The following is a 72,089-nucleotide window of genomic DNA, read 5'->3' on the forward strand; positions in this document are numbered from 1 at the left end:
GTTGGCCAAGTCCTATCATTTTCATTTATATAACTATCTTCAACATTTTCAATATAGGAGGATCTGGGAGCAATATTCTAGTTTCTACTAGAATTATCAAGATTCTAGATTACAGGTAGATTTTATAATAAATAATTTATAAAATTATTTTGTATGCAAACATTTCATGTCCTTTAATTTTACAATTAATTACCAATATTTGATATTATTTTGTAATTATTTTTCATTTTTCTTTTTAAATTTTGCTCTCGCATGATATTTATACTATACCTTTAAATTTAGTCTTTCTTTATAGAAATTATGATTAAAAAGGATCAAATATAGTCTAATTAAGTCATAATCAAAATTTCATTAATTAATTATAATAATCAGATATTTTCATAGGCATCGATATTTTCAACCCACTATTTTTCAAAGCTAGTTGACATAAAAAAAACAAAATTATAATATTTATTGAAGATTTGAAAATATAATAACCATTTTACGCTTATTTTCTATTAAAGTGAAATGCTCATTATTGCGTGTCTCATTCCTCCACCATCGCTCTGCCCTTCTCAGCCAAAGAGTAGATACTACATAGAACACCACTGCAGAATTCATTAATGAATTTGGTTTTTGGTTACAGATAGCAATTAATTCCTCATTTCTTTCTTCGTTATCGCAACAATCCACTTCCCATTCTTCTTCTCTCCAACATGTCTATGGCGGTGCTATCTCCCCTGTTTCTGCTCCTTCTCTTATCGGTTTCTTTTCCGGCGGCCAAATCCACTGCCGTCCAACGGAACCACCCGATGCGGCTGAGATTTGGGAAAGATGGGGAGTTCAAGATTCTGCAAGTGGCGGATATGCATTATGGTAATGGGAAAGATACCCCATGTGAGGATGTTCTTCCCACTCAGTTTGCTTCTTGCTCTGACCTCAACACCACCGCCTTCCTTCGCCGGATGATTCTTGCTGAGAAACCTGATTTCATTGTTTTTACTGGTAGTTTGTTCTTCTTCTAATCAGTCTCTTCTTCTTTGCCTGCTTATGTCTGTTTTGATTTTGCTTTTCTCTGGTTTTTGTTTGAGATTGTATTCAACATCTTTTTTGTTGATTTGAAAAATGGGTTTCCAGAGTGGTTATTATGTTATGGAGTTTCAATTTCATATGGTGAAAAGGGATACAAACATTTATTAGTGATGATTAATTAATGTCATTTCGTTTTTAGTTGTTAGAATTTATGCTTCTTGTTTTCACTATCATTCAAAGAAGGATTCAAATTCTTAGTCAATTTCAAAACATAAAACTAGTTTTTCAGAATCCCTTTGATAATGATTTGATTTTTTAGTTTTTCTGTTTTTGAAATTTATGCTGGTTTCCTTCTAAATTTTATAGTGGTTTCTATCGGTGTTGAATAAATACTCGAAATCCGAGTCAAATTCTTGAAAAGAAAAAGGGGTTTTGCAAACTATTTTTTAGGATACATGGGCTACTCCTTAGAGATAGAACCCTATGGTATCACAGTCATACCAGATCCAAGAATGATGAAACCAAAGAGATACATCTTTAACCAAACTCTATGTTATTTAATAGTGTTTATAACTTTAATTTTCAAAAACAACAAGTCAAATTGTTATTGAACGAGAATCAATGAAACTGAAAGTAGTTTATGTGTGAAATGTTAGGGGACAATATCTTCGGATTTGATGTAACAGATGCCGCAAAATCTTTAGATGCTGCATTTGCTCCTGCAATTGCTTCCAACATTCCGTGGGCTGCTATTTTGGGGAACCATGACCAAGAATCTACTCTTTCTAGGGAAGGAGTAATGAAGCATATAGTTGGGTTGAAAAATACTCTCTCTAAGGTTAATCCTTCAGGAATAAAGGCAATTGATGGATTCGGGAACTACAATCTCGAGGTAGGTGGTGTGAAGGGATCTGGTTTTGAGAACAAATCTGTTCTAAATCTGTATTTCCTTGACAGTGGTGATTACTCCACAGTTCCTGGGATCTTTGGCTATGGCTGGATTAAACCTTCTCAACAGTTTTGGCTTCAGCTTACTTCAGCCAAGCTCAAGGTACAAATCTCTGCTATTGAACTACATCATCCAACCCGAAAAATTTGACTAACCCAACCCGAATCATAAAGGTTGGGTTGGGTTAGAACAATTTTTGGGATGGGGTGGGTTGAAATCTTAAAGAACCGTGTCAGTTCTATTCCTGGGTTTAAACACCAAAATTTCGATTCAACATGAACCAAACCAATTATTACTATTATATATAAACTTTAGGGGGCGTCTTGCCTTAGGAGTTACAGTTGGAGAAGTAGTACCTTGTTTTGTCCAAGGAGTCCGTGGGCCCCACTACTAAAAAGTTTTATTTACTCCTTACACTGTGGACCTCATGACTTAATAACTCAGTGCAACAACAAGAGAGACTGCCAGAGAACACAACAGAGAGGGGAGAACAGCGCGAATGGTAGTTTGGGTTGTGAGAGAGCGAAGCAAGACAGGAAGAGAACAAACTAACAAGAGAGAGTGACATGGAGGCATGTGGTAGGTGTGTACTGTGTGGGGGTTTGGTTCGAGTTGAACCGAAATTTTTGGTGTTTGAACCTGCAAACTGAACTGACTGGTTCTTTTAACATTTCAACCCAACCCAAAAATTGTACTAGCCCAACCCAACCCTTATGATTCGAGTTGGGTTTTTCGCATCGTCACTTTTTTTTGAACACCCGTAGTATTTAGGTGGGCAAAATTGGAGGTGTTTCCTCTTGGAAACTATGTCTTGTATTGTTAAATGTTTGCCTTTCATCTATCCCTTTTGCATTGAAAAATGATGCATCGAGAACTACAATGTTAAATATATAACTTGCACATTTAATAGCTCAATTACAATCATACTTAAACAAATAAATTACATGTACTTTCTATTGTTGGGTGTAGAGAGCATACATGAACAAGCCATTCCCCCAAAAGAATGCAGCACCTGGGCTAGCATACTTCCACATACCATTGCCAGAGTTTTCGAGCTTCGATGCATCAAATTACACTGGTGTTCGACAAGAAGGGATCAGCTCTCCTTCTGTGAACTCTGGTTTCTTTACTGCCATGGTTGAAACAGGAGATGTAAAAGCAGTATTTACAGGTCATGATCATCTCAATGATTTCTGTGGAGTGCTTACTGGGATAAACCTTTGCTATGCTGGAGGGTTTGGGTACCATGCTTATGGGAAGGCTGGGTGGTCTAGGAGAGCTAGGGTGGTGGTGGCTAACTTGGAAAGAACAGCAAAAGGAAATTGGGGAACTGTCAAATCTATCAGAACATGGAAACGCCTTGATGATAAACATCTCACACCCATTGACAGTCAAGTTCTTTGGAGCAAGAGCTCTCTTGGTAAGCTTCTTACTCTGTTTTCTTTTTTATATGTTATTGTTATGGAACTTCTATTGCTCCTTTTTTATGAGTTAAGAAACACAAACACTTTAGTTTGGCTAGTGTTTCAATTGTTAGGACAATGAATCTCCACTATCTTCACAATGGGTATGATATTGTTCACTTTGGCATAAAGCCCTTATGGCTTTGTTTTTAGTTCCACTCAAAAGTTCTCACTTGCATACCATCGATCTCCTCCTCATTTAGTCAATGTGGGACTTTGGTTTGCACTTCAACAATCCTTCCCTTGAACGGAGGACCACTAAAGTCTTCATTCAAATTGTCATCCATTTGTGTTTACTCCCAAGCAATCACTTTACTAGGCCAACTCCTCTTCCTAGGAGCTCATTCCTTGTCCGATTAACTCAACCACATATCACAATGACCATGTCATAGGGGCACCGACACAACTAAAGGGGTATGGCTCTGATACAACTTGTTCGGATAATGAATCTTCACAATGTTATGATATTGTCCACTTTGGGCATTAGGTCCTCATGGCTTTTGTTTTTTGTTTCACCCAAAATGCCTCTTATCATTGGAGATAGTTATCCTTATCTAGTAAATGTGGAATTTTAATCGCACTTCAACATCTTTGTCCAACAAGTGTTGGACACTTGGAGACTCAGACACTTGTTGACATGTGTATTAGACACTTGTTAGTATAATAGATGTGTTAGATACTAGCTAGTCCTACACAATTGAAGTAGGACCAACATTTGTTTAACATGAATCAAACACTACCTAAGTATACTAAGTAGACACACATATGAAAAAAATTAATAAATTTAAAGTTAAATACATCAAACTATTTTTTAAAATATATAAATACATAAGCTCATTGGCTTTTAATTTCCTTGCTAGAAGGTCGAGATTAGTGATACTCAGCCTTGGTAGAAGATCTAGAGACAAGTTTCTTACATTTTTTTAAACCAAGAAATAGGATTGGAACCAAAAAAGGGAATAAAGCCACTAGTTGAACGTCGATCTAAAATATCTAGGAAAATTATTTTAAATGACAAAACTGTTAAAAATATTTACAACTAATAGCAAAATATCATAGTCTATCTAAGATAGACTGCAATAGACAACGATAGGCTGCTATCTGTATCATGATAGACACAAATAGTAGTCTATTGTTGTCTATCATAGATAGACTGTGATATTTTGCTATTATGAGTAAATATTTTGATTCATTTTTCTATATTTGAAAAAAACCCAAATATCATAAGTACACAATGATATTTTAGATTATATTACTATTCTATTGGTTCCTTTTGTTTTCTTATCATTTTCCCTTCTCGTAAATAAATGAGACCACTACCTAAGAAAAAAAAAGAGTAAATGAGACCACAAAGTTATTTTTTTTTTATTTTTATTTTTTTTCATTATAGCATGTATGTATAGATTTTTTTTCCCCTGTTGTTTCTAACCTAATGTTACATGATTTTTTATACCATGAAATACCTCCCGAGTACAATTTCAAGTTTTAATATAGTGGTAAGAGTTCAAGTGTCATTCTTAGGACTAATTGTCTAGTTTGATCTACATAAGCTAAAAATAGAGGAAAACTTATCTAAAACTTAGCTAAAGTAAAATCTACCCAAAGGGAGACCATTACAGAAGGTACCTTAAAGTAGTGACTTCATTTACTTGGAACAATGTTTATCCAATTAAACAACTCAATTTAATCATGTATACAATCATAAGTGAAGAAGGTAAAATTATTTAACTGACTCACTCGAGTTCAATTAACTCTCTTGTCTAGAAATAAAATCTAACGTGTCCGTCTCTTTTTTAAGAACAAGCACAACATTATGATCCTTCTTTTAATGACTTCTACGGGAATCTTTCACTCTCATGCAAGAATTGACAAATAGTCGTGCATTCATTGTTCTAGTGTAAATTATACTCTCTCGAGCTGAAATTAAAATTAAAAAAAAAAACAATTATTGTTTGGCCAAGAAAATAAAGGCATTAAGTATTGAGAAGCGCTAAGGTGACTAGCCACTCAATATACTGATGTTAAACAAAAAGTACTGTCAACAACTGTAACAATAAAAATACCAATAACAAATAAACAAACAAAGGCACATAGCAGTTTGTAACCCAATTCGCTAATAAACACTTATGTCTGGGGGTAGAAAGCTCAGGAAAGATAATCCACTGATATTAAAGTGTCAAACAATTTATAATGTAGTAATTATCTGTAATGTATCGACTACTACAGTGGCTCATGTAGAGCTTAACTCACACGACACCTAGACTCTCCCTAGATGTGAGACTCCCTCTCAATTGAACTTATACTCCCCCTAAGCATGTTAATATTAGCGTCTGACATTTCAGCACCCAATAGTGTGTGAGATTCCTTTCACGGTGATATCTTTCCTCGAGACAACAAACTCCCTTCACTGATGAATCTTAGGATCTCCCTAAGATAGAGAATTCCTCCTCTAAAGCTGAGTCTTAGGCTCCCCCTAAGATTGAGAATCCCTTCTTTGGCAATTATGGTTTAGGCTCTCCCTAAGCTGTGATAATCTTCAAAGTGTTGCAATCAACGAGTGAAGAACTTAAACAGTGGAATAAAGTGAGCAACGAGCAATAACACAATGTAGAATAATTTGGTCAGAGTACTGCAAATATCTTGCTTTAAAAAACACAAATCAACGTAATAAAACTGGTCACCGAAAGGAAACCAAGACACTCCTTTTATAAACGAATCCAGAAAAGGAAACATCTCCCAAAAAGGAGAAAATAAGTCATGCTACAATAAAGGAAAATATTACAGTTGGATATTTTCAGATAAGGAAAGTATTTCGTAGAGAAACAAATCTGTTGTCAAAACCTAATGTTAATACTTTCTCTGAGACATCAAAATCACTTCCTTAGAGAAAATTATAAAGCCAATCAACATATCTCCAACAAACTTCCCATTTGGTGAACAATAATAATCACAAAAGTCAAACATGACTAAATGTCATTAAAGAAGTCTTCACAAAAGTAGTTACATTAATAAAATTAGCACAAACCAACCAGAAAGAAACAAAGTCTTCAGATAAGCACAATAGAACACCAAGATGACAACAAAAGGAACAACAGCCACCACGATCCAAACATCAACCACACACTCACTACTTCTCCCCTTTCTGTTGTAAAAAATTAAGCACCGGAAGAGGACGTGCTAGCAGATCGGGCCAAAGTTGCACGCATTGTTGCCAGCAAACCAAGCACAATATCTTTACGCTCTTGAAGCCTCTAGAGTTGATGATAGATGGTGCATAACACGATTTTCGAAAGAGGATTCAATAAATTCGTTACAGAGACCATCAATAGAAGCGTCTGTAGTAATGTCTGGTTCCTAAGCTAGCAACACCCCACAAATCAACTGGGAATAATAAATTGGAAGCTTTAAAGTCTAAAAACTAATATGACGTTTGATTTGATTCATAACAAAAGCACCAAAATCAAAAGAAGTACCAATACCAATATGAAACGACAGAGTAGCTAGGGAGATAAATAAACCAGACTTATGGGAAGACAGACACCAGTTGAATATGTCAATCTTGTGAAGAACAACATATTTCGAGCTCAAGATTGCAGTGGATAATTTCCCTTTCTTGGGCCTGAATGAACGAGCCCCACCAGTTAACTCAAAAGCCAGCTCCCTATAAGATGGTCGCTTCTCAGGAGTCTCTACATACACTGTCCGATTAAAAAACTTATAAATCAAATCAGCGTTGAGATAAACCCATGGCGACACACATGCACTTTTTGGAAATTTGGACTATTGGGATTATCAAACTCAGGGGAGAGATTAACAATAAATTCTCGCACTAATTGAGGATAAAATAAGCCTAAATTCAACATTGTTTTGCTCAGCTAGGCTTGTAAAATCATATTAACAAGATTAAAACATTCTTGAGTCCGGTCAGACAATTCCTTCTCATTAACAATCTTCCTTTGTACTACATATTTCTACGTGTTGTCACCTTGTTCACTGTAAAAAGATCTCCATCTAAAGGAATAGAAGAAACATTTAGAGGAGTAGTTGCTTTCTTCCCTTGAGTTTTAACAGATGCTCTAGTAACCCAATTAGGAGAAGGCTTGTCAGGATCAACAGAGGTTTTCAACTCACTATCTTCAGAGGAATTAGATACATCCTTAGGCTCATCTTGACCAAATTCAGAATCAGATGTCTCTGATGACACACTATCAACACTTTTGACATTTGTAGATTTTTATTAGAACGTTCAGACGGAGGAACATTACCATCAGAATCTTCACTATTAACATTTTGTGCATCTTTATTCTCATGAAAACCTTCAGAATGACCTTCAACTTCCACAACATTTACATCATTCCCAACAACTTCCACAGGAGGAACCCTAACCCCTTCTTCAATATTACTAGGGGTCTTAACTTCTTGAATAATAATATTAGCATAAACTTCAAAATTAGTATGAATAGGTAAAGATGCAATGGAGGTCAAAGTTTCAGACACAACTTTGTTAACAAAATCATTCAATGCATGCACCTTTGAGTCAGGCAATAAGACATTCTCTGACTCTATCGAAATAGAGCCAACTTTATCAGTAGGAATAAACTCATAAAGAATAGTTTCCAAAACAGAATCAGTTGTAATATTAGTATCTTCACAAAATGTTCATCAGAAACCTTGGCTTCAGATAATCCTGATAAGAAATACTAGAGACATCTTTAGGGTTTCTAGATACAATTACAAAGTCTTGCATGCTACTCGATGAACCTTCAGACGAAGACTTACTCTCTTTAGGATATATTTCAACTCATTTTCCTACTAAATCAATCAGAGTAAGAGATGAAGAACTTACTTTCTCTTTTCCTTTTGTTTTCACTAGTTGGCTTGCACCAGACTGTCTTTGTTTTGCCGAAGAGGGAGCAACATCAACCTCTTTCTTTGTAATAGACATTCCATAAACACGAACACCATACTTGTTTGTAGCAACCGAGGACACATCTTTGACTACCTGTTTTTTATTTGCTTTTTCATTATACCTCACCATTTTACTCCCAGACGTACGAGCACCGGTTCTTGTGTTCACCCTCAGAGAATGATATACTTTGAACATAAGTAGACCTTCACACAAGAACAAATGGAAAAAGAAACCAATCACGATTTTGTGAAGATAACAGACACAATCAACCTGTGGAAAACATAGATTTGGAAAATAGTTCAAGATTAAGAACCATTTAGTCTCCCTGATTTGAGTATCAATCGCAATTAATACGATTTTATTTTTAAACAATCGCTTAGCATTCAACATTTGTTGGGCCCATAAAGTTCAAAGACTGGCCCAAAACATTAATTGCTAATCTTTTAAGATGCAGAGTCCTAAGGCAGCTCTTAAACTTTCAAAACGATTAGCATTAAGAGCCTTGGTAAAAATGTCAGCTATTTGATTTTTTGTGTTAAAACATGTTCAAACACAATCTGTTTGCTTTCAACAAAGTCATGAATAAAGTGATATCTCATGTCTATATGCTTAGTACGATTGTGTTGAACTGTGTTTTTGGATATATTAATCACACTCATATTGTCGTAGAAAAGAGTCATAACATCTTGTGAGACATCATACTCCATTAATATCTGCTTCATCCAAAGTAATTGAGTACAACTACTCCTTGCAGCTCCATATTCTACTTCAAACGTAGATAAGGAAACACAATTTTGTTTCTTGCCGAACCACGAAATATAGTTGTTCCCTAAGAAGAAACAACCTCCAAAAGTACTCTTTCTATCTTATAAGTTACCTGCCCAATCAGCATCACAGTAGCCAACTAGAGAGTTATTGCTATCAAAACTAGTTCCATTTATGTATTTGACTTTGCACTGAGTAAATGACTGTTTTTAGGATAGGATCAATATCAATGACAAAGACAATGTTAGGTCTGCTGGCAATCGAATAAAGCAAACACCCAATGATGCTCCTATAAAGACTCTCATTAACATTAGGTCCACCGGAGTCGTTTGGCATTTTTACATGAGTTGGAGCAGAAATTCTTTTAGTACGGGTACTTTCAAGATCAAATTTCTTTACTAAATTCTTGGCATATTTGCTTTGTGATATAAAGATTCCTTTATTTAGTTGTGATTTGAAATCCTAGAAAATAGGATAGTTCTCCTGCCATACTCATTTCAAATTCATCATGCATCTGTTTCACAAAGAGCTCAACCATCTCATGAGACGTTCTTCAGAAAACAATGTCATAAACATAAATTTGAACAATTACAAAATTTTCACCATATCTCTTTACAAAGACGATTTTATCAACTCCCCTTCATATGTATCCGTTGTTGGCAAGAAATTGGGTTAGACGCTCGTACCATGCTCACTTTGAATACGTATCACATCCAGATCTTTCTCACGTTGTAGTTGAAGGCAGAGAGGACGAAAAATAGAATAAGTGTCTGATTTTTTATGAAGAAAACACACCCAAGTGTATGTGGAGAAGTCGTCAACAACAACTAGAACATATCATTTACCATCCAGACTCTCAGATTGCATGGGTCCCATTAGATCCATATGAAGAAGTTCCAGAACACGGGAAGAGCTTGAATGGCTTGATTGCTTGTGAGAAGCATGAGTTTGTTTACTAGATGAACAATCTCCACAAATAATTCCAAGAGAAGTTGATAAAGAGAGGAGACCGATTATAACATTAATTGCAAGAGCCTTCTGAATAGTTTTCATGCTTATTGCCCAAGATGTTTATGCCATAGGCTCACTTCATCTTGTCTAGAGAGATGACAAACCTGTGAAGAATGATCAGAACTCCACAGATAACAATTATCATAAGAACGCAAACCTGTCATAACGAGAGCTTTGAGATTGTCTGTGACAACACATTTGTCTTTGGTAAAACTCACATTCCAACCTTGGTCGCATAACTGACTAATGCTAATAAGATTGGTAGTAAGTCCTTCAACAAACATGACATCTTTCAATGGAGGAAGACCTCGAATAATTTTGTTTTCCTTTCCCAATAATTTTTTCACAAGCACCATCACCAAAAGTGACTTTTTCGGAACTGATAGAATTGAGATCAGACAAATAACGCTTTTCACTAGTCATGTGTCTAGAGCTTCCACTATTAAAATACCAGTCACCTTTAGCAGAGGTTCTGAGCAAAGTTAGAGCCACATTACATTTGTTCTGAACATTTTTCTCTTCCCATACTTATTTGACTCTTGTATGGTTTTTGTGATGGTTCTGTGAGAAGTAGGAAGCACTCATAGAATATGTGGGTTTGTAGAGAATCTTCAGTAATTGATAGCAAAAAAGGCGTTTGAATCCTACATTTCCACAATAATGACAAACCTCCTTGATCTAGTCAAGTGATTATCTTTCAATACAACGTTGTTGGTAGATTTACCTGTAAAGCCATAAGACTCAAGATCTTCAGCTCTAACAAACTCAATCTTTTGCTTCCCTTTTAGTTTCACTTGATTGTAATGTTGGCTTCCTCTTTTAGAAAAGCCAAGTTCAGAGTTAACATCAATAGATTTTCCTTTCGTCAAAATTTTTTCCAGAGTTTCAGTGCCAATATTCAACATTATGACATTCTTGCATATTGAATCATTTTCAGCTTTAACTTGAGAGAGTTCACGCTTCATATCTGCAATAATAGACACAAGTCTATGATTGTCAGCTATCAAAGTCCCAATTATTACTTTTATCATCTTGCCATTTGAGAAAAAGAGTATGATAAGAGGGATCTGTAGACTCAATTCCTGCAATATCATGATCGGTCTTTGCATACACATCATATTAAAACATATCACATGATGAGGTGTCCGAGGAGATGTTGCTAACAAGTGCTTTGACATCATCCTCTGAGTCACTGCTATCTTCGGATTTAGTATTAGACAAAGTTAATACATATCCTCTGCTCCGTCTCTTTAGAAAAGTGGGACATTGAACCTGTATATGATCGAATCTACCACACTCTCGACATTCGAAGTTATTTTCCTTGTGCGAGAGTAGATTACTTGACTTGCCAACTTCCTTTTTACTATTTTGAGATCTGAGTTAATTGAAGGGAGTAGAACCACCAGACTTGTTATTGTAAGAGCTAGACCTCTTACCAAAATGTTTGAGCACACGGTTAAACTGTTTTGAAACTAAGGCAATCGATTCAGCAAGGGGATCTTCTGATTCTCTATTGTCACTAACCAAGACTTCTTTAACCGCAGATTGAAGGACAATTCCCTTATTTTTCTTTTCGACTTTCCCATCAAAGAACATTTCAAAAGTGAGTGAGGGACAAAATAATTCGTCTATTCTCAACTTTATTATATCTTAAGCTTCCTCAATGACGGTGGCTTTCATGTTAAATCTCTTGGGTAGAGATCTAAGTACTTTCCTGATAAGTTTTTCTTTTGAAATCTTATCTCCGAAAGCAAATGACTCATTTGCAATATCTAGCAAATATACATCGAATTCAACAATGGATTCTTTACGTGCATTATAAGATGCTCAAACTTTGATGTTATCAACTGTAGCCTGGATATCATTACTTTAGATGTTCCCTCATGAGCAACAAATAAGATGTCCCATGCCTCCTTAGCTGAGACACATGTGTTAACTAATTTGAATATGTTGCGATCTACACCATTGAATATGACATTCAAGGCACGAGAATTTCCCAAAAGACTTCATCTTCTTCTTTAGACCACTGGGATTCTGGCTTCAAAATTTCCTTTCCATCATCAGTTTTGATGGTAGGATGAGTTCATCCGGATACAACAACCTTCCAGGTTTTGCTGTCAATCGACTTCAGAAAGGTAGTCATTTGAGCTTTCCAGTAAGAATAGTTTGTTCCATCAAGAACAGGTGGAAGTGTGGTAGAATATCCTTCCTTCATTCTGTCCATGATCGAAGCATCTGAGATAAAGGTGACTTGTTCTGATACCAAGTGAAAAAGCATTAGGGTGACTCCTCACTCGATATACTGAAGTTAAACAAAAAGTACTGACAACAATTGTAACAACAAAAATACCAACAACAAATAAACAAGCAAAGACACACAACAGTTGGTAATCCAGTTTGGTGATAAACACCTACGTCGGGGGGATAGAAAGCCTAAGAAAGATAATCCACTAGTATTATAGAGTTAAGCAATTTACAATGTAGTACTTATCTGTAATAGACCGACTATTACAGTGGCTTAACTCACACGAAACCTAGGCTTCCCCTAGATGTGGGACTCCCTCTCAACTGAACCTAGCGTCTGACACTTCGACACCCGACAGTGTGTAAGACTCCTCACGATGATATCTTTCCTCAAGTCAACGAACTCCCTTCATTGATGAATCTCAGGATTTCTCTAAGGCAGAGAATTCCTCCTTTGGAGTTGAGCCTCAGGTTCATTCTAAGATTGAGAATCCCTTCTCTGACAACTATAACTTATGCTCCTCCTAATCTGTGATAATCTTCAAAGTGTTGCAATCAATGGATGAAGAACTTGCACAACAGAATAAAGTGAGCAACGAGCAAGAATACAATATAGAACCATTCGACTAGAGTATTGCAAATGTCTTGCTCTCAAAAACACAAATTGGCGTAATAAAACTGCTCACCGAAAGAAAACCAACACTCCTTTTATAGATAAATCAAGAAAAGGAAATATCTCCTAAAAATGAGAAAATAAGTTGCACCGCAATAAAGGAAAATATCAGACTAAATATCACAGTTCGATATTTTCAGACAAGGAAAGTATTTCGCAAAGAAACAAATCTGTTGTCAAAACCTGATGTTAATACTTTCAAAGAAAATTGCAGAACCACTTCCTCAGAGAAAATTATAAAGTTAATCCAACATATTTCCAACCAACATAAAACACATGCATGATTCTTATAACCATAAAATTAATCTAAACATTGAAACTCAGCTACTATCAAATGTCTAAAATAAGAGTTCAACCATTCAATATAGCAATACAAACCAACAACTCAGATAAAAAGTCCAAAAGAAAACTACAAAATGATGGCAAAGAAAGTACTTTTACACATGCCACACTATCGTTCCTATTGTGAAGTGCGCATTTCCTGGCATTGAATCTTTTCCTTGTCTTTTGAGAATGCTTTCTAAACTCCCAAAATTAATCTTCTCAAACTGGATTGAAAAATTAATATCCCTTTTATAACAAAACCTAATCTTAGTATCTCAATGCTTCCCTTAAAATATCATAATATCCTCAAATTTTAACGTAGCGCCTTGACACTATGAACAAAATTCTTTACAAATAACAACATGCGTCTTATTGATTGACAAAATGCAAAATTTCGTAGCGTCTAGATGCTATGAGCAAGTGTCGAGACGCTGCCCCTGCAATTCCCTATTGACTCGTCTTCATTGAGACATTAACCCACTTGGGAATTCTTGCTACAATGCTCCTATTTATGACTTCGATGCTCTAAAACACTCCATTATGTTATGCTCCCATTACTCCAATAACTTGTATGGTTCATCATTTTCACTCGATTTACTCAAATCCTATAAAATAGCAAGAAAAACATCTAACAGTAACTTAAGCTTACTATGATTTCTATCACTTATTATTGTAAAATATTAAATAACATGATACATGTCTAATTCCTATTTAGATTTCAGTCCATTCCTATTTGACATCAAGAAAAACGTTCATATTTCTATGTAAGTATTCTTACTTATTCTTAATTATTTTCTTGTGAAGGTGGCGTTGATCTAAATCTTTGAGAAATGAATGTGATAAAAGATCCGCTCTACCATGCAAATCATAGCACGTGGGCATGCCAATTGACAAAGAAAATTATCATATAGTCATTGTAATAGAAATGATCTATTCCTTGTTATTATTTTTATTTTTTTTACAAGAGTAGCTATTAACCATAGAGAATGGTTGTTTGTTATAAATAAATTTTTTTGTTTAAAAAAAACAATATGTGGATAGAGGAATTGATGAGGTCGAAAATATAAACATTATTAGATCAAAACTTATTAAATGGATAATTTGAACTCTTCCCGCATTTTACTGTGTGATTGTAAATAGTAACTACTTTGTAAGATATTATATTAGATTGAATTATATAATTGAAAAATAATTCAAGTGTGTATAACTCAATTAACATACAAAAAAAATGTTAGTGACCACAAGGTCTATTATTCAAATCTTTTCACATCCAATTAATTGAGACATGTTAAAAATCTCATATAGAAAAGATAAGAAAACTAACCACCACGGAAAATTACTCGATCAAATAAATTAGACCGATTATTAAATACTTTCATTAACAAGCAAATCAGATTCAAAATGCTTACATTGGGAGTGCTGCTCAAGCACAAAGGTCTGGGATCTTGAAACATTTCCTTCACGAATATAACAAATGAAATCGCTTCCCTGCTGCGACACAGAAACGTTGAGAAAGTCGATTCCCTGCTGCGACACAGAAACGTTGAGAAAGTCGATTCTCTTATCTGTTGTCGGAAAAAAGGACCTAGCATCATTCTCAAACCACCTGCAAGCTTTTTCTTTCGTATTGAGAAAGATGCTTCTTCAAAGAAAGCAGGGACCAGACGTTACGGTACTATCAATTAATATGTCCATGCTTCATAGAGCCTAAATTTGGCTAGGAAACCTATGAATGTTTCTTTTGGTTATGGATCTAGAATGCCTAGCAAATCCTTGGTTCTCCATTCTTACAGAAAGACTACCAAATTGTAATAGAATTGAAATATTCAAGAACTGTTTTTGTCACGTATGATTGAAGCTTTTTCATACCTCACTTTCTCAATCTCTCTCCCTAGAAAATCTAAAGTTGTATCTGTAACATGATTCGAGGCACAGCCTGAATCCAACATAATTTTCAGGAATTTGTAAGCATCATTAAACCGACCTGCTTTTCTATGAACTTCAATAAGTGTATTAAAAGTGACAATATCTGGGTTTATCCCACTGTTCCTCATCTGCTCAAAAACCTTATTTACGTCATCCATTTGACCTGCCTTCCCTAGCGCATTAATCAATGTGTTGTACGATATCGAGATAGACCCTGCTCCATTAGCTTTTCCAGAACAGAACTTGCAAGATCCGCTCTACCCATCTTCCCGAGTCCTTGAATTATCACATTATATGTGGCCATATCAGCTGGACATACCTTCTCGTCCATTTCGTTAAATATACCCCATGCCTAGTGAAAGTATCCCTTCTTCACAAATGAACTCAGCATTGAATTGTAGGTATACCTCACCGGGTTGACACCCATATCACTGAAGATCTCAAACAACTTACAAGCTAAGCTCAATTTTCCTTTTTCTAGAAAAATAGACAAAAATGCATTGACCATATTGATATCGAATGAGTTGTCCCCTTTTGCTTGGATTCGTCACCCTTGACTTAGAGAGAATGGTTGCAAAAAATCACCATTAGACTTTGCAAGATCAGCTAAAAGATCTACATGTGGGGATGATGACCAATTGTCAGCATCTGTTTCTTCTGTGTTTTCGATAATATCGTCAACATTAACTTCCGCAGTAGAAGGAACTCTTGAACTAATAATCTCACTCAATTCTTCCTTTGGGGGGAACAAGAATGTGTAGTCTTTTCTTTTATTTTGCTGATATTTGATTGAATCTTCCATGTTAGCCTTCCATTTGAGAACATTGGGGACCAAATCACCTTTTCTAATGTGCTTCATGAGCCTCTCTAACCCTTCCCACTAGCGTTGCTTGTGCATTGCAATTAAAAGAGATGTTACAGTAATAAGATCAACAATGAAGCCTTTCGCTTCCATTTCTTCAACCAATTGTAGTACTTCCTCAAGCAATCTCTCTTCACATAGTTGCAATACAATGATGCTGTAACACCATCCACAAATTGACCCTTTTTCTTCATATCACAGAATAAAGAGTAGCTAGCTTCAACTCTTCCATTCCTAAACAATCCATCAATTAGAATATTGTACGTCCAAGGAGAAGCTCTTATACCTTCTTGCACCATTTTATCAAAAAGTTGACATGCTTCAGTAACTTTTCGAGCCTTAAATAGGCCGTTGAGGAGAGAATTATACACAATGGTATCTGGGATAAATCCATTGTACTCCATTTCATTAAAAATCATGGTTATCACCCATTCGGTAAGATTTACAGCAACCCTGAATTATGATATGGTAGGTGAAGACATCAGGCTCATGGCCTGACCCTTTAAGTTCCTCCCACACAATAAGTGCATCCTTAACCTTCCCTACCAAACAGAGCACGTAAATAAGGCTATTATATGTACACAAATCCAGACCGAACGACTCCAAAACTAAGCTCTTTTGCTTCATTTCTTTGAACAGGGCAAGAGAAGTATCCAGATAACCCCAACATCCAAAAGCATGAATACATATATTATAACCACATACATTAAACTCAAAGGTTCTAATTTCTCTAAGCTTGTAAAAAACCTTTTTAAACTCAACCCTCATGTCTGATTTCCTGAGAGCAACCAACAATTCATTATAAGCAAGTGAATTAGGCAAGAAAGGAAAACTAGTTGCAGCAGTACCTTCTTGCTCTCCATTACTAAAACAATCTAACAGCTTAAAGAATATTGACAAAGCCAAACCCACCTGGTTTTTCCTGAGCAGAGCGATAAGAACAGAGTTGTAGGTGTTGAGATCCAAGCTAGTTCCCAAATCTTCCATATGGTCTAAAATTTCAAGGGCAGCATCGAATTTGCCAGACCTGATAAACGCATCGAGAAGAACCTCGAAAGTGTGGGAATCAACATTGACACCGTCTCGCTTCATGGAGGAGAGTAAAAGGGGAACCTCGTGGAGGTATCTAGAGCGGCAGAGGATATGGAAGATCTGGGAATATGTGGAGGGTGAATGGTTGAAATTGGGGGAGAGAGAACACCATTTGAAGAAATCGAGCTTGTGGGAAGGATGAATAGATCTGGAATGGAGGATTTGGAGAAGGAGAGGCTCTGATATGAGAAGAGAATGGTGTTGGAGGGTTCGAGTACCTGATTTAGAAAGGGTTTTGGTAATGGAAGCCACGAGGAGGAGGTCGGCCAACTAAGAGAGAGTTGAAGTTGCCCTTGATTCCATTGCGAGGAAATCAACTCTTCCATGGCGCATTGCATTGGAATTTCTAATAGAAGATTCAAAAGTCCTCTGAAAGTTGTATAAATTAATCAAGAAGAACAATTGGAAGAGATGCAATTGGGTTCATCTTGGTTGGGGTTTTAGGGTTTTAACATTTCTTTCCCTTTTTATTTAGTTATTTGTACAAATGATCCTTTTACACACGCATTTACTCTTGATGGGACTATTATAGACTTAATTATCTTTAACGAGATACGTTATAAATTACGGTAGTGTAACGTAAACAGAAAGTTAGAATTTATACGTTTGTAAGAGGTGGGTCATTAATTATAAAGGACTCTGGGAATAAGTCATTTGTACAAAAAAAAAAAAAAAAACTACTCAATTATGAGATGGAGGATCGAACCACCGAACTTTAGCGAAGAAGATCATATCAATTATTGTTATTTAATTTAAATCTAAATCACAATACATCTTTTTTTTTTAAAAAATACTATTATTTCTTAATTCAAATATAAATGATTTCTTCTCCATACGATAGTTGTTATAATTGAAAAAAGAATGTCATACCTAGCTTAATTCAACTCCCATGTAAAACTTTAAATTAAATTTGGAAATAAATTTATTTTTGAAATGAAATTGACCAAAAAAACGTATAGAAATTTATTTTTAAATTGACAAAAATAGAGAAGAAATCATTTATTTCCAAAAAAACGTATTAAATGATTTCTTCTCTATTTTGGTTGTTTCTCAAAACTCAAACCTTAGGGTATTTTTGAAGGAGGGAGAAGAGATGGAAGAGAAAGGTGATGATGTTTAGAGAAACAATTTATTTGATTCATATATTAATGGTAGTTATATTTTTTTTCACTTTTTTTTTTTAAAGATTAAGAAATATTAATGTAACTTTTGAAATATAGAATTGAAATAAGGGCTAGTTGCATGAATAGAATTTAAGTCCAAAAAAATAGAATATGTAGTACAAGGATAAAATAATTGCATGTATAGATAAAAAATGGTAAAAGACTAAAAAACTCATGCCTAGCCACCATTTTTTCGCTTCTTCTCGGTTTTCTCAAATTAAAAGCTATCACTGATAGCAGTTATCAATGATGACTACTGATAGGTTCTATCAGCTGCTATCGTTGATAGCTTCTATCAATTGCTATCGATGATAGTTGCTATCAGCGATAGCTTTCAATTTTAGAAAAATTAATACAATCTTGAAATATTAACTTTTAATTTGCTATCAATTATTATTAGCTATCATTGATTCACTTTCATCAATTGGAATCAACGTTGAAATATTACGACTTAAGGCTATCAGTAGCTATCAATGATAGATTTATAAACAGTGTTCAACTTTGAAAGAAGACCAACAACTTTGATTACCATAGTAGTTATCACTAATAATCTTTTATCATGGCTATCACTGATAGCAGCTATCAGTCATTATCACGGATAGACTTTCATCAATTAGAATCAACTTTGAAATATTAACACTTAAGGCTATTAATGATAGATTTCTATAACTGGTTATCACCTTTGAAAGAAACTCGATATATAGATATCACTTAAGTTTTATCACCGATATCACTAACATCACTCATATTGTGGTTATCAGTGATAGCTTCTTTCATTGATAATGTCACTAATAAGATGATATCAATGATCTCACTAATATCATGCTATCATTGATAGTTCTCTATCACTGATAACGTGCTATCAGTGGTAGCTTCTATCACCGATAACGTGTTATCGGATAACTTCTATCATCGATAACATGCTATTAGTATTAGCTCCTATTATTGATAATATGCTATTAGTAGTAGCTTCTATCAATCATAACCACTGAACACCTTTTTGCCCCTTTCTTGTCCTTTCCAAACATTTATAAGTCTCTTTTCTTTTCGATGATAGCTTCTATCACTGATAAACATTCTATTAGTGATAACTTCTAGACATTTCATTTACATTTTAGTTCGAGATTCGACTTTATTAATTAAATTCACTAAGTTGGCTATCAATGATAGATTTCTACAAGTGGCTATTAACTATGAACATATAATCAAAGATTAAGCTATCAATGATAGAAAATATTAGTGGCTATCAATGATAGACTTTCATTTGCTATGTATATTTATTATTTGTTATAATAATCAAACTTGATGATTAACTTGTTGATGTTAAGTCACTTATAAATTGAATACTTTCAAGTCATGCGTATGGAACTTAGCCTCATAATTCTTGTGAAAAAAAGGGGAAGAAGAAAAAATTCAAATAAAGGAAAGAAAAATTTAAAAAATAAGAGAAAGAGAAGGAGCAAAAACTGAAGAAAAAGAAAGAAAATTAAATAGAAAAAAGGAAGCAAAAACTGGAAAAATGAAAGAAAAACTAAAAAAGAAAAAGAAAAAGAAAGAGAAGAAGCAAAAAATCGGAGAAATATAAGAAAATAAAATAATAAAAAAATGATAGGGAAGAAGCAAAAATCGGAGAAATGGATGAAAATAAAAATTTAAAAAAGGAATAAGTAAGAGCTGAAGAAAAAAAAAGGAATAATCAAAAACAGAAGAAAGAAAAGAAAACTAAAAAAAATGAAAAAAAGAAAGGAAAAAAAGAAGGAAATGAAAGAAAATAAAAAAATAAAGGAAAGAAGCAAAAATCGGATAAAGGAAAGAATAAAATAAAAAAAAGAAGAAAGCAAAAACTAAGAAAGAAAATAAAATGAAAAAATGAAAATAGGGAGGGAAAAAGCAAAAATCAAAGAAGTAAAATAAAATAAAAAAATAAAAAAAGTTGTACAACAAAATAAGACAAGAGAGGGCGAAATTGGAAATTAAAAAAAAAATTCAAAGATTGACTAGTCAACTCATCCATATTTGCAAATATTTTAAAAATGTAATATATTTTTAGATTTTTTCTCTTATTTTACTATGCATTGCAAATATCCTTGAAATAAAACACTTACTTTTTTCATCTATATAATAACGATAACATTGTTTTTAACGTTAAAAAAAAAAAAAACTAAGGATATTAACAAAACTTTTGAAATTTTAGAGATATTTTTAAATAAAGTACACAGTTCACAAGTATGTTTTGTAATTTAATCAAGATATAATGCCTAGTAAAGCCAAAAATGTTAAATAAATTTAGGGGTCTATGCACATTTTGCAAAATAAAGACAAAAGTATGACAAATCTAACATAATTAAAAATATTTTGAAGATATAACAAAATCAATTTTTTAAAACCTTAGAATTACTAAATTGTCCCTCACTTAAACCCACATTTAAAGTTCTTCCATTTTGTGCTGGTTGATCACATAATTGTTAATTTATCATCTTTGTACATGTAATCGACTCGCCATGAAAATGTATCCCTCGTAGGTAATAAATTTCTATCAGAATACTAAAGTATGACTTGTCATAGATACATTATATTAACACTCTATTAGTGACTCTATTATTAATAGACTACACACATCCTAATTAAAGTTTATCATCGATAGCCATCTATCATGGAATCAATTCAATCAAGATCCATGTAGTGTGTCAGTAATAGAAGTCTATTATTAATAGACTAGAAAATGGGAATTAAGGAAAATTTAAATATGAGTTTGCCATGTTTAAATGATGTCGATAATATTTGCTATATTTGCAAGAAAAAAAAAATCTTATATCTTTGTGTTTCCTACCAAATTGTCCAATCATAAATTGACTCATGGCAAATTCTTCTTACTCTTTTTTTAAATGTTTTAATTTTTTTTTGTGTATGATGAGAGTGAAATATGTAAAGATTGATGCATCTTAAGATATGAAAATAGTCCAACCACCACACACTAATTCTTCACCAAAACTATAGATAGGATTGGATTGAATTGAAAAGAAGGCCCAAAAAAAAAAACAACAATAAATTCCAAAAAGAAAAGCCTTCAACTTCACATATCAACACAAGAGCTTCAACTTTACATGGCAACCAAACCAACATTCTCTATATACAACAAAAAAACACCATATTTACACTTGATCCAATTGGTTTTGATTCCCCACAGAACACATCAAATGCCATCTCCTCAGCAATTTGATGATATGAACAAACACCAAGCCAAACACACAACCATAAACAACACCTTGCAATTCCCTTCTCTCCACTCCCAAATTTGCACTCAAATAAACACAATCCCATGTTATCAAAACCCAACCCAACCCTTCCAACAGCCATTTCAAAACTACAACTTTTCTCATAACCTTATCCCCTGCCACCCGACACACAATCCTCGTACACAAAACACACACAACCACAAACGTAGTACCCGACCAACCCCTATAAGACACAAATCTACCCCCAACTTCTAATGGGGCATTTCTACAAACACATGATGGGCATTCCCCAGAAAACTCACTCCCAACCAAAGCATCCAAACCTGTGTAATAAGGCAGAATCACAGAGTCCAAATTCAAGCTGGCATGAAGAATCCCAGACATTGTTGAAGCTTCAAAGAACACATATTTAATATCCTTGTCTGCTCCATTGTCAAATGTGAGAGCTGAAATGTAAACCATATGAAGAATTGGAGGACCCATTAAGAAGAGAGGAAAAAGTGTATTAATACGATAGCCTTTGGCTAATACAAACAAAAAAATCGGAAGTGAAAATGGCCCAGATGGTAAAAGGAACTTCTTTGGCTGATCTAAACAAAATTTCCCACGAAATGACATGTCGGCTAGCATGAACAAAAGGGTCGACATGTAGGTGGCTGCTGTGAAGATAAGAACGAGTAAATCAATGGCAGCAGGGTAATCGCCAGGGTAAATGCTGTCACAATAATAATGGAAAGGGCAGGAGAATTTGTCTAAGGTTTCTTCTAATTGCCATCGGGTGCATTTGAAGAAGGTTGAATGGGTGTTTGCGAGAGCTGGATAATGCATTTGGGGATGATTTTTATTGGGTTTTTCTTGTGGGCAATTGATTGAACAGGTGGTGGGTGCGAGTGGAATTTTGGAAATTTGGGCGCTTCTTGTTTTTGCTGTTGTTTATAGAAATATGGGGATGGTTTTGGTGTTAGATGAGATGTTTCCATTGGAAGAGGGAATGGGATGAGGAGTGTTCAACTAATATGCATCTTGCAATGGCTTTGTTTTTTAGTTTCTTCCTTGGAAGAAATAGTCTTATCAATTAATGGTAATTTTGTTGGTGTGTGTAATTAAAATGTTAATATTTATTATTTTTAAAATTCAAATCGTTAAACATTTGTTCAACATAAATTGAGTCATTCGAGGGAAAAAAAACTCCATGTTGATTATCACTAAATTAAGGCAAAAATAATTATAGCTCTTTTTTGTTACTTTATTTATTGCGTGTTTAGAATATTTGTCTTTAAAACGAATGATTAATAATGCAACACCTAGATAAATATTTTTAGTAAGGTAGTAATAATTAAAAGCATATTACTAAAACAAAAATTATAATTAAGACTTAATTGAGTAACTATTTCATTTTTGGTTTTGTGTTACTAAAAATAAATTTATAAATACTCTTTTTACCTTTAAATTTTTCTATTTGTTGTCTATCTTTTTTACCAATGTTTTAAAAATTAATAAGCCAAAATTTTGAAAACTTAATAAATAGTTTTTAAAAATTTGTTTTTGGAACTTGCTAAGAATTCAACTTTTAGAAATATGCAAATTACTCTAAAAAATTAATAGAAAATAGACTTAATTTTTAAAAATAAAAAATAAAAAATAAAATAGTTACCAAATATGGTATAAAATTTTCATTGAATAAATAAATAAATGAGAGAAAGTGTGGGTGGAGAGATGAAGAGAGAGATGCATAAATGAAGCTAGATGAAAAAGTATATGAAAGAAAAATATGTTATAGGAAGAGATTAGTAAAAAAAAAAAAAAAAATTCAAGAAAAATTAGTGATAGAAAGTTTATATAGTGACAAATTTAGTAAGAAAAATGTTATTGTGTTATAAGATTTGAGAAAAATAGGTTTAAGCCAAAAATAATTTTTTCAAAGTACAAATAGAAAGAAGGATTTGAACTATGAATCTTTTGATCCTCAATACATATTAATACTAGTTAAGCAAAGATAATTAATGAGTTCTTCTATTTCTTTTTTTTTCACCTTTTCTTTTTTGACATTTTCAAATTATTTTAAACATAAATATGTGAAAATAAAATTGTTTAAAAATCTAAAACAACTTTCAATAGGACTAAAAGTATGAGTAAATATGACGATCTTTCGACTTTGCAACACGAATAACGATGAATAAAGATATACTCTAAATATGTTTATTCTTAATCTAATAAAGTATAATTAATGATGTCAATTGAGTTATATTAACTTTGATGTTATTTTATTATTTGAATATCAAAATTCGTAAGATAGAAAAGAATGGCTACAATAGTTTTATGTTTGTTGTTATACAATTTATTTTTGTAATGCTAGAGTTTATTAAAATAAACATGATTATTATAAATTTGAAAATTTATTTATAGTGTAAAATGTCATAAAAAGAAGGTAATAAATAATTGGTAATTTTATTGGAGTAAAGGGTGGGTGTGAGATAAATGTGAGGCTTAAGGTTGAGGCAGCTTGTTTCCAAAGGGAAGCTGTTAGGTAAAGAAAAAGTGTTCTTTGCAAAATGTTGATGGAACTCATCATCTGCCCATTTGCTTATGGCTTCTTAACCAACCAAATGGAATTAGTTTTCTGTTGGAAAACAAGGTCAATGGAAATTCATTTCCATCTTTCCCCCTATCACTTTGAACTTGTGCTTAATTATTACACTTGTTAATTAACTCACAAAGCTAAACAATGGAACAAAACTGGCACGATATCAATCAAATGTCACGGTCGTTATTTCTTCAACCGTGCGATACCATGATTCACCTATGTTCATGGTCAGCCTTAAGAGATGCTCAAGTCCCAATTCACTTTTTGTTTTACTCTTTGAAGCTTCATCGGATCTTAGGCGAGGTTATTCCATCCTCAACCGAACTAAACTCATGCGGAACTGAATTTCATTTGGCCGTATACGTCGCCCGTATGTGTATTTTCCTTCATATGCGACTTTAGCCTCAATAACCATTTATTTTATAGTTTAGTGATATATATTTTTTTTATGGGAACAAGACTTGTTCATTGAAATAATGAAACGAGTCTAATGTTCAAAGTACAAGAATTGAAATAAAAATAATCTTAATAAGTAACAATACAATAACAAAACTAGACCAAAACAATACTGAATCAGTCAAACTTGATTAAGAAGATTAAGAATAAATAAATACATTTCAATTTAAACTAATATCTTGAATAGAGTAATCAACAAATAATTTGGATAGAGAACACCAAGAGGATAGTGATCAAAAGTATAATAAAGGTTTAAATCTCATTTTGGTCTATATATTTTAAAGTTTATCCAATACTAGTTTCTGTACTATTAATATTTTTCAAAAGTTACCTTAAAAGTGTTAGTAGATATCAAAATGTTTTCTTTATATAAAAAATCAACGATAAATTAGGATCGGAGACTAGGGATGTTTATGGGTTGGATTGGGTTAGGTTAAAAGACTTTTTAGATCAAACCCAATTGTTCGGGTTGTAAATTTCTTCAACCCAAATAACCCTTATTAAAAAATGAACCCAATCCAACCCAACCATGAAATATTTGGATTGGGTTGGTTCGGGTTAATCGGGTCATTTATTTAAAATTTTGTTCTAAAAAGAAGCAAAATATAAATATGTAAAAATCTAATTTAATTATTTTCATACATTGAATTAAGATTAACTACTCAATTTTAATTTATTTAGTGAAAATTTTCTTTCTAAAGTGCAAAGAAACTACTTTTAAGAGTTGCTGAAGAATAAATTATAAAAAAAATATTGGAATTAAATAAAATTAAAATCAATATATGCATAAGTAGTCCTGTTATAAGTAACAAAAATATATATTTTAAAGTTAATAATAAATTCGGGTTGGTTCGAGTTGGTTTGGGTTATATTAGGTGAACCCATGAACCAACCCAACCCATAAATTTTCATTTATTTGAACCCAACCCAATCCAAATGAGTTGATAACCCAATCCAAATCGCACGGATTGGGTTGAGTTTGTCGGTTTTTTCGAGTCATCGGGTTTTTTGAACACCCCTATCGGAGACTATATTTAAGATTTATTGAAAGTATATATAAACACCTAAATTTCTTCTTTCCTTTTATACGCTCAAGTGGGAAATTAAATTTGGTTGATAAGAGTATTAAAAAAAAAGACTTTATGAGAAAAGAAAGAGATTTCTTTTTTAATATAAATTGGGGTGGTGGATTTGAACCACAAACTTTAAAAGAAAAGAAAGGAAAATTGGAAAGTGAAAGATTAAAATAATAATAATAATAATAATAAACGATTATTAATAATGAAAATTAAATAATTATTTTTTAGATAAATTATAAAAAAAAAATAACAACCTTAAGAATTTATGGTTACTACATACGTGAAGGAAGGGTTAAATACATTTTTGATCCCTAAAGTTTGAAGTTTAGTCTACTTGGTCTCCGAAGTTCCAAAACAGATACTTGCTAAATGTATCTAAATGATCTCTAACTTAAGTTTGAGTTAACGGGATGCTTACTAAACCTTATATTCTGACGTGGACATTAGTTGTAGTCTTGATATAAATAAGTTGTAACAGAAAAGGAAGGTGAGAATTTCATTTTTGTATTATGTGGAATTTCATTTTCATTTCTCTTCCTCTATTCTGCATGTATGAAAGAGAGAGCGTGAAGAATAAGTAAATAATCTGATTGTGTTGTTAAAGTAATTTTGATGAGTTAAATTGATAATATGATGTGTTTCTTTGAGAAGACTACACGGAAGGGTTAGTTCAGGAAGTTGAGGCGTTTTTGGGTGTGTAGGATATATGCATTTAGGTTATATAAAAAGAATTGAAAATTAAAAAGATACATGATGAATTGAACAAGTTATTTACCATGCCCCTAGTCCTTCACATGTTCTAGAATTATTGTTATATACTATAGAGTGTGTTGAATCCTTCAAAATTTTGTATCTATTTCTTCGTAGTTGTCAAGTATAAATAGGACACTCTTAGCTCATTTGAGGGTTCGACAGAAATTTAGATCGAAGAAATTGAGAGAGAACAACTCATCTGTAATTCTTCTTCCTCCTCTTACATTCTTCAAAGTTTAATAAAAGCTGAGTTCCTCTTCAAGTGGATGTAGGAACAATTTTGTTGAACCACTATAAACTGAATGTGATCTTCAATCTTCTTCACTTTCTCCTCTCATTTTCCTCTTTTTGTGTGTTTCGTTTCTGTGATTGTATGAACAGGTTTTGTTCATCAAACTCATACAATTTTCTTTCTTCTTTTGTTGATGAGTGGTTGCCTTCATTGACCACGTACACTCCTTTAAAATCTGAACAAAAGAAATTTGTAATAAGAAAATTGTAACAGTGGTATTAGAGCCTATTTCATTAATCAAACAAAATCTCGTTTGAACAAGAATGGTTGTTGCTAGATTTGAAATTGATAAGTTTGATGGAAAATCAAACTTTGGGTTGTGGAAAGCTAAGATCAGGGCAATCTTGGGCCAGCAAAATGCCATAAAAGCTTAAGAAGACCCAGCAAAACTACTAACCTTGATGATGAAAGAAGATAAGGAAATCTTGGAATCTATTGCCTATGGGACAATCATCCTTTATCTAAGTGATAATGTTCTCAGATAGGTTATTGACGAAAAATCTACTTTCAAGATTTGGAATAAGCTTAGTGATCTATATGTCTCAAAAGATCTGCCTAACAAAATATATTTGGATGAAGGATTTTTTTACATTTAAGATGGATCTGGAAAAACTCTCTCTGAAAATCTTGATGAATCCAAGAGGATAACCTCTGGGTTTAAAAATCTTGGGGAGAAAGTTGGAGAAGAGAACGAAGCCTTTATCCTCCTAAACTCATTGACTGAACCCTACAAGGAAGTCAAAAAAGCTCTTAAGTATGATCAAGACTCCAACACATAAACTATCATTTTAACCATCAGAACCAGAGAAATGGAGCTTTAAAGTTTTAATAAAACCAGTCAGAGTGGGGAAAGGCTGTTTGCTAAAGGCAAATCCAAGAATAAAAAACATCACACAGAAGAGAAGGGTGAAAAGGATAATTCTAAGCCCAAGTATACCTATTGTAAAAAGGATGGTCATTGGATGAAGGATTGCTACTCCCTTAAATGTAAACAGAATGAAAAGAATAAGAAAAACAAATAAAGTGAGCTGTCCACAGGTGAAAACTCCTTTTCTTTCTCTGATGCTCTTACAATGACTGAGAACAGTAATGGCAATGATGGTTCTCATTTCATCTATGATTGGGTCTTGGACTCTAGATGCTCATTCCATATGACTTCCAACAAAGGCTGGTTTTGTACCTATCAAGAGTGGAATGGTGGTAAAGTTTACAATGAAAATCACGACTCTTGTGAGATAGTTGGTATTAGTTTGGTCTCTTTGAAGTTGGAAGATGAGTCCATTAAATTCTTGAGGAATATGAGACATGTTTCAACTTTGAAAAGAAACCTGATTTCAATTGGAATGCTGACACTATAGGTTGTTACTACCAAGGACAAGGTGGAAAGCTACACATTGTTAAAGATTCAAAGGTAGTTCTCACAGGGGAAAAAAGAAATGGAGTATATATTGTAAGGAATGTACAAATGATTTCCATAGCCTGCATTGCAAAAGATAAGTCTCTCAGAAAAGGTGACCTTTAGCATAAGAGATTATCTCATATAAGTGCTAAAGGTCTTCAAGAGCTCTCTAAACAAGGTGTTCTACCAGAAGGCATGGTTGCTCAAATGAAATTTTGTCAGTTCCGTGTAATTAAGAAGGCTAAGAGACATAGTTTTCAAAATTCTAAGCATAGAACATCAGAAAATCTGGCTTATATTCACTCAAACCTCTGGAGGCTAGCTCAAACACCCTCACTTGGAGGAGCAAGGTACTTCTTAACTCTAATTAATTATTATTCAAGGAAAGGTTGGATATTCATACTTAAAACTAAGGACCAAATGTTTCAAAAATTTAAATAGTGGAAAGTTTGCATGAAAAGCAGACATCTAAATCTGTTAAATGTCTTAGAATTGCTAATAGGTTAGACTTTTGCAATGAAGAATTTGATACTTTTTGCAAAAAGGAAGATATTTGAAGAATATAAGCTCAAATATTCAACATTCAAGAACTATTTCACATTTCTTTAACTTTTACAGTATGTTATTGTAACTACTTGTATAAGAAATTAGTATAAATACTCATCATTTACAAATTTTGTAGATACAACATACATAGCTTCAAGAAGAACTTGAAAATCTGTAAAAGAAAGAATCTGTGACTTAGCTTTTAATAAAAAACTCTCTCCATCCCGTGGACGTAGGCTTCAATAAGCCAAACCACGTATATCGTTGTGCATCTCATTCTCTTCTTCCCATCGTCTACTAATAACTGGCAGAAATGCCAGTTATTATAAGCCTTTTATTTAGAATTATGAGGGCTAACAGGTAGAAAACGCAGTGATAATACTTAGAATTTGTGAAAAATTGAGTTTTGCGTTGATAAGCACCTAAAACCTCACTGACCTAATATTATGCGTTATTCCGTGCCAAAGTGTCTATTTTTGTAGCTATCACAGGAATCAAACCCATGCGTTTGTAATAAAAAATCACAGACAAACGCATGCGCTGAAGCCAGGTGACCGCAAAAGACGAACGCAGACAGCAACCTCATGAGTCCAACGAATGGAAGTTGCAGTAATTGCACGCGTCCAATGCATGGAGAATACAGTGAACAAATAGAGATTGTGGCCACGGATTGACAGCCATAATAAAAGATCGCAAGATGGGTAGAACGAGTTGATAACTTCAGCTAAATTCAGCTCGAACGCATACCTTGGGAGTATCAACAAGATAAGACGATGTGACAATGCCCATACCGCGACAAAAGCAGCAGTGAGTCATACCTTCATCATTACAGCTGTCGGCGTCCAAATTCTATAAATAGCCCTTGAGACCTTCATTTTGAGACATCAGAGCTTCTGCCTCAAGGCATAAGTTTGTGATCACAGATGAGAGCTTGAAAGAGATTTCCAGTGAGAATTCTTCATCTCCACAACCCAGATCGAGTGACGATTAGAGCATTCGCCGGTGATAGAGCTCGAGAGAGACATCTCCACCATTCAACCATAGCACAACTGATAGCCTTGAAGTAGAATCCTTCATCTCTCTTCTAATCTCTGTAATGTATTACATTTTAGCTTGAGATGCTAAGATATTTTGTGATCACTGCAAATCTTAATTCCTTCATTACCGTCTTCTTCATCATCTTCATCTCTATCATAGTTTATCTTCAGCGTTTATTTATCAAAGTCAATCACATGCTTAATCGTGTAGCCTAGAGATAGGACGCATGTAGCAACCCACCGAGAGGTGTACGTTGTGCGAGTATAGTGAGTTACTCCTTTTTGCTTGGTGAAAGGCTGTGGCAACGCTTGTCTATGGGATGCTGCATTACTTGTCTATAAGTTAAGTAGTCACGTCTAACTGCCTGAGAAGGTAAGGGATGAAACACACTAAGCAAGGTTCGTATTATTCCTAGAGATAGGCACAATCTTATGATCGACGCAACCATGCACTATAGAGATATAGTCATGCGGCTGACCACCGAGAGGTGTGATGCGTTAGTGCAACGAGCTGGGATTACTAGGGCGATTTAAGATAGTAAACATTACTATGCGTTATTGATTGTTGTGTCTCTACTTATTCTCATTGCAAGTCTTATATTGTTCAATCTGTTTAGTTAGGAGTATGAGTAGTGTGTAAAACATTTAAACCGAGTAGTGTGTAAAACATTTAAACCTTCTTTACTTTATTTTTATTCTTATTCATCGCCTCAAACGCATCACTTCACAAATATTATTGAGTGACGAGTCCCCGTGTTCGACCTTGGATTACCTGAGAAACTTGCGTTTGTGTTATACTTGGTGCAAGCATAAGAAAATTTATGATAGGAATGCATGATCATTGCATGCTAAGATTAACACATCATCATTCCGATGCATGACCTTAGATGCATGGGAGAAAACGCATCAGTTATGTCTAACGCATGATTTTATGTTCAAACCCATCCGTCCTTAAATGATAAAAATAAAACAAAACAAAACGCGTTCCTAAGCTATCCCAACATCTACACGATTGCATGGTTGCTCTACATTTTCTTCTTCCATCGTCTACAGATTGCATGTTTCTTTCATTATTTTCTCAAAGTAGTTGCACAGATCAAATAAGAAGACATTAGGGTTAGAAGAAGTGTAAGGAATTCAAAAGGCAGAGAACGAGAGAACAAGAGAGCAAAAGAGAGAGAAAGAAAATTAATTCTGAATTAATCACCCATCAGAAAAGGTTTTTTTATTTCATTTCCATTAGACAAAGAGCAATGGTTCAAACCACGTGTAAAGCATCAGCTGAAAAATCGTGGGCATTTAATAGCCATGTTTTCTACCAAACCAAAATAATTTTTAGGGCAAAAGAACTAGGCTCACATTTGGATCAGCAAAGAAAGGCCAAACAAGTTTTCATCATCTGGGTTGAATTCAACAAATATAAAGAAGTAGACCCAACAGTATTGTAAGGCATAGAATTGTTAGGTACACACCACAACAAAATGGTGTAGTTGAGAGATTTAACAGAACAATAATGGAGAGGGTAAGAAGTCAACTATCTGATGCTCTCTTGCCTGAAAGATACTGGGTAGAGGCAGCCTCACACACTGTGTACACCCTAAATAGGTGTCTTCACCACTCCTTTGATTTCTCAACCCCAGTAGAAAAGTGGTCAGGTAAGCCTTCCTAGCTAAATCACTTAAAAGTCTTTGGGTGTATGGGATTTGTGCATCAAAATCAGGGAAGTTAAAGACTAGGTTTAAGTGTATGTTTATGGGATTTACAGAAGGTGTTAAAGGGTATAGATTATGGCACCTAGTGGAGAAAAATGCATTCATAGTAGAGATATCATCTTCAGAGAAGATGAGATGTTTAACTCTTAGAATCCTCAATTTGAAGACACATCCCAAAAGAAGGCTCAAGTTGAGCTGGAGCATTACTCAACATCATATAGGAGTAGTGCCCCTACCATAAGTGATGATACTTCTCAAGAAGCATCACAAACCTTAAATGAAGAAGAGTCTGATGAAGAGCAAATGAACCCCGACAACACTCACTTGCAAGGGATAGACCAAGGAGACAATGTTAAAAATAGAGAATAGAGAAGAGAAGAACAACAAGATTACGTGGAAACCCTAGTGTAGGGAGAAAAACCACGATATAAAGTCTTTCCTTATTTATTTTTAAAACTAATACACTAAATACACAGGGACATACTGTATAAATAGATAGTAGGAAACCCTAGGGGTCTTACACAATTACATAAATGCCCCTAGGTTAAAAACCCTATTTCCAACACTCCCCCTGAAGTTGGTGCATAGATATCAACAAGCCCCAACTTGCTTACACAATAATTAAAATTTTATCTCAATAACCCTTTTGTAAGTACATCAACAACTTGTTGATTCGAAGGAATATAAGGGATGCATATGTTTCCACTGTCCAACCTCTTCTTAATGTAGTGTCTGTCTATCTCCACGTGTTTAGTTCTATCATGTTGAACTGAGCTGTTTGCAATACTGATGGCAGCTTTATTATCACAAAATAATTTCATTGAAAGCTCATTATCTTGCTGGAGATCTGATAATACTTTCTTCAACCAGATTTCTTCACAAATCCCTCGACTCATGGCTCGATACTCTGCCTTAGCACTACTTCTAGCAACAACTCCTTGTTTTTTACTTCTCCAGGTGACTAGATTTTCCCAGAAAAACGTACAAGATCTAGACATAGATCTTCTATCAACAACAGACCCTGCCAAGTCAGAATCAGTGTAAGCTTCAACAGATCGTTTATCAATTTTCTTGAACATTAGACCTTTACCAAGAGTTCCTTTAAGATACCGAAGAATACGTTCAACTGCTATCATATGATCCTTACAAGGAGTTTGCATGAACTGACTCACAACACTTATTGCATAAGAAATATCTAGTCTTGTGTGAGACAAGTATATCAACTTCCCAACTAACCGCTGATATCTTTATTTATTAACAGGAATTCCATCATTCTTATTACCGATTTTCACATTGTATTCTACTGCCGTGTCAACAGGTTTACATCCAATCATACCTGTTTCCTTTAGCAAGTCCAGTGTATATTTTCATTGAGAAACTAATGTATCCTTTTTTGAGCGAGCCACTTTCATTCCCAGAAAGTATCTTAGCTTCCCGAGGTCTTTAATTTCAAACTCTCTAGCCATCTCTGTTTTTAGTCTTGTGACTTCTACATCATCATCCCTAGATAAAACAATGTCATCAACATAGACAATAAGAACAACTATTTTCCCTGATGTTGATCTTCTTATAAAAAGAGTGTGATCAGAATGTCCTTGAACATATCCCTGTGCTTTAAAAAACGTCATGAACCTGTCAAATCAAGCCCTTGGAGGCTGTTTCAATCCGTATAGTGATTTCCTCAATCTACACACTTTATTTTTAAATTGACTCTCGAACCCGGGAGGGGGACTCATATAGACTTCCTCCTTAAGTTCCCCGTTCAAAAACACATTTTTAACATCAAGCTGGTGTAGGGGCCAATCTTTATTCACAGCTACTGATAGAAGCACTCGAATCGTGTTAAGTTCAGCCACAGGTGAAAACATCTCAAAATCCACTCCATATGTTTGGGTAAAGTCTCTTGCAACAAGTCTAGCCTTGTATCAGTCAATGGTCCCATCTGACTTGTACTTTATAGTAAACACCCATTTACATCCTACTGTTTTGTGCCCTTCAGGCAGAGTCACGGTTCCCAGGTTTTATTCTTTTCCAGAGCTCTTATTTCTTCCATAACAGCAGACTGTCATTCTGGATTTTTCATTGCAACACTTATGTTATCTAGAACCACCTCAGTGTCCAAGCTAGTAGTGAAAGCCTTGAACTTGGATGTCAGATTACTATATGTCATGTAACTATGCATAGGATATTTAGTACATGAATAGGTACCTTTCCTCAAGACTATAGGAAGATCAAGTGATGCATCACGTTCTTTCACTTCTTCAGGCTTCTCACCATGATTTACTATTTGCGTATCAGAAACTTAAGTAGTATCTTCCACATCATCATTAGCACGGACCATTTTATCCTCTGTAGCTTCAATCCTTTCATCCTCTACAGTTTCCCTTTCTATCGCTCTCTTAGTATCACTGCTCCCTTCCCCCTTGTCATGTCTGCCTTCATAATTCTCCATACATAAATCAACATCATTAAGAATATACATACCTGGACCTGATGACAGGTCTGACTCCTGCATCAACATCATCTTGTTTCCTCGATTATCCTAGAGGAAGCTTCGTCAGAAAGGAAGTAGAGTCCTCTATCGTGCCGGGTAGTGCCAATCGTCATCCCCGATTTCAGATCCTGAAATAAAACTGAATCTGGTGAGAAAATCGCCTTATACCTCAAATCTCTTGTTAGTTTACTGACAGATAATAAATTATATGATATTTTAGGCACATGTAAGGTATCACGTAGAATTAAACCATGAAACAGAGAGATATTGCCCTTTCCTGCAACAGAGGCAAAAGACTCGTCTGCAATTCGAATCCTCTCATTACCAGCACTCGAATTATATGACATAAATAACTCTGAGGAACTCATAAGGTGATCAGTAGCCCCTAAATCCACAATCCACGGTTTCTTACCATTTACACTAATTAGGCCAAAAGAAGGAATATTACCTGACTGTGCAATTGCACTCACCCCAACTATACTCGAGCTATGTTTACTGTCACCAGGAGATTGCTTCTGAGTTTGGTCATCTACTGAATCACTTGCCAGGGCACGACTAGTATTAGATTTTTCATGAGACTGTCGTCGCCTGCTATTTGGGGCTTTCCTGTGTAATTTCCAACATTGATCCTTCGTATGCCAATGCTTTTTACAATGTTCACAAACTGGAGGAGATTTCTTATCACCATTAGTACCGGACGGATTGGAAACAAAAGTGGTTGCATTAGTAGTTGAGGTGGTATTATTCATGGCGCACGACCGATCTTCTTCCAACCGTATTTCAGAACATACTTCTCGAAGTGAAGAAATCGGGCGCTGGCCCAAGATCCGACTATGAACCCTATCAAACTTTGGATTCAATCCAGCCAAAAATACATAAACACGATCTGCTTCCTCAATCTTCAAATATTGGGCCCCATCCTGTGGACAATTCCAGACAATTTCTCTACACAAGTCCATTTCCTGTCACAGCATCAACAGTTTGTTAAAATAAAAGGTAACATCCATAGACCCTTGTTTGCATTCATGAACTTGTTTATTGAGTGTATATAGCCGAGAGGCATTTTGTTGCAGCATATAATAGCGGTCTTCCTATCTGAGGTTCCGTACTGTTCATCAAGACAGACCGTAGCAATGAATCTTCTCATTTCCAAATTCGTTCTTGTGGATCACCTGGGGCCGACTTTGGAATTTCTCCTGTCAAATATCCAAACTTGTGACGCTCTTCCAAGACCATCCGGACCGATTGAGACTAAGAGAAATAGTTCTGGCAATTTAATTTTTCTTTGACGAGAAATCCTACAGAATTACCCATCAAACCAGATAAGTAGGAAACATTAGGCACTATAGGTATTGAGTTTACTGGATTTTCTGAGTAAACCGATTGAAGATTTGCACCGAATATCGTATTCAAATTAGAAATCTGCTATTACAGGTAAGCCAACCGTTGTCTCACATCGTCTGGGTAATGAGCTAAACCACAATTGATTGGAATAGGTACTGGTTGCTCGGGCTGCTCGAGACCTCGACTGTTGGATGTGAAAAAACCATCGGGTCGGCTGTTGAAGAAAATCGGATCACTGGGTCGGGCTGGATGGGCTGAAAGTCGATCGACTGGCATAAAAAACTGGACAGATAAACTCTCAGGTCGGGCTAGCCATGGGTCGGATCGCGGTTTGAATTTAAAAGCCGCATTCTCGGGTTGGGCTAGCCTTGGGTGACTGGTTCAGGTCGGAATTAAAATCAAAATACCGGATCTGGCTGGTCTACCTTGGTTCAACCCGAACCAGTCTGGTTTGCTCCAGACCAGTACTAACCTAATTAGATCATCACGACTCCTCTGCTCTTCGCCTCCAATGCTGCTCACTCTTCCCTGATAGCTCTGATCGACGGTCAACATCTCCTCGCGGCTAGTCTGTTCTTCACGTCCGAGACTGCCGACTCTGTCGTGACCACCGCCGACTCTGGCATGATTGTGATAGCTCCGATCGTGAATCGTTGGTTCCTCATGGCCGGCTCTAGCTCCGATCGGATTTTGACTGGTTTCGGAATGGTGATACCTGATTGGCTGAGAGCAATTTTCCAAGGATTGTACCTGAACGACAGATATTAATTCCAGTAGGGCATCTTGAAAACATTTCTTTACCACTGCTCGGATTGCCGTTCTCATGTCAAAACTTGAAGACCCGTCAACAGAGGAGGATTGAGGTTGATTCTCTTCCATAACGGCTAGGTTTTCGTCACTGCGCTCTGATACCATGTTAAAAATAGAGAATAGGAAAGAGAAGAACAACAAGATTACGTGGAAACTCTAGTGCAGGGAGAAAAACGACGGTATAAAGTCTTTTCTTATTTGTTTTTAAAACTGATACACTAAATACACAGGGACACACTGTATAAATAGACAGTAGGAAACCCTAGGAGTCTTACACAATAACATAAATGCCCCTAGGTTAAAAACCCTATTTTCAACAGACAAATTAATCTTCCAACCAGGTATACTGACTATAATTTAGTCTCATGTGTCTTAAGTGCAGAGAATTATGTCAATGATAGTGAACCTACAACCTTTGACCAAGCTAAAAATGATCCCAATACAAGAGAGTGTATCAATGCTATGAATGAAGAAATGGATTCATTATCAAAAATTGAAACATGGATCTTTAAACTTCTTCCAAAAGGCTACAAGCCCATCGCCTCTAAATGGATCTACAAAATCAAAGAAGGAATTACAAGCTCTCAACAACCTAGATTCAGGGCAAGACTTCTAAGGGATTCACTAAAAAAGAATGAATTTTTCACTCAAAAAGAAGGAATTAACTATAATGAGATTTTCTCCCTTGTTGTGAAACAAGCCTCTATAAGACTGCTCATATCCTTAGTTGTTCAAAATGACCTTGAGTTGGACTAGCTCGATGTTAAAACTGCTTTTCTTCATGACAACTTAGATGAAACCATCTATATGGTTGACCTTAAGGCTATGTTGAACAAGGAAAAGAGGATCTATATTGTCTTCTAAAGAAGTTAATTTATGGCTTTAAACAATCACCACGTTGTTGTTATAGATTTTGATGACTATATGTCAGAAATTGACTTTAAGAGAAGCTCCTTTGATAGTTGTATCTATGTAAACAATCAAATTTACAATGAAGAAGTATTCCTAATTTTTATATGTGAATGACATGTAGTTAGCTTTTAAATCTAAAAACATAGTGAATCAAGTCAAGTCTCTACTAAAAAAGGAATTTGAAGTCGAAGACCTTGGGGGAACAAAGAAAATACTTGGCATTGAAATAAACAGGGATAGAAAGAATGTCTTTTTGACTATAAGTCAACACTCCTACTATGAAAGGATCCTTAAAAGATTTAAAATGTCCAATGCCGAGCCTGTCACCCTTCCCCTTGCATACCACTTCAAACTCTCAGCAGACAACTGCCTAAAGAAAAAGGACATAAACCATCTAACCTATATGTCTAGCATTCCCCACACTCAGGCAGTTGGTAGCTTAATGTACCTTATGATCTCCACTAGACCAAACTTGTCTTATGCAGTGAGTTTGGTCAGTAGGTACATTAAGGACAACTGCCTAAAGAAAAAGGACATAAACCATCTAACCTATATGTCTAGCATTCCCCACACTCAGGCAGTTGGTAGCTTAATGTACCTTATGATCTCCACTAGACCAAACTTGTCTTATGCAGTGAGTTTGGTCAGTAGGTATATGTCAAATCCTAGAAAGAGGCATTGTGAGGCTACTAAATGGATCCTAAGATATCTCAAACACTCAAAGATTCTAAACTAATCTACAAAATTAATGATTCATCTAATGAGATTTTGTGGATTCAGATTTTGTAGGTGATTTGGACAAACAGAAGTCTTTCATAGGTTACATATTCCTATTTGGTAACAACATTCTAAGCTGGAGAGCCACATTACAGACAATAATAGCTCTTTCAACTATAGAAGCCAAATTTATTTCTTTTTCAGAAGTAATTAAGGAAGGATTATGGATAAAAGCATTGCTAAAAGACTTTGGCATCAATCAAAAGAAGGTTAGAATTTTTTGTGACAACCAGAGGGCAATCTACCTTTCAAAGAACCATCAATTTCATAATCGAACAAAACACATAAACATTGAATACCATTTCATTCAAGATGAAATTGAGAATGGAGAAATTGAGATGGTAAAAATACATACCTCTCAGAATGCTTCTGATATGCTTACAAAGCCTGTGACCAAGCAAAAATTAAAGCTTTGCCTTGACTTAATTGGATTCGTCCTTCCTAAAAAAGGTTGAAAGAGCAATAGAAGGTGGAATCTCAGCTAAATTTTGAAATATTTAAAGGTGGAGATTGTTGTATTCAACAAAGTGTGTTGAATCCTCCAAAATTTTGTATCTATTTCTCTATACCTGTCGAGTATAAATAGGACACTTTTAGCTCATTTGAGGGTTAGACAGAAATTTAGATCAAAGAAATTGAGAATTCATCTGCAATTCTTTTTCCTCATCTTACATTCTTCAAAGTTTAATAAAAGCTGAGTTTCTTTTCAAGTGGATGTAGGCAAAATTTTGCCGAACCACTATAAATTGAGTGTGATCTTGAATCTTCTTCTTCATCTTCTCATATAATTTTCCCTTTTTATGTCTTTCGTTTTTATGATTGTATGAACAAGTTTTGTTCATCAAACTCATGCAATTTTCTTTCTTCTTTTGTTGACGAGTGGCTGCCTTCATTGACCACGTGCACTCCTTTAAAATCTGAACAAAAGAAATTTGTAATAAGAAAATTGTAACAATTATGACCTACACCTTTACATTTACTACATCACCTTTACATCTCATCCACATCTCTCTTCCACTCCTATTTTCCTTTCAAGCTTTGAATATTCTTCAAATTTTCAAGTAATTCGAATTGTGACTATCTTTTTAATCATTTTGCACATTTGAATGATAGACCTATCTCTAGCCTCTAATATGAAGGAGTTAAAACATTCGGACATGTTCAATGCTAGATCACATTTAGGCTCTATTTAAAATGAATGTCTTGGCCTATATTTTGAATGAATATTGGTAAGCATTAACATCCACTTTTGCTATCTCCTTCATCCAGTTCTCAATCTCAGACCTTGTGGTACTTTTTGAAGCATTCTGAAAATAATTCTTAAGATTTGATTCCTTAAACATCTTTTGAAAATTAGTATACAAATGTCTAACACAAAATCTATGATTAACGCTTGGGAAGAAGTCGTTAAACATCGAAACTAAACTCTATTTAAAATGGTAAAATAACAACATAAAATCAAACAAAATAAAAAAATAGCACACATCATGTTTTGAAACTTGAATATTTTGCAAATGATATAGTATCTTTTGTTGATCAGACAAGAAAGTGATTCCTTTGGTCGTTAAAGAAACCAAGTTCAACTATCTTTCGTCTTAGCTCCCACAACTGCCCATGCAATTGGATACATGGAGTTGTTCTCATCCACGCCTACAACAGACATAAGTTGCCCTTGACATGTCCCCTTTAAATGGCATGTATCCAAACATATAAAAGCTCTACAATGAGCAAATCAATCTTTGCATGTTTTAGAACACATATATAGTCACTTTAATTGAAACGTTGAGTCATAAAAAATAACAGAGGCATAAAAAATAACAGAGGCATGTAATTTCTATTTACGGAAGGGATTGGATCCCAATGTGGAAGCATTTTATCGTTTTTTTTCTTTGAATTGGGATGAAAAAAATATAGATTTAATTCATTTAAGCATGCGATTAGGAAAATTGAGGAAAAAAGACCTTTTCGAAGAGCGAGTCTTCACGAATTCCTCAAGTCTTCCTCTTTGTGAAAAATCTCAAGGTCACGAATGAACACCACCAATTGGCTACCCAACTATTCTCATAAATGATCAATGGGATTGTGGGATCTAAAAAAGGGAAGAAAAAAATGCAAGTATCTTTTAGCGTGAATGGATAAAGAAATGCCCTCAAAGAGCTCGAGATGAAAGGCTGGGTTCCCCCTAGGTGCCAGTAAATGTCCCCAGAAAAAGAAGTTGGCTTATTAAATGCAACAAGAGAGGGCTCCTGGATCAAGGAGCACTTTTACATGCTTCGTTCTCTCATAGAAGCAATTGAGAGAGAGAGGGTTACAGAGGGTTAAAAAATACGTATCTATTTTTCCTTATTTAATTGCTCAACCTCTTTTACAATTAAAACTTAAAGGATGGGGAGTTACCTTAACTCCCCACTAACTCTTCTGTAACTTTCCAGTAGAGAAGTTATATGTATTTCATCCCATTTTTTATACTTAAATTATTATTATTTATTTAAAATAAATAAATAAATAAATAATAATAATAATAATAATAATAATAATAATAATAATAATAATAATAATAATAATAATAATAATAATAATTAAATAAACAATAATAAGTAATTAAAAATTAATTAATAAATATATAAATATCACATATTTATTAATTATGTATTTAAATATAAAAATGCAAATCTCTCTCTTGGCCTATAGTTTTATTATGGATCTCATTCACATTAATTTTAATCTATAGTTTTAATATGAATCCAATTTATATTAAAATAATATTCGAATCTTATTTGAATATTATTATTTCATTATATAGTTTTAATTATAAATTATATTTATAATTAATTATAGTCTATAATGTATTATTATACATTATACTTTATATTAATCATTATTAATATAATTTTTTCCTAAATAATTTGAACACTTCAAATTATTCCAAACATTAACTAATCCTTATTTTACCCTTAATGAGCTAGCAAAGGGACCTAATGAACTATCGATTAGAAGCTCCAATAATTCAAGGTTAAATTAATTAAATTTTTTTAATTAATTTTATCAACATTCATTAACTGTGGGTCACTCCATTAAAGGCCCACAGCTGCATCGGTCGCATTGTAAATATATTTCTGTGTCCATGAATATAACCAGTCATCAATAATTCAATCCTTCACAAATGGCTAGTAATTACAACATGGTCAAAATTACCGTTTTAGCTCTATAGTTATTACTTTCTTCTTAAGTCCCATTGATCCTCTAATGAAGAATCTGTTTATGGTCCTACCATAAACAAATCCCTGTCAGGCCAATGAGAGGAAGGGATTTTTGTTCAGGACTTGGAGTCAGCACGTAAGGGAGCAATTTATCTATTTTCCTTGAAGGTGGGAAGAAGAGAACTCCATCTTGTATAGTTATTTTCCAGCTTTCTACTTGGACAAATTCCCAAAATGATAGGCATATAGGCCACTCTCATCAATACAAATCAAAGGACTACCCTCATAGATAAGAGTCCATAACTCACCCAGAATTGAGATCGAGTTACTGAAAGTCATCTTATGAAATGTTAATCTTTTCAGTTAACAATGTTATGAAGAAAGATTAATTATTTAGTAGTTTGGTCTTATACAAACTCATTGTACAAAATACCTCCACTCCATGTCTCCACATGAACGAGATGATTTGGATCAAATTGTTTGTAACACTTATAACTCTTGTAACATTAACAAAGTGAGTCGTATCCACAGTATCACTAGGTTAGCCACAAGCTAATTCAAGCACATGGTGACACTGTAGTTTGTACGAAACTTTGAACATGCTTCCAGTTTCTTTAGGTTAGTCACAAGCACATGTGCTGCACATCCCCAAATCCTGAGAGGTCGTAAAATGTTTTTACGACCTCTCCATAATTCAAAAGATGTTTTAGAAACACTTTTTTATGGAACTTAGTTCCAAAGGTAAGCTGCAATATCTACTGCATATCCCTAGAATGACTTAGGTAATGAAGTATAACTCATCATGGACTGAACCATAACTCATCATGGACCAAATCATGTCTAACATGGATATGTTTTTCCTTTCTAATATACCATTTTGTTAAGGTGTACCAGGTGTTGAGAGTTGAGATGTAATTCCATGTTCTATCAAATAGTTATGGAATCTCAGATCCATATACTCTCCACCTCGATCTGATCGGATTGTTTTTATATTTTTACCCAATAAATTCTTAACTTCAGCCTTGTATTCCTTGAACATTTTAAGTATATCAGACTTCTGTTGCACTAGGTATACGTATCCATACCTTGAATAATCATTTGTAAAAGTAATGAAATATTCAAACTCTCATCTTGCCTAACCCATAAAGGGTCTGAATGTATAAGCTTTAAGGGCTCTTTGGCTCTATAACGCTTTTGATTAAAAGATCATTTTTTCATTTTTCCTTCTATACAAGATTCACAAATAGGTAAAGAATTTTCTTCTAACTCTTTCAGAAGTTCATTCTTGACCAACCTCTCAATCCTATTGAGATTTATGTGACCCAGTCTTAGATGTCAAATATGGGCATTTTCTTTTGAAGAAACTTTTAATCTTTTATTTTCTGTTGTTGCAGTGTTGAACATTTCAATATTATGGAGCCTTTTAAATGCTAACGACCTTATCACATATAAGTTATTTTTGTTTATTGCTAAACAAATTTCAATACCATTTTTTTGAAACAAACTCTTTATTATGAATAAATGTTATATTATAAAATTGTTCCAATAGACAAGATACAGAAAGTAAGTTCCTTTTAAAATTAGAAACTAAACAAACATTGTCCAACAATATAAGTTTTGAATTAAAAAATAACTTCAAGCTTCCAATTGCAACTGTCGAGATGGCCTGTTCTATCCCAACCCGTAGAGTCATATCTCCAGTCTCCAGTTGCTGTCAGGAGTTAGTTCCTTATAAAGAAGAACAAACATTGTTAGTGGCCCCTGAATCAAGTATCTAGGCTAAATCATCATTTTCCACTAAGCAGGTTTCCAAAACTAGTAAATCATATTTACCTTCCTTAGCCTTCTTATTCTTAGCCAAATACTGAGGGTAGTTCCTTTTCTAGCTAATGTCTATCCTGGTTGTAATGAAAGTAGGTTCTCTTTGCAACTTTGGCCTTTTTGCCTTTCTAGACAGTAACAGTAGGGGTAGCTTTATTCCTTTTCCATTTTTCTTCTTCTTCCACTTCTTCGAACCAGAGGAAGAAATCACAGACTTTGCCCCAGAGGTCGAACCTCTGTGGAACTTTTTGTTGAAGAAGACAACATTTGTCTCCCATTTCCTTCCTTTGACTTTGATCAAATATTCGTAAGTCTGTAGTTCATTGAGAAGGGCTATAAGTTTGTAGTCAATTTTGTTCACAACAACATTGCTACGAAATTGAAGGAAACTCTCAGGTAGAGTTTCCAAAATAAAACTTGTCTGGCTAGACCCATTTATGATAGCCCTGTTCATTTATGCTACATTTAAGTGGACTACCATATTAAGGACATGCTCCCTAATAAATGATCCCTTGTTCATCCTGGCATTGAAGATGAACTTGAAAGTTTCATGCTTGATGTGTGTGAACGGTTGCTCAAACATCTCACATAATGACCCCATGATCTCGCGTGTAGTGATCATGGTCTCATACTTTTTGGCTAAGGCTTCAATTAAGCCTACCAAAATATAGACTCTAGCCTTGTCATTGGCCTTCATCTACTTGTCACTGGCCTTGATTCACTTGACATCGACATCACGAATGTTTTGTGATGGGTTGGATCCAGAGATTGGAGGACATTCCTCCGTTAGAACAAATTTAAGGTCTTCGATGACCAACACAGTATTTATTGCATTCTTCTAAGTTGTATAATTTTCGTCAGTTAGTTTTTCGGCATCAAGCAATGGGATAATAGCGCTAGTCATATTTCTAAGTATGCTGAAACAAAACAAATTATTTATATTAGATACTTTTGCATAATTCATTTAAACCAATCAAGTTTTAGCAAAAAATAATTAATCCTAATGTCAGTTTATTTTGTAGGGATACTTTAGTGATTTAGAATAAATTCCACCTTAGGGTGTACAGTTATTTCTTCAATGAATTGAGACACTCAATCAAAACTAGAATAACTCTTATTTCTATATGCTTAGTTAGCATTGATTCAGTCAAGAAATCGTTAACTTGCTTAATGTTTTCTTGTAAGTTTAACCCTTCATTTTCAACCCTATAGTCCCACCCTAATAAGCCTGCCTCAGGGAAGGAGAATATTGGTGCAATTAATTATAGTGATCTTACCCATTTTTGGAGTTTGGTCTATCCCTTTCCATGCAAACACATCCTAAGGGGGATGTTGCTAGGGCGCCACGAGGCCAAACATGAAAAAACTTTATGAACTAATGAAGGAGACCGTAATATGTGTTGACACACATCCTTCTCCTACTTACTATAAACACTTTCTCCATTCACCTTAATATTGACCCATGCTAACACTTTTCGAAGGGAGGATGCGCCCAGGGCATCACGGGGTGAGCATGGATCTTACGGTGTGAACTTTTAGGGAGAGCGTGAATGAAAATTGATATATCATATACATTATTTTTCTCCTACTAAGTGTTTTTGAAAAAAATAGGGTTAATTATACTTGGGTAAAATCCAATTGATAATTTATCTAAGTCATTGAGTTGATCCAATATAATACTTATATTGGATAGCTAACAATATATGAATACTATTTATTAAATAATTTAATAAATTGTAATCATTTACTGCATGAATCTTATTATTATTATTATTATTATTATTATTATTATTATTATTACTAATTCACCTTCTAGGTCAGTTCTTACGTAGAGGTGTTCCCTTACGGTCAATTTAAGTACCTCAATCTCAGACAAACCTTCCTTAAAGAGAAGTCCTTTATAGGCAAACATTATATAAACTAATCTTTTATTTTATCAAGTTAATCCTATTAAAAGAAAATAAAAGATTAACCTATTTCTAATCATAGTAGAAATAAAAATAAACATAGTCTAATTGTTAAAATTTTAAACAATTTAAAATTAATTAGAACCTTATGTTTGCAAGCAACTCTTTATTATAGATTTTAATATCTATTCATTAACCACATAAAAATTATATTTTAATAAATTATTAAAACCTATAACATGCATTATAATGACATTAATCAAATATAACATTTATATTTAAACTATGTAATTCATGGTTCATGCATCATTTATTTTTAATAACAACCATAATGTAACACTAATATAAATACTAATGAAAATATATAGTATACATGCTTTAATAATGCATTAAACTATATAACATAGCACTTATATTATAATCATGTATATTATATAATATACACCATGCATGTACATACTTTAGAAAATAACCTAAACTTTAAATATAATAATTATATTTAAATATGATGCATGACAAGCTTAACCTTATGGGGGGATTTTAATCTATTGATGGTGTTAACATTTAACATGCGGAAGCAATTAAGATCTCAAGCACTCCAACTATATAAATTTTAGAGATTAAGGATGTATGTACATAAAAACATAAAATAGGGTTTATAGAGAATAACCTTTGAAGAACTCTTCAATTGCTCCAATCCCCAGCTAAAATCTCCTCACCAACACTTAGTAGGCAATCATAAGAGTCTTTCTTACAATCCTTTGGCATTAGATTGGATTGTGGGATCCAAATTGATGATAAAATTGAGATTTTGTGTGGTTTTGGTGACAAAATTTTAGAAAACTAATTTTCTTCAAATCAGTTGAGTGTCATCCAACTCTTCAGCTGATTTCTCTCCTATTTTTATAGAAGAATATCATGCAACTTATTACACGTGGGATTGACACCAAATTCACTCAATTTAGTGGAATTTATAGGTGTTTAATGGAAATTGGGATTTTCCCACTTTCCAATTTAAAATAAATTTTCATTTTAATATTTTTTTAAAAGAAAATAAATTTCATAAATTCAATTTCAATTTTACATAAAATTATTTCAAGTAAATAATTTTAAATTAGTTTTTAAATAGTTAATTAAACAATTTAATTAATTAAATTAATTTAATATCAAATACTAAATTAATAAAATACCAATTTCGAATATGAATCCCTATTCATGTATTTAATACTTAAATCATATTTAAATATTTATACTTCTCAAATTTCGTTCAATTCCATAATTAAACATTTAATTATTTATACTTCTTAAATCGAATTTGAATGTTCAAATTCTTTCATCACACTATTCTAAGGTTTAGTCCATGTACGGGCTAGTAGGAGGATTCGAGATTAATCGGTTAAACTCTTTTAACCGAATTAACCAACATTCATTAACTACCAGGCCACTTCATTAAAGCCCAGTAGCTGCACTCTTCTCACTGTAGATATATTTCTGTCCACTTGATTTAACCATGATCAGTAAGCCGATCATTCATAGGTTGTTTGTATCTACAGTTGGGTCAACTAATTACCGTTTTACCCCTATAATACATCTTGCTCCTTAAGTCTCCACTGTTCCACTAAAAACTGAAAGGAATAGAAGAAGAAGGAAGTTTGACTATGGCCTCCATGCTTTTACCTCCAAGAATCAACATATTTTAACCTAGGGCCGAAAACAGAATTTATAATGATCAATGCAGTGTTGCAACACTTGGAATAGTGTTGCAACGCTGATGTGGCGAGATGGAAGCGTCAGACAAGAAGTCCAACGCACAGTCTAACGCTCACTTATGCGCGCGCTCAGCTCCATGTTCGTCAATTGTCGAAGCGTTGCAACACTCTAAAGAAGCATTGCAACGCTGATGCTTCTGCCTTCAAGCATTGGAGTTCAGCGTTGAGATGCGTTGGGATGCGGGTGGTGATGCAACTTCGGAGCGTCGTGACACTTGGAGTATCATTGCAATACTACGTTCACTGCCAGATACTCGCTACTCGATGATCGACAACTCGATACTCGATGCTCGTTGACTTGGTAGTGTTTTCTTGATTACTTAACAACCTTTTACTCGATGGTACTCGATGATGCTCGATGGCTGATCATACTCGGTGGAACTCGATGGCATTTTGGTCTTTTCAACTCATTTGAAGCCAAGATATTCAAATCAACTCCAAATTGCTTGAAATTAACCCCGTTCTTCACCAAATGATTAATTCTACCTCTTGGTTGCTCGATACCTACAATATAGGTAAATAAACACATAAAATTCACTAACGAACCCGAATTAAGTTAGGAATAATAGCTCTTTCTGAGAGCTAACAAACACCCCCAACTTAATTCTTGATCGTCTCGAGCAAGGTAGAAGCACACAGTTAAGTAGTAAATAATTAAAAACATGTTAGCTTAATTCGAAAAGTTGTTACTCCAGTTTCAACAGTCAGTTAGAATGAAATTTGTAATCAAGAACGAAGTTCGATTATGATTAATCAATGAAACACAAGTTTAAGAATGATTCTTAATCTATTCATGCATGAGTGAGCCTAGAATTTTGCTAGTTAAGCTTGCACAGTCCAGAAAGGTTTTATAAGGTCCTCATCTCGTTTTCCCCTACTCTGGTTCGGTTATCAACCTTGGACATACCACACTTGCAAAACAAAAAAAAAAAAAAAAGAAAAAAAAAGAAAGAGGGCAACACTAAGACAAAGGTGCCTAAAAATCACACACACAAAACATAAAGGACATTTATTTTTACTTAAAAGAGCTAGATTTCACACCCTACCACTGGGAACCTATCACTCTTTTCTCGCGGGCCCTAATTAGATACTACGGAGATAGCTTTTTTCACCTCTATCCATGCACACACACACTATTTTTTTTGCAGGCACATCGGTTATACCTCTTTTTTTTGTATTTTTGTATTTTTTTTTCCAGAATTGCAATTAATTTGCTTTTCTTTATTTTTCTCTTTCTCTCTCTCTTTTTTTTTTCATAGTAGGTCCTATTTTATCCACTTTGTCTAGCTTTTCTCTAAAACAAGCATAGTTACTCCTAAGTCAAAGGTGGACCTTTCGGGGTGATAACAGAAGTACAAACCAGATAACTCAATTCTAAGCACGCAAGACTTTAATTTCGCAAAAGAAACGACTTAAAGATGCATGAGAGACAAGATATATATTTTTTTAAAATGGGCTAAAAATCATGATCATGTATTCCTAACGTTCTTCCATGCAAATTCTATGATAAGAAGAGTGCATCATAAACTATCATAATAACAACGGAGCAAACAACAAGTAAGACAATCAAAACACACAAGCATACTACCCAACGGGTACTCCACCCCCAACTTAAAATAATACATTGTCCTCAATGTATTTCAAGTATAGCTAAAAAAGAATGAAAGCAAGGGAAAAGAAAACCCCCCTGATAACAATGTCGTGCATGGGATGGTGGTGGTCAGGCTCGTCTCTTAGAGAGATGCTCTCCTCTCGTAGGTTGTCCCTACAAAACAAAAATAAAAAGAAACCTAATCTAGAAAACAAATAAAGAAAGCAATAATTTTTTTTTTCACCTGGCTCCCTTCAGGAAGGACAAATTTTTAACGTTGATTGCTTGACATGACCTGTCTCTTGTCAAAACACAAAGAAATTCTAGTATTTCTCTGGTCCTTTCTTGGATAAGTTGATATAGCCTGGTAAGGCTATAAGGTTCTTCATCTTTTGAAGAGAACTAGACAGGTTGAATTTGGTATCTTTCATATTTATAAAAGGAAATAAAATAAAAGACTCAAGGACTGACTCAACAGAAAATAAAGACTTTGACTCAATTGACTCAATTGACTTGTGAGAATAAGAAGAACAAAACTAAAAAATATACGATATACCAGACGACATAACAGGGTGAAGTTTTTCAACCTCTAACTCCATCACTTGGAAATCGACGAGTTTAGGTTCAGGTTCTCCATAGTCCTCACAGACTTGTTCTAGGCATGACATGCTATCTCTTAACTCATCCTCAATGTCAACATAGATTACCTCATCACTGCATGCCTCGACGATGTCATAAGTGGTATGTAGCAAGGGTTCGCATTCTCTTTCAATTGAATCAGAAGATTGAGTGACTGAGTTTCTCAAACTCTGAAGATCAATTCCAACTTCAATCTGAAGACTAAAGCTCTTCTGGAGGTCGCAGATCTCTTGCTAAAAAACAATATTGTTAATAGTAAGTTGTCTAATCGCATCTTCTAATGACATACCTGAGTCGACGGTGTGAACATGTATCGTCATGTTGGATGTGGCAGGGCGTGGATCATGGTGGAACTAGTCCCATCCTAGGTTTCCATAGCATAAGACTCCTCCCATCTAGGCTGATGAAAATCGTCAGCCATATAACTAAGATACCCTTCCATGGAGTAGTCTCGTGGCATATGGCTCCACTGCAAACTTGGGCATGCTTGCTCAGGGTGATCAGTCCTACATGCTTGCACCTGCTGTGGGTTACCTGCAACCAACTGACGAACCAAAGAAGTTAACTTAACAAGTTGAGCTCGAAGGTTACAAACCTCGTCTCTAAGCCAAGATGCTCCACTCAATTGTCCCCATCCTTGTTGATGATATCTGTCCATGCTTAAAATACTGACACAAAAAGGAAAACAAATCAAAAGAAAAGAATACTCTAACTATAAATTTAACTAACGAAACGTCAATAGCTTCCTCGACAACGACGCCATTTTTGACAGGGTCGAAACTCACGTTGTTAATAAGCTTCGAGTCTGGTCAAAAGAAAATTTATAATATCGATCTACTCTTATTACTACAAAGACGTAGTAACAATGGTAAGTCTGAGTCGATCTGCAAAGAAGTGCGATTGGTTTCGTTAAGTTAATTTTCTAACTAGAGCGATAAATTAGGGGGAGGGGGGGAGGGCTGATGTGGAAGAGATAAATGCATGAAATTGAAATAAAAGGGTAAATGTAATCTAGGATAAGAGTCTATCTAATTTCTAGAGCAAGAGAAAGTTCCTATGCAATTTCTTTCATTAGGCATCAATTAATTACACTGGATCTGTCAACCCCACAACCTATTAGAAATTATAATAGCCCAATTAGCCAATTTCGATAAAAATCCAAACCAGCCCTAATTTAGTTTAAAACTTTTCATTCTCAGCGACGTACAAGTTAAAACTGAAAAGCATTAAGAAAGGGTTCAATTATTGAGACACATTACAAGCCAAAAAGCCATATCTTATAGCATGATTTATTTGGAAAATATTATATTAGGGCATACATGTATTAGATTAGAAAAAGTCTAGGCTTCATACATGCGATCCTAATATGTGCAACTAAATCAATCAATATTGCACAGGCTATGATAATTTTGCAAATAAGAATTTCAACAAATTAATCTGTTAGAAGAAATCATCAAAGCTCTTTTAATAATAAAATGAATCTATCCAAAGAATTCACAAGAGTACAGTTAAATTAATTAGAAAACCTTCAAGAAATTAACATAAGGATCTTACTCAAAGAAATTAGATAGAGATTACCTCTCAATTCATAGACAAATCAAGAAAGAACCTTCAATCCATCAATTACAACCCAAAATAAAAAGCAAAACTAACCTAAGGATACTAAAAACTGAAGGGAATAGAAGAAGAAGGAAGTCTGAATTCGACCTCTACGCTTTCACCTCCAAGAATCAACATATTTTGACCTAGGTCTGAGAAGAGAATTTATAATGATCAACGCAATGTTGCAGCGCTTGGAGTAGCGTTACAACGCTGATGTGGCGAGAGGAAAGCATCAGACAAGAAGTCCAACACTCGCTTTCACGTGCGCTCAGCTCCATGTTTGTCAATTGTCGCAGCGTTGCAATGCTCTAAAGAACCATTGCAATGCTGATGCTTCTGCCTTCAAACGTTGGAGTTTATTGTTGAGATGCGTTGGAACGCCGACGGTGATTCAACTTCGGAGCATTGCGACGCTTGGAGTAGCGTTGCAATGCTGCATCCACTGCCAGATACTCGCTACTCGATGCTCGACAACTCGATACTCAATGCTCGTTGACTCGGTGGTATTTTCTTTATTACTCAACATCCTTTTTACTCGATGGTACTCGATTATGCTCGATGGTTGATCATACTCAGTGGAACTCGATGGCATTTTGGTCTTTTCAACTCCTTTGAAGCTCGGATGTTCAAATCAACTCCAAATTGCTTCAAATTAACCTCGTTCTTCACCAAATGATTAATTCTACTTCTTGGTTGCTCAATACCTACAATATAGGGAAATAAACACATAAAATCCACCAACGTGCCCGAATTAAGCTAGGAATAATAGAACTTTTTGAGAGCTAACAAAGGAGAATCCATGACACAGAAACAATGACAGCCAAACAATTAGAAGTGTTTCATAATGCATAAAAGATAATGGTTAGATAGCACCCTGCACAAAAACCACTTGAGTCTGCACTTCAAATTCCAATTTTCACCTCTGTTTTGGATCTTTTTCACAGGAAAAGATACACGAGCGACACAGATTTACAAGACTCGATTTATAAACAACTTGTCCAAAATAATGGTCTCTTACAATGATCGAATCAAAGTAAATTGTAAACCTAAATGCCAAAATCCATAAACATCTATTATGAAAACTTAGAAAAATAAATTCTAGAACATTTGTCATATGAACAGTGCATAATTCATACCACCACTAATAATTTTGGTTTTCTTGAATGAAAATCAAAGACAATATTGGTTCTGATACTAATTAAAGGGATTAGATCCCAATGTGGAAGCGTTTTATCACTTTTTGTCTTTGAATTGAGATGGAAAAATACAGAATTCATTCACATGAAAATAAAGGTTAAGCATGCAACTAGGGAAATTGAAACAAACAGCCTTTCCAAAGAACGAATCTTCACGAATTGTTTAAGCCTTTCTTCCTCTGAAAAATTCCAAGATCACGAACGGACACTAACAATTGGCTATCTAACTATTCTTAAGGAATATAAATGAGATCGTGGGATTCGAAAAAGGGGAAAAATACAGAGAAAAATATTTCTCTATTTTTCTATTTGGCATTCAGTCGAGAGAGAGAGTTCCTGAGGGATAAAAAATACGTATATGTTTTTCCTATGTTTAATTGCTCAAACCTTTTTACAATTAAAACTCAAAGGGTTGGGAGTTACCTTAACTCCCCACTAACTCTTTTGGAACTTTCCAATAGGGAAGTTATACGTATTTCATCCCCTTTTTAATTAAATAAACAATAATAATTAATTAATTAATTAACAATTAATTAACTAATATATAAATATTACATATTTATTAATTATGCATTTAAGTCATATAAAAATGCATTTCGCTCTCTTAATTTATAGTTTTAATATGAATCTCATTCATATTAATTGTACCCTATAGTTTTATTATGAATCCAATTCATATTAAATTAATATTCGAATCTTATTCAAATATTATTATCTCATTATATAGTTTGAATTATAAATTATATTTATAATTAACTATATTTTATAATGTATTATTATACATTATTCTTTATATTGATCTTTATTAATATAAAATTCCCTTAAATAATTTGAACAATTCAAATTATTCCAAAAATTAGCTGATCCTTGTTTTACCCTTAATGAGCTAGCAGGGGACCTAATAAACATACAAATTAGAAGCTCCAATGATTTGAGGTTAAATTAATTAAACATTTTAATTAATTTATTCAACATTTATTAACTGTGGGTCACTTCATTAAAGACCCATAGTTTTACTCTTCACGTTGTAGATGTATTTCTATGTTCATGGATATAACTAGTCATCAATAAGTCGATACTTCACAAATTGCTTGTAATTACAGCTAGATCAAAATTACCATTCTATCCCTGCAATTACTTCTTTCTACTTAAGTCTCATTGGTCGTCTAATGAACAACTTGTTTATGGTCGTACCATAAACTAATCCTTCTCAAGCCAATGAGAGGGAGAACCCCTTTGCTCAAGACTTAGAGTTCACATTTAAGGGAGTAATTTATCTACTTTCTCTGAAGGCAGGAAAGAGCAAACTCCATCTTGTGTAGCTATGTTCCCAGCTTTCTACTTGGGAAAATCCCCAAAATGGTAGGCATATTGAGCCGGCGACACACGCCACTCTGACCATACAAATCAAAGGACTACCCTTATAGATATATAGGAGTCTATAATTCACTTAGAATTGAAATCGAGTTACCTATGGTCATCCTATGAAATGTTTACCTTTTCAATTAACAGTGTTATGACGAAATATTAATTATTTAATGGTTCGGTCTTATACAAACTCATTGTACATGATACTCCCACTCACATGTCTCCACATGAATGATTTGGATCAAATCATCTATAACACTTACAACTCTTACAACATTTACAAAGCAGGTCATGTCCGCAGTGTTACCAGGTTAAGACACTCAACCTTATCCATATAGTGCAGACCTTTTAGGTTATTATTTGAACACGATCCACTTGTATGTTTACCACATACTGTTCAAGCTACATTAAATAACTTGGATCTTAGTTTATTGGATTGAGTTAATGCAATCTAAATTTCGAATAAAAAACATTTTGTTTTATTAAATAAATAATTTGTATTTACAAATTAACAAATTATAAACTACGAGACCCACAAGATTTAGGACATTAATCCCAACACTTATATCCACTAGTACAAATAGCCCTAACTCACCTATTATCATTCTTCACCATTTTCACATTATACACACCTTTCACAGCATATTCCTTTATAGATTCCTTTAACACCTCCTTTGTGCTAAATTTTATTCCTACTTGAAATGTAACATCCTTCATATTATTCGGATATCTAGATTTCGGATAGTTACACACCTCTTTATCTTCATCAGATAAACATAGTCTCTAAATTAGAAGATGAAGCATAAGTAGATTCACAATCTCCAAAGTCTAAATCCACTAATAAATCTTTATCAATAGATGAGTCATTTGATCCATAAAAAATTAAACCAATTTTTTCAAATTCAAGAGAGCCATGACTAGATGTATGATTGAGATTCCAATCCATTTTGATTATGTGTTATACCCACAAATGAGAATTACCATACTTAAAATATCATGACTGATTAAACATAAACTACGATGTAGTTCCAAACTAGATTTCAAATACCAATAGCATTCAATATTAATTACATTTACTTCTGACATCAACGTATGATGTATTTAACTCAATGATTGATAACATGTACCTGTTAATGACCTTAATAATCTCAATCCCTCCAACATATCATAATTATTAGCTACAAGAAGTCAACCATTGAAATGGAATATGAGATTAATTTTATCCATTCTGTAAATAAAAAAAAAAATTGTGAAATTTAGCAACTTAGTAAGCAATACACATAAATTTAATAATTTCATTCACGATATGGCCAATTCTATTTGCTTAATAAATTAGTTTCAAATTATTTCAGCCTGATATATGAACTATTATGCTACTTTGTTATATGTTGGTTTCAACTCCAATTGATTTAAAATTTGTTAAACAACATTTATGAAAAAAAAAATGGCAACTGGTTTTGTTAAATATACGTTAAAAAGAAGTTTTCCATGGGCAGACACTAAAACGACATTCTATTAAAGAAAATTTACTAAAGAAATTTTTTGATAATATGTTACAGAGGAGATAGAAAACATGATCATGAAAATGGTGTATAATTTCATTAAGATACATGACTAACCGATAGTGGAGAATCTTGTGTGTGGTATATGCCGGTTGAAGAAATCGATAAAAGTCCTTGAGCAGAAACGAGATTGATCCAAAATCCTAATACTTACAGAACTCACAATTTACCGAATCCAACAGAAAATTATATGCATTTAATCACAAAATACAACATGCTAAAAAAACAATCAAGATAATTTAGGGTTTCAAGTAACTCTTACCTTTAAAGAACCCTTCTTCACGTATTTCCTCTCCAAGAATAGTCACGAACAAATACGATCTTCAAATGGCCACCACCACTTGATTTCCTCTGTATTCTTTAGGATAAAAATCTAAGAGTTTTGTAGGCTTTGTGTTTTTGGAGAGGGAATGAGAATTAGAGATGAAAGGAGAGGAGATTGAAAGACTGGAATCTTAAAACCTTTCTGTAAAACTCCTTTGGCCAAAACGAAGAAGATCTCCCTCTGCCAACCACCCACACAATATGTGGGTTGAGAGAGAATAAGGGAGGGATGTTATTCCCTCCCTTAATTTCAAATATTAAAATTTAAAATAAATTTAAGTTGATATATATATGTGTATATATAAATACTAACAAAAATACTATATGTATATAACTATATATTATATCATATATAACGTATAATCTATGGTTTAATATTGTATCACATACAATATAACCTATAGTTTTAATTCCCTCATCAACGTGATTTCATATAAATCCCATTTATATTAAATTTAATTATATGAACCTAATTCACATAATTAATATGTAAATCATATTCAAATATTTATTTCCTCTCAAATAAACTTTATATTATAATATATCAAATATATTATAGTAATTATATCATATCTAATTAAATTAAATTAAGTAAATCACATATAATTAATTCCCTCAATTAATTTGAAAAATTCCAATTAATCCAAAATTGATTCTTATTTAATCCTCATTGAGTTATAGAAGGGACCTTATAGACCTGTAACTTGAAGCTCCAATTGTACTTGAATAATTAATTAAACTCCTTTAATTATATTGTTTGACATCCATTAAATGTCGAACATTTCACTAAAGACTGACAGCTGCACTATTCGCACTGTAGATATATTTCTGTGTCCATTGGATATAACCAGTCAACAGCGCGATGACCCTTCACAAGTCGCTCGTAAGTACAACTGGACCAAAATTACCGTTTTGCCCCTGTAATTACATCTAGCTCTTTAAGTACCATTGATCCCTCTAATGAACAATAAATCATAATCCAACTATGACTAAATTCCTCTTGGGCCAGGGGAAGGTGTGGTGCCACATTGTTCAAGCCCTGGAATCAGCCCTTAAGAGAGTAATTTATCTATTTACCTCGACATTGGGGAAGGAGTGAATTCCGTCTTGTGTAGCTGTGTTCCCAGCTCCCTAATAAGACGAATCCCCAAAATTGTAGGCTTGTTGAATCCACGATCTGGCCACTCTCATCCAATCAAAGGACTGCCTTCATAGACATGAGTTCACAACTCACTCAGGATTCAGGTCATGTCACCTATAGTCATTCTGGTGAAATGTAAGTCTCTATTATGAATGGTGTTATATACTGAGACTAGACATTTTGTAGTTCGGTCTTATACAAAATCCTTTATATAGAATACCTCCACTTACATGTCTCCACATGAAGATCAAGATCAGATCATTTATAGTACTTTACAACAATTGTAACATCTACAAAGCGGACCGTACTCGTAGTTTCACCAGGATAAGATATCCAACCGTATCCATCTACTACAAACCATTTAGGTTATCACTTAAACATGATCCACCTGTATGTCTCTACATACATGTTTAAGCTACGGAAGATAACCTTGGATGTTAGTTTATTGGTTTGTGAGTTTAATGCTACTAAATGTCAAATAAAACATCTTATATTTTATTAAATAAATAAAATATTTGTACAATACAATTACAAACTACAGAACCCTACGAGATTTAGGGCATCAACCTCAACAATCTCCTACTTGTCCTAATGTTAATGAAGTGTACAATATATAAGTCATACTAATATACAAGTACACAAATCAATATACTAGGGCATAAAATGCGTCCAATACAAAATCTACCACTTACCCTAGACTAAATGTGGCCTATCCCCTAAACCCATACCCTGTAGGTGACTCTCAAATACCTTAGTCGTGAAGGCCTTTGTAAATGGATCAACAACTTTGTGCTCTGCATCTATCTGCGTGACAATCACGTCTTCTAGATGCACAATCTCGCAGATGAGATGATACTTCTTCTCTACGTGCTTCCTGCGTTTGTGACTCCGAGGCTGTCGGGAATCAGCCACAACACCACTATTATTAAAATAAAGGGTGATAGGCTTTGACATCTAAAACAACTTCCAGACTAGTCAGGAATTTCCTGAACCACACAACTTCCTTAGCAGCTTCACAAGCTGCTACGTACTCAACTTCCATGGTGGAGTCAGCAGTGCACCCCTGCTTGGTGCTTCTCCAGACTACTGCCCTTCCGTTAAGAGTGAACACTAATCCTGATGTTGATTTTTTAGAATCCTTATCAGTCTGGAAATCAGAGTCTGTGTATCCTATAAGGATCAGATCCTTAGAACCATACACGAGCATGTATTCTCTCATTCACCGTAGATACTTGATGAAGTTCTTAACGGCGGTCCAGTGATCAAATCCTGGATTAGGCTGATATCTACTGACTATCCTCACTGCAGAGCAAATGTCAGGTCTAGTACATAAAATCACATATATCAGGCTGCCAACAACCGATGCATAGGGAATTCGTCTGATTTTCTCAACTTCTTGAGGTGTCTTAGCACACTGTTCCTTAGACAATATAACCCCATGCTTGAAAGGTAGTAAACCTCTCTTGGAGTTCTGCATGGAAAATTTGACAAGCATTTTGTTAATAAACGATGCCTAAGACAGGGCTAGCATTTTGTTCTTTTGATCTCTAAAGATCTAAATGCCAAAAATAAACTGCACCTCTCCCAAATATTTCATTTGAAATTAAGTCACTAGCCAATTCTTAATTTCAGCCAGTAAACCTACATCATTCCTAATGAGTAGGATATCATTTACATACAACACTAGAAAAGCTACTGAATTGTTAATGATTCTCTTGTAAACACAAAACTTATCAACATTTTGATCAAAGCCATGAGATTTGATCGCAGTATCAAATCTTATATTCTAAGATCGAGAAGCTTGCTTCAATCCATAGATGGATCCATTAATCTTGCAAACCTTTTTCTCTTGACCTTAGATTATGAATCCCTTAGGTTGCTCCATATAAATGGTCTCCTCAAGATTGCCATTCAGAAAGATAGTCTTGATGTCAATTTATCAGATCTCATAGTCATAATATGAGGCAATGGACAGGAGGATCCGAATATACTTTAACATGGCAACAGGTGAGAAAGTCTTCTCATAGTCGACTTCCTCAACTTGGGGATAACCCTTTGCCACAAGTCTAGTCTTAAAGGTATGCACCTTCCCATCAGCACCCCATTTCCTTTTATAGATCCATTTACAACCTATAGGTTTTACCTCATCAGGTTGATCTACAAGATCCCAAACAAAATTGAAGTACATAGACTCCATTTAAAGATCTATAGCTTTAATCCACTCATCTATGTCAACATCCTCCATTGCCTTCTTGTAAGACAATGGATCCTCAATAATTTCGTTAGCTCCTATAGTTAAGATTTCTTTAAACCTATGTAACAGACAGGCGGACTCATAACCCTCCCACTACGTCGAGGTTCCCTCAACACTTGAGGTGGATTTGACCTACCATATGATCCAACTTCAACAACTTTTGTTGAGGTATTGGGTTCTTTAACAACTCTTGTCAAAGGTTTAGTAGTTTTCTTGAAAATTTCATCCAGTACAATTTTACTACAGGGTTATGCTCCCTAATGTGGTCCTCCTTTAGAAATGTAATGTTTATCGACACAAACACTTTATTTTATTTAGGATCATAAAAGTAACCACCTCTCATTCCTTTAGGATAACCTATAAATAAGCAAAATTTTGAATGAGATTCCAGTTTCTTAGGATTTTCCTCAAACACATGTGCTAGGCAACCATAAATCCTGAAATGGCATAAACTACCTTTACAACCATTTCATAATTTCAAAGGTGTTCTGGTAACACCCTTGGATGGAACATAGTTCAAAATATATATTGCAGTTTGTACAACATAACCCCAAAACGAGTCCGATAGGGATTTCTCCTCTCTGATACACTATTTTGCTGAGGTATACTGGGTGCTGAGAGATGGGATACAATTCCATGTTATTTCAAATAGTTCTGGATTGTAAGATCCAAAAACTTTCCATCTTGATTAGATCGAAATGTTTTAATCATTTTATTTAATACATTTTCAACTTCAACCTTAAATTCTTTGATCTTTTCAAAAGTTTCAGACTTTTGTTGCATTAAATAAACATACCCATATTTAAAATAATCATCAATAAATGTGATGAAATATTCAAATCCTCCTCTTGTTTTAATATTCATCACACCACAGAGGTCTGAATGTACAAGCTCTAAGGGTTTTTTTTGGCCCTATGACCTTTTCCAATAAAAGATCTTTTAGTCATTTTTCTTTCAAGGCATGACTTACACACTGGTACAGAATTTTCTTCTAACCCACTTAGAAACCCATTCTTGACCAGTCTCTCAATCCTATTGAGATTGATGTGTCCTAACCTTAGGTGCCAAATAAGGATCGTTCACATCCTATCAAAATACAAAGAATCAGAAGATAAAAGAGGGAAGAAAATGCAAGTCATGCCATGACTATCATCCTCAAGCTCGGGATTGCACTCCAACGATCTCCTCAAATCTCCACTCCGATGGACGCTCTGAGATGTCGCCTTTGTCCAGAAATTGGCTCCCCGTGGAAGCCTTGACGAACTCTAACTAAAACCCTAAAACAACCCTCCCTTCTATAATCGAAGGAAGACAAAATTTATAAGAAGTAGTCACAACGTTGTGACACTGCGAGGCAACATTGAAACATGAAGTGCACACACCTATTTCTTCTGGAGCGTCGAGACACTGCCCTATTTTTGAAGGATCGAATTCTCACGGAAGTGTGTGAACGCCTTGCATTTAGACATTCATTTTTATGGAAACAAAAATAGTAAAATGAAATATGCATTTGCAAGATAAACATTCAAACAAAACCATAAGCATGCTAGAAAAAAGGAAGAAAAGAAGAAATCAATATTCATCTTTCTTAGTTCCTCTAGCTTTCCTCTTCCCCAGTTATCAATGATCTCGAAGTTCTTTAATGAAGAAGGACACCACCAAAAAAGTTACTTTATTATTTTCTAGGATTCCAAAGAACTTGGAAGAGTGGTCTCTAAGAACTTTTGAGAAGGAAAAGGGTAGAAAATTTCTAGAGAGAAGTTAGAGAGAAGGTAGAGGTTGGGAGGCTAGGGTTTTGGTGTAATAAAAAAAGCTTACCCTAAATGGGCTATAAGGATATATTTATATGGAGAATGATTAACCTCTTCTCGAAGAATTTTCCTTTATACCCTTAGTGCTAATTAATTAAATAACCCTAATTTAATTATTTGGCACATTAATTAAATAACCATATATTAAATGCCATTTAGTATACAATTAATTAATTATAAAAAAATATCATATATTTATACTAATCTCCAATCCTCATTATTTCTTAATCAATTAATTAACCATTAATTAATCAATTAAATAATTATATTAAATCATATTTAATATGAAGTTAATTAACATATAAATATCACATATTGATATGTATACATCTCTTTATGAATCCAATTCATATGAATCTAATATTTGAATCTTATTCAAATATATCTCTCTTGCATAATTTGGATTATAGATCATATCCATAACTAACCATTATGTATTAATCTCATTAATATAAAATTTCATCATTTGATTTGAATAATTTAAATCATTCCTCATTGCTATCCTTTAGTGAGCTAACAAAGGGACCTTATAGACCTACAGATTTGAAGCTCCAATGATATGAAATTAATTGATTAAACTCCTTTAATCCAATTCATCAATATTCATTAACTACTGATCAATCCACTAAAGACCGATAGTTACACTCTTCGCACTGTATATATATTTCTGTGTCCATGGATATAACCAATCAACAGAGCAATGACCCTTCATAAATGCTCATAACTACAGCTGGGTCAAAATATCGTTTTACCTTTGCAGTTACATGTAACTCCTTAAGTACCACCGATTCCTCTCATGAAAAAACAGTTTATAGTCCAACTATAAATTAACACCTCTCGGGCTAGTGAGAGGTTGAGGTCTCATTGTTCAAGACCTAAAATCAGCTATTAAGAGAACAATTTATCTACTTTCCCAAGGAATTGGAAAGAGTGAATTCCATCTTGTGTGGCTGTGTTCCCAGCTCCCTAGTCAGACAAATCCCTAAAATGGTAGGCTTATTGAGTCGGCTATCATAGTCACTCTCACCCATACAGATTAAAGGACTGACATCATGAACAAGAGTTCACAACTCACTTAGGATTAAGGTCAAGTCTCCTATGGTCATCTTAGTGAAATATTAATTTCTTCAAATAACGGTGTTATAAAGAGAAACTAGTTATTTCGTGGTCCGATCTATGTATAAACTTTTTTATACAGAATACCTCCACTCACATGTCTTTACATGAACAATATGGTTCATATTGTTTGTAACAACATTTACATCTCATGAAACAATTACAAAGTGGACAGTAACTGCAGTGTTACCATGATAAGGCAACCAACCTTCATCCATTTACTGCAGACCTTTTAGATCATTACTTGAACATGAAGCACTTGTATGTCAACCATAGACTGTTCAAGTTATGTCATATAATCTTGGATCTTAGTTTATTGGATTGAATTAATGCTATCTAAATGTCTAATAAAATACGTCTAAATTTATTAGATAAATAATTTGTGTTAACAAAACTACAAACCACGAGATACATTAGATTTAGGACATCAATCCCAACAATCTCTCACTTTTCCAAAGCTAGTGAAATATATCAAAATACAATAAATGACGAGTGGGAAAGTAAAGTATCAATATACAAAGTAAGGTAAAGTATCAATGTACAATACAATAAACTAGGGCATACAATATACTCAATAAAATCTCTCACTTGCTCTAGCTTAGATGACCCATATCTCGTAGACTCAGACCCTCCAGATGACCTTAAAAAACGTTAGTCGTGAGAGCCTTTGTAAATGGATCAACAAGATTGTGCTCCAAGGCAATCTTTGTGACGATCACAACTCTCTGATCAGATGATACTTGTGCTATATATGTTTTTCATGTTTGTGGCTACAAGATTCCTTGGAGTTTTCCACAGAACCACTATTATCATTATAAAGTGTGATGGACAAGAACATATTTGGAACAACTTCCAAATCAGTGAGAAATTTTCTGAGCCAAATGGCTTCCTTAGTAGCTTCATAGGTAGCTATTGGCTTAATGTTGCACCATACTATAACTCCTCCATTCAAAGTGAACACCAATCTCGATGTGGATTTCTTTGAATCCTTATCAGTCAGAAAATCAGTGTCAGTGTATCTTGTAAGGATCAAATCCTTAGTATCATAAACAAGCATATAGTTTCTTGTTCTTCTAAGATATTTGAGAATAACTTTAACTACTGTCCAGTGATCAAATCCTGGATTGGATTGATATCTACTGACTACTCCCATTGCATGCTAGATGTCGAGTCTAGTACACAACATATATAAGGCTACCCACTGAAGATGCATAGGGAATCTGTCTCATCTCCTCAACCTTTTGAGGTGTTTTAGGACACTGTTCCTTGGACAAGATAATTCCATGCTTGAAAGGTAACAAACTCTTCTTGGAATTTTGCATCGAATATCTGACAAGTACTTTGTCAATATAGAATGTCCAAGATAAGACTAGTGATTTGTTCTTTCGATTCCTTATAGTTTGGATCCCTAGAACAAATTATGCTTCACCCAAATCTTTCATTTGGAATTGAGCAACTAGCCAAATGATAATCAGGTAACCCACATCATTCCTAATGAGTATGATATCATCCATATATAACACAAGAAAAGCTACTGAACTGTTAATGATCTTCTTATAAGCACAAGGCTCAACAACATTTTGATCAAAGTCATAAGATTTAACTACAACATCAAACCTTATGTTCCAAGATCGAGATGCTTGTTTCAATCCATAAATGAACCAATTATGCTTGTAAACTTTTTGCTCTTGACCTTGTTCAATGGATCCCTTCGGTTGGGTCATGTAGATGGTTTCGTCCAGATTACCATTCAGAAAGACAGTCTTGACATCCATTTTCCATATCTCATAGTCATAATATGTGGCAATAGATAAGAGAATCCATATAGACTTAATCATAGCAACATGTGAGAAAGTATCTTCATAGTCCACTCTTTCAACCTGGGTATAACCCTTTAGTCTAGCTTTAAAGGTTTGCACCTTTCCATCTACCCCCGGTTTCCTTTTGTAGATCCATTTTCACACTATGGGTTTAACTCTATCAGGTTGATCTACAAGTTTCCAGACAGAATTAGAGTTCATAAACTCAATTTCTTAATCTATAGCTCTGATCCATTCATCTTTGTCAACATCAACCATTGCCTTCTTATAAGACAATGGATCTTCAACCTTATCATTTAATATGACGGTTTGAGTTTCTATTAAACCTACATAATAAGTAGGTTGGGTTACAATCCTCCCACTATGTCGAGGCTCTCTCAAAACTTCAGAAGGATGTGTTTGACTAGATGAAGCAACATCGACAACTCTTGTTGAAATGCTTGCCTCTTAACCGACTCTTATTGAAGTTTCAGTAGTTTCTCTGGAAATTTCATTTAATACGATTAGGCTCCTTGACTAATGTTCTGTAATGTGGTTTTCTTCTATGAAAGTAGCATTTGTTGATACAAATACTTTGTTTTCTTTTGGATCGAAGAATAAACCACCTCTCATTTCTTTAGAATAACTTACAAATATGCGTAATCTTCAACGTGGTTCCAATTTCTTTGGATTTGCCACAAGCACATTTTCTGGACATCCCCAACTCTTGGGATTCCGTAAACTACTTTTACGACCTCTCCATAATTTAAAAGGTGTTCCAGTTACACTCTTTGATGGAACCTGGTTTAAAAGGTAAGTTGCAGTCTCTACTACATAACCCTAGAACGAGATAGGTAGAGAAACATAGTGCATCATAGAACAAACGATGACCAACAAGGTTCTATTTCTCCTTTCTAATACATCATTTTATTGAGGTGTACCAGGTGCTGAGAATTGAGATGTGATTCCATGTTCAATCATATAGTTCTGGATTTCAATATCCATGTACCATCCACCTCGATCTAGTCGAAGTGTTTTAATCTTTTTACCTAACAGATTCTCAACTTCAGCTTTATATTCCTTGAACTTTTCAAATGTATCAGACTTATGTTGCATTAGATAAACATGCCCGTATCTTGAATAATCGTCCATAAAAGGGATAAAATATTCAAACCTTTCTCTTGTAGGGATCGAATCCTAAGCAAAAGCATGTGAACATATTGCATTTCATTCTTTTAGTTTAAATGAAACAAAACCAGCACACAAATAGAACAAAATAGAGGATAAACTTGTATCAACATGCTTAGAAGAGAGAAGAAAAAATGGGAAGAAGAATATCACATACCTTCGTCAATTCCCGAACTCTTCATGATTTCCTCGTCGACTTCTCCGAAATGATTCTCTAACGAACAATACACACCACTGTAAGTGAGACATCGTTATTCTCTAGGAACTAAGGGAAGAAGAGTGATCTCTCACACCTTGGTTGAGGAAGAAGAATAGAAAATATGGAGAAGAGAAATTTTGAGAGGAAAACAATTTTGGAGGCCAAGATTTCATTTCACCAAATGAGTTCCCTTGCCCTAATTTGAGCAAAATGATGAATTTATATGGAGCCTTTATCTATAGCTTTCTAAAATTATCCTTAGGGCTAATTTAACTAAATAACTATTATTTAATTAATTAGCCAATTAATCAAATAATCATATTAAATCCAATTTAATATATACTTAACTAACTAATAAATATAATATGTTTATTTTCCTTCACCTCTCAAAATTAATTAATTAATTCTTTATGAATCAAATACGTAAGAATTTAATACTTGAATCCTATTCAAATATTTATCTCTTAATTATAGATAAGATCTATAATAACCATATCATATTAATCTCATTAGTATGTTATTCCATCAATAGATTTGGACAATTAAAATCATTCCTCTTTTCATTCAGTGAGCTAACAAGGGGACCTTATGGACTTACATATTAAAGCTCCAATGATATGAGATTAATTAATTAAACTCTTTAATAAAATTAATTAATATTCATTGACTACTAGGCACTCCACTAAAAACTGATAGCTGCACTCTTCATACTATAGATATATTTCTGTGTCCACGGATGTAACCAATCATTAGTGAGTCAACCCTTCACAAATCCCTCATAAACATAGCTGGGTCAAATTACCATTTTACCTCTATAGGTACATCTAACTTCTTAAATACCATTGATCCCTCTTATGAATAAATAGTTTATAGTCCAACTATAAACTAACACCTCTTAGGTCAATGAGAGGTTGAAACCTCAATGTTCAAGAACCGGAATTAGCTATTAAGCGAGCAATTTATCTACTTCCTCTAAAGATGGGAAGAAGTGAGTTCCATCTTGTGTACTCGTGTTTCCAGCTCCCCACTCGGACAAATCCCCAAAATTGTAGACTTGTTGAGTCCACTAATCTGGCCACTCTCACTCATACAAATCAAAAGATCACCTTCATAAACAAAAGTTCACAACTCATTCAGGTTTAAGGTCAGGTCACCTATGGTCATCCTAGTGAAATGTAAGTCTTTTCTATCAAAGGTGCTATATAGAGAGTCTATTCATTTCATGATCCAGTCTTATACAAACTCTTTATATAGAATACCTCCACTCGCATGTCTCTACATGAAGGATCAGGATCAGATCATTTGTAGCACTTTACAATAATTGTAACATCTACAAAGCCGGTTGTATTCGTAGTGTCACTAAGATAAGGTACCCAACCTTATCCATATACTACAGACCATTTAGGTTATTACTTAAACAAGATTCATCAGTATGTCTCCACATACATGTTTAAGTTTCATCAGATAACCTTGGATCTTAGTTTATTGGATTGAATCAATGCAATCTAAATGTCAATAAAATACCTCTTATTTTATTAGATATGTAATTTGTCTTTACAAACCACAAGACACATGAGATTTAGGATAAAAACTTCAACAATCTCCCACTTATCCTAAAACGAATGGGTTGTACAGTATCAAATACATTACAATGAATGGAGTATAAATAGTATCAAATACCATGAGTCGGATGTACAGTATCAAATACAATACAATACACTAGGGTATACAATATACCCAACAAAGTCTCCCACTTCCCCAGATTAGTGACTCATATCTTGTGGATCCAGACTATCTTGGTAACCCTCAAACACTTTTGTTGGGAGAGTCTTTATAAATGGATCGGCAACGTTGTGCTCCAAGGTAATCTATTTAACAGTCACATCTCCCCGTTGCACAATCTTCCTAATGAGATGATACTTATGCTCAATATATTTTCCTCATTTATAGCTACAAGGCTCCTTGGAGTTTAGCACAGTACCACTGTTATCACAATAAAAGGTGATAGGCAGAGTATTATTTGGAAAGACTTCCAAATCCATTAGAAAATTCCTGAGCCAGATGACTTTTTTAGCAGCTACATATTCTACTTCCATAATTGAATCCACAAGCAACCTTTTTTATGTCATGCCATACCAGAGTGAACGCTGATCCTGATATGGATTTCCTAGAATCCTTATTAGTCTGAAAATTAGAGTCAATTTATCCTGTAAGGATCAAATCCTTAGCCCCATACACGAGCATATAGCCCCTCATTCTCCATAGATACTTAAGGATCATTTTGATCATTTTTCAGTGATTTAATCCTAGATTGGATTGATATCTACTAACAATCCCTACTGCATAAAAAATGTTAAGTTTGGTACATAACATTGCATACATAAAGCTGCCAACGACCGATGCATATGAATCTCATATCATTTCCTCAACCTCTTGACGAGTCTTAGGAGACTATTTCTTAGACAAAAAAATTCCATGCCTGAAAGGTAATAAACCCTTTTTGGAATTGTTCATCAAATATCTAACAAGAATCTTGTCGATATACGATGCTTGAGACAAGGCCAATGTTTTGTTCTTATAATCCTTGATGATTTGGATCCCTAGAACACACTACGCCTCACCCAAATCCTTCATTTGAAACTGGGCTGCTAGCCATTCCTTTACATCTGTCAGTAAGCCTACATCATTCTCAATAAGTAGGATATCATCCACATACAACACAAGGAAAGCTACTGAGTTGTTGATGACTCTATTGAAGACACAAGGCTCATCAATATTATGATTAAAGCCATAATATTTGATCGTAGTATCAAATCTTATATTCCAAGATCGAGATGCTTATTTTAGTCCATAAATGGACTGATTAACCTTGCAAACCTGTAGCTCTCGACCTTATTCAATAAATCCCTCTAGTTGAGTCATGTAGATGGTATCTTCAAGATTACCATTCAGAAAAGCAGTCTTGACGTCCATTTTCCATATCTTATAGTCATAATACGTGGTTATGGACAAGAAAATTTGAATAGACTTTAACATGATAATAGGCGAGAAAGTTTCTTCATAGTCTACTTCCTCCACCTAGGTATAACCCTTTGCCACTAGTCTAGTTTTAAAGGTCTATACCTTTCCATCTACACCCCTTTTCCTCTTGTAGATCCACTTACAACCTATAGTTTTTACCTTATCAGGTTGATCTACAAGCTTCTGGATAAAATTGGAGTACATAGACTTCATTTCTTGATTCATGGCCTTAATCCATTTATTCTTGTCAACATCTTTCATTGCCTTTTTGTAAGACAATGGATCCTTAATACCATCATCAAATATGATGTTTTTGGCTTCTGTTAAACCCAAGTAGCAAACAGGTGTGTTCACAACCCTCCCACTATGTTGAGGTAATCTCAACTCTTGAGATGGATTAGCTTGACAAGATGAACTGACATCAACAACTCTGGTTGATGTACTAGCCTCTTCAACAACTCTTGTTAAAGTCTCAGTATTATCATCGAAAATCATTCCTAAAACTATTTTGCTTCGTTTTTCGTGGTCCCTTATGTGGTCTTCCTCCAGGAAAGTAGCGTTTTTCGATACAAACACTTTATTTTCCTGTGGATGAAGTACCCACCTTTCATTTCCTTGGGGTAGTAGCCTACAAATAGACATACTCTCGAAAGAGGTTCCAACGTTTTGGGATTTGTCACAAGAACATGGGTTGGACATCCCCAAATCATAAAGTGGTGTAACCTACCTTTACTGCCTCTCCACAAATCCAAAGGCGTTTTAGAAAGACTTTTGGATGGAACGTTGTTCAAAATATAAATAGCAGTCTTTACTGCAAATCCACAAAATGAGTCAGGAAGTTGAGCCTAACTCATCATAGACCGAACCATATTGGTTCTATTTTTTCTTTCTGATACACCATTCTGTTGAGGTGTACCAGGGGCTGAGAGTTGGGACGTTATTCTATGTTCTATCATATAGTTATGTAATCTTAAGTCCATATACTCTCCACCACGATTAGATCGTAATGTTTTTACCTTTTTACTTAACAAGTTTTCAATCTCAGTCTTATATTCCTTGAACTTTTCAAGTTCCTCAGACTTGTGTTGCATTAGGTAAAGATACCCGTATCTTGACTAATCATCTATGAAAGAGATGAAATATTCATACCCTCCCTTTGCTATTACATTCATTAGACCATAGAGATCTAAATGTATAAGCCCCAAGGTCTCTTTAGTTCTATAACCTTTTCTAGTAAAAGGTCGTTTCGTCATCTTACCTTCAAAGCATGAGTCATATACAAGTAAAGAATTATCTTCTAAACCATTTAGAAGTCCACTTTTCACCAATCTCTCAATCCTATAGAGATTAATGTGATCTAACCTTAGATGCCAAAGGTGGGCATTTTTTTAGGAGAAATCATTGGTCTCTTCGCAGTTGTTGCTGTTTTGAACATTTCGGTATTTATGACAGCATTTGTAGCTATTGACCTTAGCATATATAAGTTACTTTCTTTTGAAGCAAATCCTATCTCCATTCCGTTCTTGTAAATAAACATTTTACTTCCAGAGATGGAGAGAGAATAATTTTGCCTAATCAAACAAGAAATAGAGATCAAATTCCTTTTCATATGAGGAACTACATGTACGTCATCTAATAACATATATCGTTTCTTGTGCATGAGTAACTTAAGCCTTCTTACGAAAACAACTGGAATGGCCTCACCAGTGCCGACTCAAAGAGTCATATCTTCAGCTTCCAATTGTCTCTAGGAATCAAATCCCTGGTAAAAAGAACACACATGATTAGTAGCTCCTGAATCAATTATCCAGTCAGAATCATTATTCTCTACTAAGCATGAGTCTAGGACAAGTAAATCAGATTTGCTGTCATTAGATCTCTTCCTATGCTAGAGAGCAGTCAGATAAGCTTGAATACCCTTTTATGAATTCAAAGTTTTTCTTCTGAGGTCAAACCTATTTGATAAAGTTCGCTAGAGTTAGAAACTTTTGCCTCCTCTATTAGTCCCATGACATTCAATATGGATCAGAGTTCAAATAAGGATTTGACATTACTGGTTTTTTCTATATCAACCCCATCCTACTTGAATTTTCAGGACATTCGCTCAAACAATTCTCGCATTGATTGCATCATCTGAAATGTGCTGACCATGTTATCAAATCTCTTGAACAAGACTGTTGGGAATGTCCTAAAACTCGCAGTTTGTAAACAGTAAACATATTCTATTCACAATAAAGATATTATTGAGATTTCTTTCAATAAAGATGTTATTGAATTGCATTAATTAATAAATCCAAACTATCCCATGACTATAACATGAATACTTAAACTTTATGAAGAGACATAAAAGAGTATCAAGTTGTAATATATAGCCAAAAAAGGTCTATAAGTATATGGATAGGGTTATGTACCTTATCTTGGGGACACTATGGATGCAACTGGCTTTGTATATTGATACAAACAATGTGATTCCAAAGTCATTCATGTAGAGACAAGGGAGTGGAGGCATCCTATGCAAAAGATTTTTTCATAAGACTGGACCATGAAATAGTCATTTTTTTCTTAATAACGACCGTTTACTGTTAAAATTGACTATTTCAATTTGATGACCTAAGGTAACTCGATCTAAATCCTGAGCTAACTATGAACTCTTATTTATTCGAGATTATCCTTTAATCTGCACAGGTGAGAGTGGTTCAACATCTCCACTCAATAAGCCTCACATTTTAGGAGTATGACCGGATAGATAGCTGGGGACATAGTCTTGCAAGACAAAATTCACTCCTACCCGTCTTAAGGTTAGCAGATAGGTTGTTCCCTTAAGTACTGACTCTTGATCTTGAACAGGGGCCCTGCCCTCTTGTGGCTGAGAGGGATTCGGTTTATTAGTTGGACCATAAACCAATTGTTCAATAGAGAATCAGTGGAGACTTAAAGAGTAAGAAGTATTACAGGGGTAAAATTGTAATTTTGACCTAGTTGTAAATACGAATGACTTGTGAAGGATTGACTTACTGATTATGGTTAAATCAAATGGACAAAAATATATTTAAGTGAGGAGAGTGCAAATACTGAGCTATAGTCGTATATCTCAGTAGGTAACGAATACTGATTAATTCGACTTAAAGAGTTTAGCCAGTTAATCTAAAATTGTTGGAGCTCATGATCTATAGGTCCATTAGGTCCCTCTACTAGCTCGTAAAAGGGTTAAAGCTTTAAATAGCATGTTGAGAGAATTTGAAATGTTCAAATTCGGTTTAGAGTTTGGAACATTATATTCGATATAATCAAATGTTTAATTAACAAATTAAACGGAATTGGAGAGTTGAAAATGTATAAATTTGATTTAAATATCAAGTAAATGAATAGTGATTCATGTATGGATTATGTGTTTTGTTAATTTAATATTTCATATTAAATTATTTATTAAATATATTTCATTAATTTTATTAAAATTAAAGTATTTTAAATAAATTATAATTTCAAAATTCAAATTCAGTTTTTTATGTTTTCTTTTAATTTTGATTTTATGAATAATGAAATTAATTTAAAAGGAATAAAATTGAAAAGTGGATTTTTCCAACTTTTTCAATTTTTCCTACACCTAACCCACTCGATTGAGTGGAAGATTGAGAGTAAATCTTCATTATTCATTTATTTGCATGTTAATGTTGAATAAATAGAGATTTATTTGACTAAAAATGGATCATGTAATCAGAATTGAAAAGGTGAAATTTTATGCTTTTCTCTTTTCACTCTAACTTCCAAACCATACCTAATTCTCTCTCAATTTTAGTTCCACCACTAAATCTAAAGCCTAAGATTAGTAGAGAAGACTATTGTAATGGTCTACTGCAAAAATTGAAGAAGAAACTCGAGGTGAATTCTATCAATTTGGTAGAATCATAAAAGGTATTCACTTGAAACCCTAATATACTGATAACCATGAACATGCATGTTTTTTTTACTAAATTTGATGGAATTAGAGTGCTTAGATCCTTAATTGCTTAGGTTTATTGAATGTCAACTCCATCAAAGACATTAGGTATGCTTGTCAAAATGTGAACTCGCGCCTCAAAATTGGCCTTCGTCCACCTTTTGTATGCATCATGAACACTTCGTGTTGTATCAAGGGTTGGGACTGGAGGACATTTCTCACTCAAGACGATGTTAAGGTCTTTTACCACAAACATAGTTTCAATCAATTCTTTCTAATTTGCGTAATCGAATTCAATCAACATTTTAACTTTAAGAAGGTTCATTGAAGTGCTACACATGTTTGCTGATACAAAATAAATTACCCATTTTAGACACTTATGCAAAAATTCATTTTAGTCCAATCAATTTTAGCAAAACCTTAATAATGAACCCCCAATCATTATTCCATTTTGCAACGATGCTTCAGTGATTTAGGATAAAAGCTACCGAAGGGTAGCTAATCATCTCTCCACTGAATTGAGACACTTATCAACCAATCATCACAAGAGAATAAGTCACCATTGGTTTGATCAAGAAATCATTAACTTACTTAAAAATTTATTGTAAGTGTGATCCTTCATTTTAGACCATAGAGTTCTGTCCTAATGAGCCAACAGAAGGGAAAAGTCGATTGGGGCAAAAATTAAAGCGATCCTATCCAGAAACCATTTCTGGAGTTTGCTCTGATACTGGCCTAATGTATAGACCATCTGAAGGTGGACGCTGGCAGGGCGCCACGAGGCCGTGTAAGAAGGTCTCACAATGCAAACCAATGAAGGA

General features: G+C 34.2%; 2 protein-coding genes and 1 pseudogene across 3 annotated transcripts; 1 reads left to right on the top strand and 2 right to left on the bottom strand.

Annotated features, from left to right (window-relative positions):
- Positions 1-471: 471 nt before the first annotated feature.
- On the top strand, positions 472-14,466 carry LOC120068044 (putative inactive purple acid phosphatase 29). Its single transcript, XM_039019714.2, has 4 exons — positions 472-984; positions 1,668-2,062; positions 2,930-3,380; positions 14,154-14,466. The coding sequence occupies exons 1-4, from the start codon at positions 696-698 to the stop codon at positions 14,174-14,176; spliced, it is 1,158 nt and encodes a 385-aa protein (XP_038875642.1). The 5' UTR covers positions 472-695; the 3' UTR covers positions 14,177-14,466.
- A 194-nt stretch (positions 14,467-14,660) lies between these two features.
- On the bottom strand, positions 14,661-17,700 carry LOC150032211 (pentatricopeptide repeat-containing protein At4g01570 pseudogene; annotated as a pseudogene). The gene has a single exon (XR_016525055.1). The product of XR_016525055.1 is annotated as a pentatricopeptide repeat-containing protein At4g01570 pseudogene (transcript).
- A 3,741-nt stretch (positions 17,701-21,441) lies between these two features.
- Positions 21,442-22,678, bottom strand: LOC120068005 (uncharacterized). Its single transcript, XM_039019665.2, has one exon. It carries the CDS (start codon positions 22,454-22,456, stop codon positions 21,545-21,547), a length of 912 nt encoding a protein of 303 aa, XP_038875593.1. The 5' UTR covers positions 22,457-22,678; the 3' UTR covers positions 21,442-21,544.
- Positions 22,679-72,089: the final 49,411 nt, after the last annotated feature.

This window comes from Benincasa hispida, chromosome 12 (assembly GCF_027475165.1).
Source record: "Benincasa hispida cultivar pf3 chromosome 12, pf3_genome.v1.1, whole genome shotgun sequence".
Classification (NCBI taxonomy): domain Eukaryota; kingdom Viridiplantae; phylum Streptophyta; class Magnoliopsida; order Cucurbitales; family Cucurbitaceae; genus Benincasa; species Benincasa hispida.

Coding starts and splice junctions, on each gene's coding strand:
- LOC120068044 (XM_039019714.2), top strand. CDS start 696: ATGTCTATGGCGGTGCTATCTCCCCTGTTTCTGCTCCTTCTCTTATCG. Junction 985..1,667: donor TGATTTCATTGTTTTTACTG/GTAGTTTGTTCT, acceptor GTGAAATGTTAG/GGGACAATATCTTCGGATTT. Junction 3,381..14,153: donor TTGGAGCAAGAGCTCTCTTG/GTAAGCTTCTTA, acceptor TTTCTTGTGAAG/GTGGCGTTGATCTAAATCTT.
- LOC120068005 (XM_039019665.2), bottom strand. CDS start 22,456: ATGCATTATCCAGCTCTCGCAAACACCCATTCAACCTTCTTCAAATGC.